The sequence below is a fragment of the Anopheles moucheti genome, chromosome 3, assembly GCF_943734755.1.
Source record: "Anopheles moucheti chromosome 3, idAnoMoucSN_F20_07, whole genome shotgun sequence".
Classification (NCBI taxonomy): Eukaryota; Metazoa; Arthropoda; class Insecta; order Diptera; family Culicidae; genus Anopheles; species Anopheles moucheti.
In genome coordinates, this window is record NC_069141.1 from 17,882,501 (window position 1) to 17,937,880 (window position 55,380).

General features: G+C 47.9%; 1 protein-coding gene across 1 annotated transcript; it reads left to right on the plus strand.

The window, feature by feature from the left end:
- Positions 1 to 10,314: 10,314 nt before the first annotated feature.
- Positions 10,315 to 31,607, plus strand: LOC128305293 (protein Wnt-1). Its single transcript, XM_053042667.1, has 5 exons — positions 10,315 to 10,418; positions 18,476 to 18,738; positions 28,656 to 28,954; positions 30,828 to 31,144; positions 31,301 to 31,607. Exons 1-5 carry the CDS (start codon positions 10,315 to 10,317, stop codon positions 31,605 to 31,607), a joined length of 1,290 nt encoding a protein of 429 aa, XP_052898627.1.
- Positions 31,608 to 55,380: the final 23,773 nt, after the last annotated feature.

Genomic DNA, 55,380 nt, shown 5'->3' on the forward strand with positions numbered 1-55,380 from the left:
GATTGTCCGGTGGATTATGCAAAGCAGCCCTTTTTGTGGCAGTTTGGATTTTTCTGGAACGTTCCAGAATTTTTAGTCACAACATGACTTTAGGTTTTTTATTTGTTATAATAAATTATTACTAAGCTACAATTATCCCTAAACTTGATAATTTGATAAATTGTTTATAATAAATTATCAAATTCTCAATAGATTCTGCTTCTTGCTTGCGGTAAACACTTTATCTGAGCGGCTTTTCTGAATTTGATCTAATTATCACATTTAACATCTTCCCAGAATCCACTCCACGAGTTCGATCCTTTGCGGTCAATGATGAAAGATCGTACATGCATCACCCGCTGTGCAGTAGGATGCAAGTGTGATGACGGCATGTGTGGCCGTCTCTGGGTCTTTCCCATCCGTTTTGCTCACCGCTAAAGACCGGCAGCACCTCGGGCTCGAGATCTCAAAAGCATCCGCCAACCCGATCCGACTGATAAAGATGAACGATACCACCGCAGTAGCCTTTTGACCCGCAAGCAAGCTGCTGCACAACTGCAGATGATGATGTTGTCGATCGCCGACACGAACATAAATCACACACGCTCGCTACACTCGTTACATCGACGGACAGCATCGAGGGCAAAAAAACAGGCAAAGGTGAGGAAAACTCTCCCTTTGGCCTACAATCGATTGAGCAATAGACAAACTGGAGTGTGTCGGGAACAGAGAGGAAGAAAAAAAAACGCAAAGGAGCAAGACGAAAAAGTGCAATAAAACGAGCCCCAGCATCAGCGTAAGCAAACGTTTGCTGAAGGAATGCCGAACGGGAACACCGGCTGTCAAAAAGTTGTGTAAAATGTTTGAGAAAGATCAAAGATCAAAGGAATGTATGTCGGGAACGGAGCGAACGAGAGAAAGAGAGAGAGACAGAGGGAGTAAAAAACCACCACCAGCGAGGCTTGAGAAACAGGGATGAAGTAATATTAATTGTGTTCGGTTGCGATCGGTTTGGCGATCCTTCAAGAGTCGGAGGACCACCAAGGTGTGAACGGTTGACGGTTCGCTCTTTCGTGCATCCCGTGCGTTGTAATACCGGTTAATGATTGTTGGAATTTTTGCGGGATAAACTCATTACGATCGACTTATGTTGGTTTGATTGACGACCACCTGATCTGAAGGGCGCGCTGCATGTGCAAGGATGTTTCAATCAGCGTTAATTCTGACATAATTGCAACTGATCCCTTTCCCCGGAGGAGGTCGGACAGGTCTGCTTGTTCCGGGCTCGGATGGCCGAAGGTGTGGGGTCTCGCTGTTGGAAGGCTCGGCACAGAAAGGTGCTTTTTTGCCCTTTTGGCCCGCCTGTGTCGTTGTTGTTTAGCTCTCGAGCTCACGGTAGCACGTTGCGGACGAAATCTCAGAAATCACCGGTGGTAGTGCTCGAACTGCTGCAAGCTAATCGATCAGCATCAAGATCTCCGTTAACAGTGCCAAAAACCTTTCCCGTCCTCGCAGAGGGTGTTGTTTCCCACAGGCGGAACCTATTTCCCGGCACAATACAAGGTGATGCTACCTGGCTGGACAGGGTGGAAGATAATATCCTTCCCGGAGAACTGATGTCACATACCGTATGTGTGTGGCCGTGAACTGCACAACACGCAGCAAAACAACCGACAGAAGCTACACACAGCATGAGCTTGTCTTCTACTTTCCCGATGCTACTGGATTTTTGTTTTAAATCGTCTTCTAGCACCAAATAATATCTCCACGAATCAGCCACTTTTGGACTGCGTCCGGAAGCAAAGATTGCTAATTTTAGATCGGATCTTTTACGTTTCCGTGTACTGCCTTAAGTAGTGCTGCGGTTAGCCGGGAGAAGATAAATCAACCCCGACCTGACACAAATGCATTTCTGGTGCGCATCTGGATGCGTTGGGCCTTTCAATCTCCCGATGCAAAGGAAAACGTTTGGCCCACTGCCATAGAGCTGGTAAAATTTATAGACCAAGATAGTGGACGTGCGCGTGCATTGCCGCCTTTTAAGTGGAGCAATTTTTCATAAAGTGATTTTATGCGGATGTATTGGGACGGAGTGCATCATATGACGCTGCGCAATGCCCTTGGTGTCGAATATTGATGGATGATGCGGTTGGAAATTAAATTGTAAAGCGTGGCATTACAGCATCTGATACGATTTAAAAAAAGGATCATCTTGATGAATTTCCTGAAATACGATCTTGCAATCTGTTAATTGGGAAGGTATTTTTTTTGGTTCTTATTTCTACTCCTTTGATATCTCATAATCCGACAAAATGCATACAAAATGCCAATCTGTAACGCTGTCCGTGAGCGGAACAAATTCAATCAACTGTTCTTCGGCACCTTGTCAATGATGGCCCAAACAAAAAACAGAACTGTTCAGCAACCAATCCTCCACCGTCATCACGCATGCCTGGGTGATCGGGCAGCAAAGAGTTGGGATGATTAATTCAACAACACCTGCTCGGTTACGGGTATGCTAATTTCAATTAAATGCTAATTTACTGCATTATTGATCATCTGGTGCGGTGTGCGCCGAAGTATTTGCCGATCCGATGGGCATTGGGGCGAGTCGTTAGAAGTGAACGAGACTCGCTGATCGACAAGCCGATGAGTGGCAGAATGAAGAAACAGCGCAGAGATGGGAAGGAAAACTTTAATGGCCACGTACGAAGTTCAGTTGCACCGACCGTGCCCGTAGGGCTTTGACATCGTGGTGCACCCCAGAAGCCGTACCACCGTCCAACCGTGTGTACAATTGTAATAGACAACAATGCCACTCGTGCCCGTGTGATCGTGCTGCAGCAGCGTAGTCGAGCGCGGTCCTTATTATGCGGCCGGCTCGAGATGATGCTCGATTTTCCACGGGCATCTCGTGAAGCGGTGGATAATCGGTGCCTTCGTCCGTGAAGATGCTTAGTCGTGGAGTAATGATGTGCACCTCCGACAACTACATTCGCTGCGCACTGAGTGCAGCATGCAGTTCAGGTGTTGCCACCGCTCGCAGGCAGTTTTGTGACTGTGGTTGAATGCGGATTGCCAGTTGTTAGGTACGATTGTGGATTATTTTAATGCTGGGAAGTGAATGTCTGTGAAGTGACTTTAGGTAGGAAAAGGGAAATAAAATTGGAAAAATGAGATTGCTTCAAGAACTCGACGGTGCTAATGATTGGTTTGTAAGGAGACTAGATGTCTCCCAAGGAATTTAAGACGTTGAATTCGTACAGAGAAAACAGCATGAAGGGAGTTAAGCAGGAAAAAGGTAATCAAATCTAATAATTAATAAACTAAAATACAATACTGTAGCTAAACCAATAAAACAACCAATCACATTGCTATTTTTCCAAAGCTCACGAGTTTCTCTGATGTCGTCTCATAAACTTCAATTACAGCTCCATGGCTTTATCTCAGAATAGACAAAAAAGACGAGAGGATTTTTCCAACATCTTCTAAACATCTTCCCGGGGATATGCATACGTTACTCGTCCACGATACCGATTCTTGTCAGCGCTCACAGACACGCAATAAAAGTGAAAGATTACGTCCGGAAATCAGTAGCTTAAAAACTTCGGCAACATCGCACTGCATCCACTTAAGGCCCTTGTTAAGCGGGAAACCCGGAACGAGGACGTCACTCTGCACTCAGCCAGCTGTAGCTAAACGATCGTGATAGTTTAACCTCCGTATGTCTCCGTTAAGGACACAATGCCCGGAAAAGGGAAGCAAATTGTGCAGGGTTTACTTTCACTGGAAATCACTTTCCTGCGGCGCGTTTCCCTTCCGACCATCTGAAGTGGGCATCAGAAGGAGAATAATTTACGGTTGAAGTTAATTTGTGTGTCTCTTCTTGTGGAGGAGAGTGTTTTCTTGGGTTATTTATACATTTTGAAGATGAAGTTGTACCCGGCCGTTGAGGCTTTCCCAGACGCGTTCGGTTGAAATCGGCACATTAACAAACCTCAAGATGTAGTCATGCCGTTCGGTGTGGTGTTAAACATGTCCCCATCAGTTGGCCCAGCGAAGGGTCTCCATTTTGTTCCGCACACAAAAAGAGCGAAAGAACACACAGCAACAACAGCGATGTTGCTTTCGTGGACTTGCCATGCCACCGGTACATGCTCACGTTCATAATCAAGTAATAAACACAAGCTTAAAACCACTTAACAAGAACGTAATACGCGTAAAAACTACATGTTTATTAAATAATAAAAGTTTCCGCTTCGTTTACCCGATCAGCTCACGCCGTACGGAAAGGGTGGATGGCACGGGGAGTGCTGAGTTCCATCCGCCTTCTGCCGGTTCGTTTTCCAGTCCCGTTTTCACGGATCCTCGCACACACAAGACAAGTGGGGGACGGAAAAAAAACGAAGGTTTTGCCCATTTCATGGTCTGTTGATTACCCACTCCGCAGTGAAGCCTTGCCTCAAACCATCTCTTTAAGGCGGACATCTGAAGATCTGCTGCCTGGTGTTACCGCCTGGTTGGGGCGAATGAAGCGTCCGTCCACCGAAGAACTGGTTTCATTTCACACCGTGTTAGGGAGCGAAAGAAGCATTGTTAAATGAAAAATGACTCGTACGAAAGCAATTGCACTGCCATCCGATGGCACGGGTCGGCCATTTTAAATTCAATTAAGTCCGAAAAATTTGACCAAGCAAACGGCCGTCCAGGAACGAACTTTTCTTTTCGGACATTTGCTGGACAAGTTTGAACAGAAAGAGAGACCCGAGTTCTTGTTGTGTACGATGCATTATTCAAATTGTGTCTTCATTAAAATTAGTTTTGTGGGCCATTCCGGCTGAAACCTCGCGGAATGTGTGTTTCTGTTTTTATATTTTTTATTATCATTAGACTTGTGTGCGCTTTTACCGATGGTTATCTTGCGCGCCTCTGCATAATGAATGGGCTCCAGATAAGAAAGTAGCAGTTTGGGGCTGAAGCTGTACCAGCTTTATCTAACGTAGGTTTTCGGGAAAATAATGTAAATGTCTTCATTCACGGCCACGAGCTGTATCGAGCGTGCGCAAAAGTCCGAATGACCCTTTTTGTTGATCTTAGGGAATGCATTTTTCTTTCATACGATCCATACGCCGTCTGCTCGACGGAACTTCGCCCCCCCCCCCCCCCCCCCCCCAAAACAAAAAAAAAAACCGAAAGCTCCAAAAAACTGCTCGAAACGGCCCGCAACGCTAAGCGATCCTAATCGACCGCATTTTTCTCGGTGTCTCGGAGTCGGCTACGCGGGAAATTCTTGATCGTGCTCGGTTCTCACGGTTTGAGTGGATTGTTTAAATTCTCCATTTTTTATCCAACCCCCTCGGTTTAAAAGCTTCCTCCCTGTTTTTTTTTCTTTTCATTCGCTCCCACCCCATTACTTGGGAGGGTTTTTCGCCCTATCTTTGAGCACCGTACAGCCTCAAAGTGATCGTTCAGCGCGCCATCACCGATCGAAATGGGGAAGGTTGTGGTTTTTATAGTGCTTCTTCGCCGTTTTTCTTCCATATGCTGAGCCTTCCGAAGGTACGGCTGTCGGGAAGGGATTAATCATTCCTTTCCGCGACGCCATTTTGGAGGATTCATTCTTCATATCCTTCACACAGAGCAGCTCCCCGCTAGCCAAAGGGGGCAACGGAAATCGGGCCGTGTAGGGGGCACACATTGTTTTGCGGTAGTAATTTGAAAATCACCTCTCGAATAAACGCTCAACTCTGTTTGTGCGGCTGAATCTTTCGCAATTTCATCATTCAATTCCCGTTTTAGCTGCTTAATTTTCTCGCTTCATCTTTTCGGACATTTCCTTTTTTTTGCTGTTGTTATTTGTTTGAGGGGGGAATTTGAAGGCTGCTCACTGATTGTTGGGTTTTTAATGTTCTTTCGTTCCCACCGGTCCACTCACATCACCCAGCACCTTTGGAGCGCTTCGGTCTCAAATTTGCAGTCGTGCAAACTCACGATCATTTTTCTTCGCCAGAGATCGCCGGTTAGCCGGTCCACACACTCTTTTTGGGGAAAAAGGTGCAAAAAAAAGCTACTCAACAATGGACGCCATCCAGTTCGCCATTTCGCTCGAACTGGGGTAAGAGAATTTAATATAATTTAGACATTCCTCCTTGCTAGCAACCGCAACTGTATCGGTTGAAAGAGTTGCAGAAGAAGACCTCTCAGATACCTCTCTGCAACTTAATTTAGCTCCCTAGCTCAAATGGGTTGTGCTATAAAAACATTATAGCTGATTCTTTGTTTGGATCCTGAAAGCAAAACAACACAAAGCGCTTTGTTTTTTCGTTATTAGATAGTGGAAAAAATCATTAAAATAAACCCCAAAAAGAAACGTTTAACGCTTCCAACTGCATCAAAAATCAGGTTCGCTAATGGCGCCACACACGTCGAGAGACTTAACATTAAAAGGATTGTCTTTTTTCTACTCTGTGTTTTGGTGCTGAAACCTGCTCCAACCACTCGTTGCGAAGTCGAAATGCGCCTACTCGGATGCATAATTTGCGTGTGACCATGTTTAACAAGAGCTTTACGATATGTCGCGAGCTTGGTCGAAAAAGACAATGTAACGACACATGTTTATGACACTTGTTTGATTGTTGGAAAATTGCAAGCGACATAAAGAGAATTTTACACTGTGATTTACATGTTTGTGATAACACGATATAATTTTGTTAATAGAGTACGTATATTATGTCAAAACGATAAAATCTTTTAGTTTATTTTTTAATGGACTTTTCCCTTCGCTTCCCTCCAGCCTTCGTCCACTTAGCACTTCGCACCTCACCTTGATCGTCTGACCTCAATTTTCTCAATCATCCAACTTGATCTAGATAGTGACCCGGGGGGGTATTCGAAAGGCAGCGCCTTTTGCCGTACGCGTTCGCTTATAATTAGTGACTGCCAAAACACGAGCGTAAGCACGAGCAAAACAATAATAAAGCTCATTGTTTTCCACCAGGTCATCAACGGTCATCCCCCGGGGGCGCTTCTAGCGCTAATGCCACTTGAAGTCAATCAAGTTCTGCATCCCAGCGCTTTCCGGAGTGCTTTTCAGAGTGCCCTGTATTTTTTTTTGTTTTTGGTTTGTGTGTCTGACCATTCCTTTTTGCACTTTCTTTCATCTGGCAGCTTCGACACTTCGCTGCCCTATTGCATATGTTGTTTGAACACTTTTCTCCGATAATTGTATCGATTATCTCCGATCTGATCATATCTCTTGCGCTGAGACTGTTGTACGTTGGAAGCCGGTACATCCGGAGCGGGACACTGGAATGGCCGCTTGACCGAAACGCTTATTACTATCAACGCTCGATTTGCCTGCCCAATGTCAGAAGAGTTCGACCAGGAAAGAAAAAGGGGAAGCGGACACCCTAAAACCCTAACCCCCACTGGTGTCTTTCGGAAAAGTCAGAATTCGCACATTTTCTTGGTAATTATGACGAGGCATAATTACACCGATTCTCTCACCCTGTGAAGGTGTTCCCTAACGGGCAGGTCTCATACTTCTGTGAGCTGTGCCCAACACCGTGTCAGCATGTACCTGCGGGGCCCATGTTCTAAGGTAGGCCACCGAAAATATTCATCGAAAAGCAGAACAGACTGCACCGGACTCGGAGTCATCTAATCCGCTCAGACGCCACCTCGTACCGGATGGATGGGCAGGTTTATCTGGTGGACGAATCGCGCGCAAGACACTGTTCCTAGAATTCTTATGGGCCTTCGTCGCGGGATTGGGAAGATCGGCAAAACTGGAACGGACCGGCGAGAGCGAATATGTGAATGGATGGTCGTACAGGTCGTGTACGATCGCAATCGGGGCCCTTGATCCATTCGGCGGTAGGTCGACGACTTGACGCGTGATTGCGTGGACGAGTGCGGACTACTTGACGACGATTGAGGCTTTGATTTGAAACTTTGCTGCACTCGAGCAGACCGTATCAACGCGTGGCTGGATGGGATGGAAGAATGACATGGACGGAGGCTCCCAGACTGTTTGTGCGAGAAACAATCAACAGAAGCGAAACGCAGAGGTCGGGAGTCGCGCGTCAAGAGGGCTTGAGATACGCTGGTCAAACATGGGTAAGCGGAGCATCATCATTACTTTATCTCGCTCAAAGGGTGGTCCGGTAGGGGGATGCTGGTCATGAAAGGTGGCGAGTTGGGTAAAGGGCTTAAGCAGCGTAATAAAAACGTGCTACATGCGCTACTGCTGGTGTAGCGAATAGTGGGCAAATGAAGTTGAACTCAAAAGGTAATAGGAAACAGATAATAATTTAAAGTTTAATGTGAGTAAACTTGTTTAAAGGAGAGAAAAAATTCCACAACTCTTTCTTGTACTTTAGCTTAACTCCTAGACCTTAAGGTTTTCACAGGTGAAGTTATAGGATTTTTGCTAAGCTGAAGATGAAATGATGGTCTTCTTGCGCAGTGCTTCCTTCCACTGTTCTCTGCACACGGTAAACCGTCAGTTAAAACGAACCTCACACGTTAGCCGGCAGTTGTCTCCGTCATAATCGTATGCAGATTGCTAGCCTGCGGCATAAAGCCACATTCAACGAAGCAGCAGCATTATGAGACATGCCAGCGTGCATGGATTAGCAGTGAGTTGACGACCGCTCAGAACGAAGGAATGGATAAAGACGAAGCAAAACTAGTGAAAATCGTGCAGTTGAGTGGAAAACTGTTCCCAATTTGTGAGAAGTTGGTGAGTGCTTCCTTATTGATGTGATTTATTATAGCATTAGGCGATTATTGATTGAGTGGCGTGGTTATAAAAAAATGAAAAATCGGATACTATTGGAACTATTAATAAAAATTAGGAGTGATTAGTTATTAAACTATTTACCTTTAACAATGCGGTGATTTTCTAAACTTTGGTAAACTGTATGAACACGAATGAACCTCGAATGAACACTGTTTCCATGGTAACAGTGAGAGTAAAATGTGTTACTCTCCGCCACCCGAACGCTCTCACGCTTCGTCTATTCTTGGTGAGATTAATTTTGGCTCCGCCCACTTACTTCACCATGCACACGTGGGCACAGCGAGCACTATGCGTTCCGGTGGACAAATCGAAGTAATCCAAACATTATTCATTCGTTAAGTTTCTCGCCATTTGCAAAGAAATGCCGAATTTTTGGAGCACAATTTTGCCACCTTAAAGAATTCTTCACAAACTAGAACAGTTATCATCAAAGATGAAGCAATAAACGATCAAAATAGCGTTTGTTTAAGGTGTTATATTTTGTGCAGCAAAACCTTACGGTACGAAGCGCATCAAGCGCATCGGAAACCAGGAACAGCGAACAGGTAGGGCCCCAGCATAAGAGTTTCATTTTCGGAGGTCCGTCGCTCAGTATGCAATTTTGCCTCGATCGGTGCGGTTCCCATTTGCGGTGCTCTCGCTCTCGGTGTGTTGGATGAATGGTTGTTGTTATTTTTCCTTCCTGCTCTCGTTTTTTTGTTCGTGCCGTGTGTGTGGCCGGCGTGCAAAGGTAGCCGTCCCGCTCGCACCGTAGCATAGGCAGCATAGCCAGCATAAGTGTGCGCGATCGTGATTGATGTTTCGGCTCTTTCCCGGAGGAGGAGGACTTTCTTTCTTGGGTCTTTTTTTTTGTGTGTGACTCGCGCACGAACCTGGTCCCCGGGTGCGGTGTGTGTTCGACCAGCGCGTCTAGCTCGTGGCAGTTAGCATCCTTGCGTTTATGGTGCAGGACCGGTAAGCCCCTTCGGATGTGCATGATCCCGGAACATCCCGTGACAGAGGTGTTTGTGCGTACGCAGTGAGTGCGCGTGTGTGTGTGCCTGTGTGTTAGTGTGTTAGTGTGCCTGTGGGTGGATCGTTCTTGAGTGCACGCAGCAAATGTGCGCGATGAGTCAGCACGGCACAAGTGATAATGAGCAGTGTGCGCGATCGTGACATATGTTTGCGCGAGCGGATAATACTAATGTTGCTGATGGTTTTACTGTTGCTGGGATCGATAGTCGTCTGTTAGCAACAATCAAAGTTTACTGGTGCACAATTGTATCCGCTGTTGTAGGGGTGAAGTCGTAAGCCCATTCACGTTGCGAGTGAAGTTCGGAGGGTGGTATTTGGAACACGTGTGTTGTGTGTGCGTGTGAGTCCCCGGTGGGGGAAGCGAGGTGTCATCGAGTTGTGGAGCGTGTGGCGAATAATACGGGAGCAGTTGACTAAGCAGCACAAGAACTCCCCAAACAGAGTGTGTGTCCCCCTGTGCTGAAGTTTGTGTTGGAGTTAAAGTAGCAAAAGCGTAGCAAACAAACGGAAAACGCAACATGAATCTAGTGACGGTGTTTATGGTGTGCCTGATGGCCATCAGTGCCTGGGCGGAGGTGGAGAGCAAATCAAAGCCCGGTCGGGGTCGAGGCTCGATGTGGTGGTAAGTAAATTGGCATCGGTCGCTACTTAACCCTCGCAAAACGATCGCTTTGCCCGCTGTGCTGTAATGTTTTCGGGGGAGCTGGTGGATGAGTTTAACAACCCATCGGCGGAATGATGTTGGTGATGCCGATGACATCATTATGAGGGAGAACAGGGCCATAAAATGGGAGAAGTAGATGAAAACAGAAAAACCTTGATCTCGTGACCACACCGGGCAGGGAATGGATGGAAATTAATATTTCCTAATCGCCGCTACTTAAGTGTACCATTAGGTAAAGCAGGCAAAACGTTTATCTAAAACGAATCCTCCCCTTCCCCCATTCCCTGCCCTGTTTCGCCCTCCCTCCCTCGCTTAATAGCCAGCTGCCTTTTCGACCCCGTATTATCGGGACCGTAGGATGGTTGCTTATTTATTTATTTGCCTTTTTATTTCCATAGTCTCTATTTTGTCTTTATTGGTTAATCTGTTCCACTCTGCTCTCCCGCTCCATCGTATCGTGCACGGTTGTCCTCCAGACAAAAGTCGAATATCGCTCGGTTTTTGTGCTCGCGAGGGTTTCGTGTCGTTTCCCTCCTTCCTAGAAGGGGGAGGCAGAAATAATCTCGCCCGGCTCGCGTGATAATGATTAATAGAAAATTTATGGTTTCAATATCAGTGTTTTATGGTGGCTTTCCGTCGTTCGCGATCGTCTAGTGATCCTGGTGCCAAAGGTGTGGTGTATGTGCCTTTTCTGAATTTCCTTAAAGTCTCCCTCTATTTGTAGTGGCTATTTGCCTTTGGTGAGAATTTGGTAAACGTTCCAGCGTCCTATTCGCGCCTATTGAACGCCAAGTGTTTGGGCCATTTTCGGGATTAAATCCCTGAAAGTGACGTCCGGTTTCGGACGCGGCTTAACATTTTATTTATTTACTTTTTTTCTGTTCTGTAATCTCCCCACGGCTAGTCTACCGTGTTTTCGCTACCCTTTTGCAAAAGGTGTCACTAATAGGGGGGAGGATTTTGTTTTTTCCCCTTTTTTGACAGAAACCAAGACACAGATTCATGTTCATATCGGACCATTTACGAGTCACGGTTTGGCCATGTCCCTGGGAATGCGAATGCCTCTGGGAATTCGTTATTTAAACCGTTTCGCTTTGTGATGGGTTTTTGTTCGTATTGTTTGCCCACTTACCGGGTGGTGGCCGGTGAAGCTGGCGCGTTCAACCTGTCCGAGGTGTGCCCTTATCCCGCGTGTGGCCTCGAAATGGATATCCACTTTTCACACTCCCGGTGTGACAAGTGACAACACGCTTGCTGCTTCCCGCGAGTGGAAGTCACTGTCACTTTGCGTTATGTTTGTCACCATGAGCCAATGCATCCTGCGCATGCTGGGAACGATCGGGGGTAACAAGACGATCGTGAAGATAAAGACGCTAAAGAAGCAGAATAAAAAAATCAACCCTATTAATACGTATAATAACGATCGTAAATGTTGATTATAATTATTTCTGTAATTAGTTTTATTATTTAACCATATTGGATGGCCTTTAATCGGGCACCCGTTAGCGATGATCGCTTCACAACAGCATCGAGCACGGTGCGCACAGGTGCAAGCGAATGCAAATTATCTCGCGCGTTTTACCCCGTTTTTTTCACCTTCACCACCCTTTTGCAGTGAGAGTGAAAGACAGAAATTAACACAGAAATTGATTTGTATGCATCGCCCGGATGCATTTCCAGCCCGGCGGTGAACGGGGCAGACAGACAAGCAGAAGGTCCTGAAGGCGCGGTGTGTGGTGTACCTTACGCTTGCACGCTGTCCGTTTTAATTAAATTAAATCCGATTTCTACATCCCCACCACAGTACAAAAGAAAAACAAAAAACACACTCGACACAAGCGAGACCTTCACATACTGGGCATTTGGCAAACGTGTTGTCGTTTGTTCGGTGTGTTTCGCAATGCACCGGTAAGCTTCATCGTTGCCAGTTGCACCGTGTACGCTTTTTGTTTTCTTTTAATTAAGATGGAGATTTCTTTTTAACCCAAATTGATCGTTATCGGTTTGAAGCGTCGCTTGACCGTTGTCTGGTTTGGCTTTTTATTTCTTGGCTTGTACGTTTCGGCGTTGCGACAAGGTATGTGTCCATTTCACCACTCCGGGTATTTTGTGACCCTCCCGGACTGACTCCCCGTTAAAAAGGAGGGGTAGAAACGGGAAGGAGGGGTGGTGGAAAACAAATCACTCGTAATCCTGTGTGCCCGCGAGCGCACTCACCCGTCATAAAGCGTGTGAACGAAACGATTCCTTTCCCTTTTTTGGGGCCGTACGCAAACGGGAAAGATGATCGGCTGAAGGGATCGCGAAAGATTTATACATTTGCATCAGTCAGCGCGAAAATGTCCAATTTTCGCATCATGAATACGATCCATCCGTCAGCGTTACACGGGCGTGTAGGGAGAGTGTTTTCGTTAGCCATTCGTTAGCCGAACGTACTATTGAGTTCGGTTGATCAAGCAGCGTGTGATCCTTTGTCTTACGTAACGCATTCTATTGACGGGAATTTGGAGTGGTGCGAAATTCGCATTCTGTACGGAAGGTGTGAAATAGAAACCTTTCCGATTTTGGTTTGAATGCGTAAGCTTTCGGGGATACGAAACGATGACTTCACTGGTGCGTTGATCCTCGGCGAAACGAAATTCCATCACCTAGCGAAGCTCCCGCGTTTCGAGTGGAACGAATTTTCTCACGAGGATTACCGGAAAGAAGCAAAAGAAAGAGCGAGAATGAGCGTGATGGAGAGAGAGAGTGAAGTTTGTCGAGCATTTAATTTAACTCCCGACGCTGATGAGTGGCCCGGCAAGAGCTTTTAGACGGCCGCACGGGGCTTTTAACCCACGAAACGAAAGACTTCAACGCGCGCAATTAAGCGACAAACCCCACCCGCAACAGATGGGTGTTTGCGCGCGCTGTACGCTGCTACGATCCGGGCTTATCGTTTTGCACATAAATCTCCACTCGAAACATTACGCCGCTTGACGGCTGGTTAAGGCTTCAAACGGCCCTGACTCCGGCTGAACCTGGACGGATGCAGGCTGGGCCTGCATTCCGATGCAGGTGCAGGAAGCGGAAGGAAGCTTAACGGCCGCGGAACGCAACACACCCCCCGGGGGTGGCGGGAGAACACATCTTCGACACCGAAAACGCACCGCTGCACTCAGCGCATGAATCTTTCTGCTTCTTGTTCCGCTACGCTCTGCTCCAGACAGAACAAGAGCAAAACAGCGCTGGGAGTTTTGTATTTTCTATCTGTGTGTGTGTGTGTGTGTGTGTGTGTGTGTGTGTGTGTGTGTGTGTGTGTGTTGTTGATGTTGGGGGCCCGCGCCATCCTTTTCTGCAAATATGCGCACTGGAGTCATTTTTTCCCAGGGTCCGAGGTTTTTTGTTTTGCTACCTTGCGAAACGTTGGTCGTTACATTGGTTGATGCAACCGGATGACGGACTGGACGTCGCTCTTGCTGCTGCAAGCAATGCACAACTTCCGCTCCATCGATCTCCTTCCCTTCCCACCGCACTTCACGGGAGTTCCAACCGAAGCGTTTGTTAATAGCGTAATAAATGACAAATTAACACCGTAGTGTCATTTTTCATTCGATCGCACCGAGCGTTAGGCAGGGAACTGCTGATGATGAACTCCGGGGCCACCCGCTGCATACCGGTGCACTATCTACCGGTTACGACGGAGGCTCGGTGCATTCTCGCAAGTTTCGTCCCGTCCTCGTCTTGCAACACAAGCGCACGGTGGGTTTTGTATGAAAAATGATTACCGAAGTGATTAATAGTGACGGATTGTGGGCAGGAACCTCGGGGAGATGAGGGCAGTGCCCCGCCGATCCTTACCGAACGCACTGCGATCAATCCGTCACGGACGGCGCTCGGCATTCTAGGCGTAGAGTGTGCGAATGGAGTTTTATTCTTTTTGATAAATTAATTTAGCTTCCCATTCCACACGGGTGCTGGTGGCACCTGGTTTAGCAGACCGCGATGCTATCTCGCGCGAGCTGCCACAGCTCTCCTCGGCCGTACTCGCGCGCGTTCGCGTGGTACGTGCAACTCTATTCGATGGCAGAGGCCACCCCGGTTCGACACAACACGCCGGGGGTAATTATTCCACCACGGTGGGGCCTCGATCGATTGATGATCATCTTCGCTTGGGGTTCGCTTCTCGATTGCGATGTGTTTTATTTTCTGCTTTTTTGTTCGGCTGCAAGGACGTGAGTGGTGGCGTCCCAGGATCTGTCCCGCCCAATGAAACATTTTTACTGCCCCTCGTGTGCTCTCGTTGTCACTTGAATTATCATTAATTATTCGATGAAATATCGTTTGCATTACTCGATTAAGGGCCGGTGTGGCCGGTGTGGCAGGTATTTGACAAATGAGCGAAACAATTTCCTTAATCTTGCAAAAGTACGGGGGTGAACACGGGGGGAGGGGGGGGGGGAGGGGGTGGTTTCGGATTGACAGGGGGTGGGGAGTATATTGACGTTTTATGCAATCTCCCTGTCGCAACCTGGTGGTGGAAAGTTGCAATTTATGGACCTCACACACAGCCCGTGCTGCGTTGGGTTGTATGTTTATGAGGTGCTTGTTTATTGCTTCCCCTTATTGCAGGGGGGATTTTTTTTTTTTGCTTGATGGGGTGCTTTCCGATAATTAGTTTTTCGATTATCCACTCACGCTAAAAGGCGCACACATAGTACCACCAGTATAGCAAGCATTTTACAACCCTGTTCCGTTCAAGCAATCGACGCTTTTAATTTAACCTGAATTCCGACACGGGGCAGAAAACCGCAACCTGGCGTGTGTCGAGGTGTCGCGAACTGGGACGGAACTTCTATTTCGCGTCGGAGTTGTGCGGTTACAGTCGAGCTGGCAATAGGTAATTTGATAACCGCAAGACGCAGTGGTGCAGAAGTAGGGCTGATTTTTCAGCTTCAATCCTTTTTTCTCCCCCGGTGTTGGTTCCGTCTGGACAAACGCCACATTCCTCGCTGGCAATGTGATCTACTCGATTTTCTTCACTGATATCGTGCAGAGCTGGGAGTTCCATCGCACCGGGTTTATTCGTTCGGAAGAAATAAACGAACGTTTCCAGCCCTCCCCGTTCGGTTTGGGATACGCGACAAAGTGGTTTTTCCATAACAGTTACCCGACCCGAGGACGCACTGGAGCCGTCAGCGTAACTGTTAAAGATGGATATAAAAGAAGCACCTTTGGCGACGGTTTAGCGATCGTTTATGTTTATTAAGTGTTTTAAAGTGGCGAGCGCCTAGTGTACGCTTCGAAGGTAGATGACATAGAGCACAAAACAAAACAAACAAAAAAAAAATCAAAAACTCCATTTGAAGCGTGTCTGTCCGAGCAATGCTCAGTGCCGGCGCTTATCCAGTTACCGAAAAAGGACATTCCAATTGGTTGAGGGACGACAAGAAATAATAAAACAAAAAAAAAAAGACCACTCAATTGCGATGCACGATTGGAAAGTGATGAAAGTGGCTGCCGTGCTTGTGACAAACCCCCAGGAACAAACCGTTCGTTCCGTTTTCCGTGCCGTTTTCGCAATTTCAATGCGGCGATTCTTCACCCCGATCAAGATCAAGACTCAATAAATAACGCATCAAAATCGTCCGTATCCGGCACGCATCATAAATTGTGAGCGTACGTCAGGCCGGCGGCACGTCCCAAGAACCTCGATGACTTGGGAAGGAGGGAGGGAAGGGGGAGAGGGTTGTTGCGGTGATCGGGATTGATAGTGGCGACGGTTCGGATGGTGTTGTGGTTTGATTCTCACACACCCGGTAAGGTCGCCGCCGGCGACGGTGTCGGTCTCGGGTGATGTATGATGGCCTGCCAACGCGTCCATAGTCTCCTGACGGCTGCATTTGATGCATTCGCGACTACGGGTGCGTGTGATGATATCGATCCTTCATTTCCGTCATTCCTCGGTGGCACTTGGACGTTTCTTCGCTGGTCGTTTCGGGTACGAGAACAAACCAACGTCAGGCAGGTCTCTCCCGTTAACAAGATTCTTCGGTGGTGTGCGATACTGCGTCCTGTTGGCATCCGACTTAGAAAAGCGGGAAAAGGTGCATCCACAGACGCAAGTGCAGTTGTGCAACAAAAAGTCGATCGATTCGCGCATTCGTAACGCGTTCCATTCTCGTTCCGCGTTCCACACGCGGACGCGACACAAGACAAACTAATTTATTTTACAACGGAACGGTGCCCATTATGTAAGAAATGGGCAATGGGCAAAAGGATATTGTTTTTTCCTTCTTCTTATGGTTTAAACACAGGCCGGTGGAGGATGCTGCACCTCATGGTCATGACGTGTTGGAATGCTTGAGCGTGTATGTGTGTGTGCGTATGTGACAGGTTTTCGATCGCAGATTTTATGATCGTCCGCGACTGCTGCTGGCCAACGCGAGCGCAAACAACTAAAGCCCTCAGTCACGTTTCGGCAATCGACGGTGCGATAAATGGGCGAACGGGTGGACAACTCCCGAAAATGTTTGTCCGACACTTCTGAACACACTGTACGCAGCTTGGCAGCTTGGAAACATCCAGACTAAACTGAGACGATTCGTTGCGAACGATGGATGGACTCGCACGTCCCGGTTTGTTGTTTTTGTTTGCCTTCAAGAATGTTTTTTGGCTGTCTACTTATCATGAATCATCCGGTTATGGTTTTTGTGTGTGTGTGTGTGTGTGTGTGTGTTTTGTTCTTGCTGCAAACAAACTGCACGAAATAGTTCGCAAAATCTGGTTTGGAGGAATTACCACATTAATATCAATTTCACTTGCAAAACGGGTTCGTCGCTTGATGAATTTCTAGCGTTGAAATCTTTCGTTATCCAAACAATTAAAACCCACTGCAGAGTGATCACTTTCACCGTTTCGATCACTTTCCCTCGCGGCGGGATGACGAATTGGTGTAAACGCATACATTTGTCGGATCCCAACGCTTCAGAACGCTGCAAACAATCAACCAGGCCACCGGCGGTACCGTGGGAACGCAGCATTTCGTCGACGGCACCAGTCACGGTCAGGTTCGGTTCCGTCCGACTGCCAACCGTGGCATTATGCTTACGCAATAAGCACGTAGCACCGCACGGTGACAACGTTGACGACGCCACCAAACCATCGCTATTGATCCGGTGTGCACCCCTCCCCACCAGGAGGGAACACCCGAAGACCTTCGACCACGTTCGCCGGTGCCGATGATGGCTGTTTGTCCAATTAATCATACGTCAGCTACCGCTGGGGCAGCTGGGGCGCTGGAACTGGAGCTCCGTTCCGGTGGTGGAGCGATAGGTCGTGGTTTGCTTATTTTGGGGGGAGAAGGAGGCTTTTCGTCTCATTTGCATTTCGTGACGCTGCGGCACTTTTCTGGGAGACGATTTTACGTTGCCCGCAAGGATGGGGTTTTGGATGGTGGCGGCCAAATATTGATACAACTAATTTCTTGTGAAACAAACAGGCTTCGTTTCGTAGTTTATTCTTTTCGACAAACTGCGAACTCGCTGGCGCTTGTGTTCGTGCGAGTTTCGATCGAGTGTTTGGAAACGCAGGACGGGCAAAAATCAGCTCACCAAGGAAAACAATTTCGATTACAGCTGAGTGTCCTCCAGCGTTCTTTAGCTCACGGCAAAACGGTTCTGGAATGGAATTTCCTCACCAGCTGCAACGACGCACTGTCTACGTCGATAAGTCACCTTGACATCGTGCTGTGCACGTTGAAATAGTAAAATTTTGGGGTTTTCCTGCTGGATGGGTCAACACCATCATCTGCTGTTTGTCCAACGTATTAACGCCTTGGTGATTGAGTTGTCTTCTGTACACCACGTGTGTACATTTCGGTGGATTTCGGTCGGGAAATTTAAGGTCACCAAGTGGCTAAATTCAATGTTATGGTTAGTGTTCACTCTCGAGAGAAAGTTGAGCTGAAAGTGAAGTTCTCGCTGGTAAAAACCCCTTTGTCACTGATTCGTTTCCTTCCTATCTGTTTTCCACAGGGGCATCGCAAAGGCGGGCGAACCGAACAACATTTCACCGTTAGCACCCGGCATGACGTATCTCGATCCGGCCATCCATGCGACGCTGCGACGCAAACAGCGCCGGCTGGCAAGGGAACATGCCGGTGTTCTGGCCGCGATCGCCAAGGGCGCAAATTTGGCGATCAACGAATGCCAGCACCAGTTCCGGACGCGTCGCTGGAACTGCTCGACCCGGAACTTCCTGCGCGGCAAGAACCTCTTCGGCAAGATCGTTGAGCGGGGTAAGTCTGGGGTGGGGAAAAAAAGGTTGGGAGAGTGGCTCGGCGTTGTGTTTTAACACCCGCGTAGGTGGGATACCAGCTTAATTACTATTCCGGTGAGCGCTTCCCGACCGCGCGCGCGCGCGCCTCTGTTTTGCGCGGAGGTGGGTTTTGGTTTATGGACGCGCCGAATACCGAAAGGAACTGTGCCCAGTGTGTGGCGTCCTACGCAGTTCCAGCTTGATTTTTTTTTCTCCTCTCCTCCGGTCCATGAAATTTAAACGAGATCGGCCCGGGCAGATAGCAGCGCTACCGTACCGGCAAGCGCACGTAAAAAGGCGGCGCTCGTGCGCGTTTGCGGGGTTTCATGTTTCGGCTTCCCAAGGCGGCACGGAAAGCCCTTTTGTGATTGCGGTACGTCACACGCAGATACGTGCCGTTTATGATGGCGTTGGCCCGGGTGGGTTGGTTCACCATGCCGTGTGTGCGTGTGTGTGTAATATGATGAGGCCAGGCCAGTGAGTGCCAATGTTTGTGCGGATAAATATGCAACAGCAGACGTGCGGATTAATGAGATCTGTTCTGTTAATCCTTCATGTTAACAGATCAGAACCACTCGGCTCGAGCAGTTCCGGGGTTTTCTGTGGCCAACCTTTGGGATTTCCTGTCGCATGTGTGTTGCTGTTATTGTTGTTGTTTTGCTATCTCACTCCAAAAGTGAATAGAAAAGCAAACTGACAAATGGTTACATCTGTTCTGTTGTTGGTAAATGTCTTCATATTTCCAACACTCGGCAAAATCCTAAACCCGAAACCCGGTAATGGTCGCAATAAGCCACTTGAGTTCTTCATGTAATCATGTAATCCGGAGGGCATTTGTCACAAACGCTTTCGGCACTAATCGTGCGCATAGAATTGGGACCATTTTCAATCGATTCTTGTTGCCCAAAGTTGGTGTTGATTTTCCACAACCAGCAAAAAGGTCTCCGCCGCTATTGCTCGGGGCTATCCGCCGGTTCTGGTCGTGTTGCGTGGCCGTTACAAGCCCGACAAGCGATGGCATCACGCCGGAGGCTAGTTTGGCGGTAAACGGTGTTCAGTGGCAGGCTGCAACATTGTTGCGGTGTCCTTTACAATGCGCTGAATAGGAGAAATTGGAACGAAAGAAGGTAAAAAAAAGGACACACCCGAAGGCATTTAATGATTGAGCGCATCGGTTTTGAAAGTGTAGCAATGATTTCACAAATTTGTTTGGAAAAACTTTTGTTGTTAAGCTGTATAAAAAAGATGTATCCCGACGACCACACAACCAGATGGAAGGAAAAAAAACATCAAGATTGACGATCGGATTGCCTAACGCCAGAAGTTTTTGCACAGTCAGGGGTCGGGTTTTTATCTCTTTTGAGAAGATATCCTCCAAGAGAGAGAGGATAAAAACAACATCACATGACAAACGACATGTGGGAACTAATCGACTCATTGACCTGTCGTCAGCCGCTGCGGGATGCATCCTTCTACGCTACCTAAGGTAACCTAAGGAGGGGTTTTGAAAATCGTTGCTAAAGTTTCCTTCAGCATTCATCCCACACTCCCATTGCCCATTTTTCTCAAAACATCCCTTGCTCCCGGCTGCAGCTGATTCGACGTGCCGCTGGCAGAAGATGTCCCACACATTGTGTGGCTTGTGCTCGCGCTTAATGAAAATGTCTCCCGTTTTTTACAACATAATTCCATCGATCTTTCATGCCGCAGACGATGGAAGACGAAGCGATATATAAAAGACCCGACGACCACTGTCTCATCAGCGGCGCGGGCACCGTATCCCGCGGGCCAAACGATTTTAATTCTATCGCACCATCGTCACCATCGCTACCACCGTTTCCGTGTAGCACGTCTTGTTTGCCGATCCACATCCCGTAATTGATGTGTGGAGAAAGTGCGCTTCACGCCACACCGAAGCAAATAGGAATGGTGTGTGTGCGCAGTAGTGTGGCGGTGGCAGAAGAAATTAAGTCATTATTCATCGCTCGCTTTTGCCTCCCGGTGGCAATCCATTAGCATTTTTACTGCAGCTCCCGCTATCAATAATTAATGCACTCGCGATAGCTGCGGCGGCGGTTGGTTCGCCGCGCGATTTCCCTTTTGGGCCGCATCTGGGTGCAATTTTAGTGCGCGAGCGGGCATTGCTACGTTTAAGCGGGGCTCCCTCTCGTTTTCCATTTTATTTTTCTTTTGGCGGGTACGGAAAAGCGGAAGAAGGTGTACTGTTCTTTTATGCTTCCTTGTTTTCATCCACCTAGCGAATGGTGGTGTTTGGCCGCGTGCGTGGTGCGTAGCCGGTTGAGGTGGGCGAGAGCGATAAATTATAATAATTGTAGGAAAATTAATGGCAATTTACTATCGCGGATCGGTTCCGAACGGGGTGTCAAGGATACCGCGGGTTGGTGAATGGGGAAAAGGTTCTTTATTGATTAACCTCCCGTGTTATTAATTGAGAGAATGAGTTCACAATTAATAATGCTTCCCTTCGTTACATTCGCGAAAGAAATTTTCCGCATTGGGCGCGAGTAAAGCCCAATAACTTCATCTCGAGTCCCATTTCATAACTGCGGTTTTGCGCAGGATTCGTTTTAAAAACACTTATGTGCTTTAGAAGAAAAGAAAAGCACGAGCACAAAAAAAAACTCGTTACAAATGTTACCACATGTCAGCGAGCAGCGAGCATTACAACTACTCGGCACGATCGGCTGTGCGGTGGCTGTGGTTCGTGTGAAGTATCGAGCTTTCCCACCGTGTGTGCCAACCGTTTGACAGGCTGTTTGTTTTCTCCATTAACAACAGACCATACCAGCTCGCGGGCAAACGCGTTTGTTGCCCAGCAGCAGCAGCACCGGCAAGTGGGTGGCCACTCACACTCAAGTTGTCTTTTCCAATGGGGTGGTGGTTGGGAACAACGGACCCAACTGATCGAGTTTTCTCGCGATCGCGTGTTTGTTGTTTGGTCTTTCGCGTCACCGCGAGGTACGCGATCATGGCGAGGACGGCAGAAAAAAACCAGAAGAACCAACAACACATAACTGGCAGCGGCTACCGTCAGTTGTTGCTCAAGTGTGACCGGTGGCAAATAGGAGTTGGTCAAACACAAATACGCGCGGGGTTTGATCGGTGCGAACAGCACGGAAAACAATACCCTCCATTCACTGGTTTGGGGGTGTTGGGCTGTTTGACCGATGGTATGGAGCGTAATGAGCGAATGGATTTTGTCCCGTGCGTCCCGGCAAAAGATTCACCCCGCTTATAGGCACTTCGAAGAGGTCGAAAGATTAAGCCGGGGTTACGGCTGGCGTCCAAAAGCCACCCTCGATGGTGGTCTCTCCGGCCCGATGCCCGGTGGCACTTATCGATCTGCTCCGGTTGCCGGGGTTTTTTTTTTCTTGAGCCGGCTCCATTTTGTGATCCGATCCACCGATAGCGCGACACAGCTTCCCGCTTTCCAACAGGACCGTCGGCGTACCGTGAGAATGAAATTCATCCTTATCGCAATTTTATCTCTACACTTCGATTTGTTTATCGCAAAAATGGGCTTTTAATACCAACTGCCCAACATTGCCAACGCGGTGCTCCGGGTGGCACTCCGAACCGGCATCTGGTCTTAATTGACCGGCAAATTAAGGGCCCATATAAGTGCGAGCGGTCCTTTCTTTTGCACCGTGCTCCGTCGCACGTGTGTTACGGCGGGCACATCTTCCTCCCCCCGGGGTTTGGAGGGATTGGAAAGATGTATCGGTACAGTGTACCGCACAACAACTTTATTACCGAAAGCCCTCCCATCTACCCGAAGCAATTAAACGCTATAAATCTTGTCACACTTTTCGAGTCCCCGGACGGGATCTTCCCGGCAGCACCCACCGTGGCTTTTGCGCGTTGTCTTTTTATTGTAACTTGGAACGCTCAAGCGCTTCTAGCGGGTGGCTTTAACTGGGGAGAGGTTTCTTTTTGCCTATTTTCATCACACAGTCTACTGATGACTGCTGCCTGAGGTGTCTAGCGACCGGTCGCAACCGGTGCCGATTTTACGATCGACCCAACCCGACGGCGGCTGATGATGGTGATGATGACAGTTTTATTTTTATAACACCGGCCCCATAAAGGTTGAGATGAAATCCGGAGGCAGCACACGGCGCTGTGCCTTTCGTTGAGGCTGGATGTGTTTGAAGGGATTTGGTTTGTTAAACATCGTAAGACGATTGGAGAAAAACAGAGCCCACGTTTGGTGATGCCTAATGCTGCGTTTTTTTTTTTGCTGTTCCCGCTGCTTCTTTTCTCCTGCTGCTGTTATGTGTATGTTTTTCCAGCAGTCTTTTAGAGTAGATGAGGTCTAATAGTCTAACAAATCGCTTCAGCAGGACGCACAACAGCGTTACGTTCACGCAGGGACGTTTTTCCCCCGAGGGTGTCCGAGATAGGGACCATGAGAAAATGGTCCCGAGTGGATCCGGTACGGTGTGGCGAGTGTGGCAAAAGCTCGATCGGTTCGCAAAACCTACCCAAAGACCCGAACGGAACCGTGTTAAACCGTAGCGATATATATTAATAAAAGATTTTATACGCTCCATAAATCAGGCGACCAGAAGGATGAAGGGTGTATGTGTGTGTGTGAGAGAAAGAGAGAGAGAGAGAGAGATAGGGAGATGTATATCGCAAAGTTTTAGCAGCCGTGCAGCGCAATGTACTTGGAAGCTGGTGGTCTCAAGAAAAAGGGACTCTCGGTTGTTTTCGTTTGGAACTCAACTGAATTTTTTTTTTCATGTGTTGGTCTCTTTGTCTCCTTCGTGCCACGCCAAAAACCCTAAAACCTTGCCTAGTTTAGGCAAAACGTTTCCCGAGACCTACCGCGGTTGCTGGAAGGAAGCGATAAAATATTCTACCGGGACAGTTTTACGAAATATTTGTGCCACAGTATGCGCCTCCGGCTACTGCAAAACAATTTCGGTTTGCGGGGTTGTTGGCCGGTAATTTTAGCACACAAAAAAGTTTGCCACAAATTGCCAGACAGATAATTTCCGTATCGATCGTATCCCATCGGTAGACCCGAAGGCCTCTGTCAATAATTAACATCGCGCTGAAATGGGGAATTTCGAGGGGTTTTCGTTGGTGGATTAAATTGAAGGACCCTCAAAATTGGGTAACATTTTGCCAGAAATTAGACAATCACCTTGATGAATGTTTCATTCGGAAGATCGTTCTTGTTTGTGTGTTTTTTTTTTAATCAAACCATGTGGCTCCGCCGATGAATTAGGTTACCTTGGTGCAATTCCATCATGGAATAAAACATATTAGTGAATATCCTTCCTTTTAGCCACACATAAAAAAGGGAACCTGTTGTCTATTGAATTCACTACTCCTTCGCAACTGCAATGCCCTCCAATATGCAAATGGGTGCAACTGATACGAACATCAGGCACCAGGACCTTCCAATTTTACGATGTCTTTTTAAAAACGGAAACGATCTCAGGATGTAAGCGAGAAGCAATGAGGAAATAAATAAAAGCACAACAAAAGAACCAACGTCTGTTGCCGAAAACTGTGATCCATCCATAAGCAGGCTGCAAAATTGTTGTGTGTCTCCCAACAGCCGACGACAGCAACTGAGCAAAAGCATGAATGAACACCAAACGTACGTTTTTCCCCGGCCCGGGGATCCGGTGCAATACTGGTGCTGCGAATACAAAACTCAAACGTAACGCCCAAATTGAACCATTAAACTAATTGTTTGTGGAGTTTTGGGTTCCCGTGTGTGTTCCTTCTGTGTGTTGCTTGTGCCAGCGCGGCACGATGCGATCGGAACTGAAACCCTTTCATTATAATATTTTGGGCTCCCGAAACAGCTATTGTGTGATTGCCAATGCGCGGGTTTTTGGCCCCTTCGCGATGAAAACGAAATCGAAACGGCGAACAAATCGAGTGCGGAAGATGAAGATGGTGGAAAACAAAGCAAACACATACGTTTAACCGTACCAGACACATGAGACAAGATTTCGACCGGATTTCCTCCTTGCGCAAAGTCGGGTCCCACCGTGAGGGCATACAAATTTTGCTTCCTTTTTTGATTTTGATTCACCTTCGCACCAGTCACCCTGAACTCGTATCCGTAACCGTGAGGTATTTTTGTGTTGTTTGTTTGTTGTTTGTCTGCTCTCGTTACGTACCACCGATTGGACAGTTGTGTTGCCGCGTGTGCAACGAAAATGTTCAATGGGCGCTGCAGCGACGAACCCGGCAATTATCGAATTGTGCGAAAAGAAAAACCTAGACAGCATTGAGAAAAGGGCTCTGTGTGTTACGGACACGGGGGGAAAAAAGAGAAGAGAAGGTTTGGGGACAACAACAAGGACCGGGTGCAGTATAATCGAGTTTCGAAAGGAAAGACAAAAAACTTTGACATGCAGGGAACGAACGAAGCTCAATCGTTTTGTGTGATTTAAGAGATGAAAATATTTTGATTCCACATGGGAGGAATAAAATGGACCCGTTTGCATATCAGGCCATAAGGGTAGTGGAACGGACAGACAGTAAAGCCTTGTGCTGTAGATCAACTAGCAACAGCCCTGGAAAGTATGAAAAGATTGAAAGGTTTTTTTTTGTGGGGATATTATTTCGATCCCATACACGCCTGACAGTATTGGATTCGATTGAAATACACACTAGCGATACACGCATTATGCTCCACTTTATCGGTCCAGGGAATCACCACCCTAGCGATCGAAATCGGGGCCACTCCGATCGAAAAGGGGAAAAGGGAAGGAAACCTGATCATCAAGATGATGTCTCGAGGTGATTATGCAGAGTTAATTTATTCATTAAGTAAGCGATTGGATCGCGATCGCGAGTTGATGACCCCCGGGAATGTCGATGATGGATTGTGGTCCAAATCAGACGGGGGTAGCTGGACTGGACATGTGCACGATCACGATCAACCGCTGGGGGCCCATCGTTGTCCACCATCAACCCGGTTTCTCTCGTCCCGGCGAAAGGGTCTAATGTCTTAATCCAATAAATAAATTCGATCGATCCCGGTGCGAGCGTTGACTGTTTGGTAGCGGTGGGTACCGTTTAGGACACCGTCCGAGTACCGCTAGGGAACGATCCGCGTTCGTCTTCTTCGTGCTCTTCATCGAACACTCGTCAACTTTCCGATCAATCCCTAATAAATCAATTAATAACCGATCAATCACTGACGCACAGGCACGCATTCTTGAACGAATACACACACACACACACACTCCAAAACTCACCCTGTCATCTTTCGGGGTTAGAAACTGGCTACGGTCCCGAACCCGAACCGCTCGTCAACCAGTCCGGCCAGTGATCGGTGACAAACGACATTCGGTTGAATATAATCCGCTTCGTTGTTTGGAAGCTGAGCTGCTGCCACAGGCTTTCGGGCTTTTTTGGCGGGTGTACAATTACCTATCGGGAGATAGATACGCAGATGGAAGCGATAGACCCCAATATATCCCTGAAATGGAAGCCGCTTTTCTACCGCAGACAGAAGTCCGTCCGGTGCGCAATCGTGTCAGTTGATATGACAAATGAATTGTCACAAATTAGTGCCGGTAGACAACGGGCGCGTTTGCGGCTATTTTTCCCGCACGACAACATTCCAGAAATATTTGTCAGCGGTGCACATTGTTACGATTGAGAGTGTGTTATTATCACTTGGTGTGTTACACGTTCCTACGTGAGCAATTGATCGATAAAGGTAATTAAAGTCACCAAAGGAACAACATGCCCATCACACTTCACGACGTCTTATCTTTGCTGTTTTTTCCAGCTTTTTAACATTTACTTTCCTCGCAGTGCACCGATATCGGTATGGTGAGGTGTGAAATAGTCCTCCAAACAAAGCCAAACTTGAAATGTACACACACACACACACACACCGATTTACACTTTCGAGACGCAATAGAAACCCCATTACGCTGTGGCCTGGTTAGCGTCGTAAGGAGTGGTTTTTGCTGCAGTGATCAGAGGTGCTGTTTATGGCAACGTTGGCAACTTTGTGGCTCACTAATGATGGGCTCGTAAAACCACCAACCTTCTCCGACGGGGCCCCGTGTAACCTTGCGTTACACCGAACCGACCGCCTTCAAACACCATCCAACACCCAAACGGTGCTCGGTGCGTAGACAATCGAAATGATGTACCATTTTGCGGCGAACCTCACCGGAATGGCCTGGCACTTGGATGGCCTTTTGTTCCGTCCGACCGGCTCGTTATCGATAGCAAGCCGTTGACGTGTCCTTGGTGCGTTGTTACGCTGCGTTTGTGTGTCGTTCTGCTTGCGAATTGAATGTTGCGATCGAACCACTTGCTGCACAACACTCCGATTCGATTCCAAACCCCCCTAGGGAGACTTCCACAGGGTTCAGGGCCGACCGGAGATGATGGATGGAGGATGAAGCGTAACATTTGACAAATCAATTGCTACCAGACCCGTTTTTTCGGGTTGCTCACTACCTGTGCGATGGGTTCTTCCGGAGGTGCCTTTCTTGCATTACCCCCGGAGGTTGGATGTCCGGCTCGAGGTCACCGAAATTCTACCAGATGCGTCTTGGTTGTGCCCGTCCATTGACACATGCTGCTTCTCACGCAGTTACGTAGGAAGACAGGACAAGACAGACCGGGGCTTTATGACATCGCCTCGGTTTGAGCCACACTACTCCCTCAAGGGTCCACTCGACTGGAGCTTTATGATGATTGATGATTGCGAGCAGACTTTCCATCATCCCGTTTGACCCATCCTCGGGGAGTTTGAGTTTAGGACAACCCTCGGGCGCGCTGCTGTGCCCGAGCGGATCGCAATCGTTTAGCAGAGATGATCGTCGGCAACGTCCTGCCGTAGGTGCGAAGGTGTGAAATTGGCCCTGGAAAATTGGTACTAAATGTACCGGTTACGGTGTACCTTTCGAGTCTTCGGCGAAGATGACTCCCGGACCGGGCGGGAACGAACAAACAAGTGCCATATTCAGAATCAGTTCCAGCCATGCCGTATCCATCGACTTGGCGCAATCGATTTCGACGACGCGAAAGACGCCCTGTTCGTTTCGGATATCTTCAGGAACGGTTAAGCTAACGGAGAGTTCAATAATTCTTCTGACCACAGCAACTGAAACGAATGGAACCATTCTTGATGTGAGTTCTACTCTTCCCATCCAACACCACTCGTGTAGCTCTTTGTGAAGAGAGTCCCCAGCTCAAGCCATCATCGTTTACACTTTACCTGTTGCTTAGGTTATCGCTTAAGTTGCATGTTATTCGCCTCAAGAGTGACCCTTCCATACACCCCGAAGTGGTCACTGGTACGTGAGGAATTCTCGAAGGTTTGTTAGCAGGGAACAAACACTTTTCACCAGCATCCGATTGGATGAAATTAAAGCCCCCGAAATGCTTCAAACCTTCTTCTTAAAAAAACGGGTGTTTATCCGGATTCGAATCGCTAAGCTCCGTCTCAATCTTCTTCGTCTGGGGCTCATACTGGCACGCTTTGCCTCGCTCATCTTCCGCCAGAAAAAGGGATACACTCTTGCGACTTACGCTTTCCGGAGGCCTTCGGCTTACGGGTCATGATTAGACGCTGCGGTCGTAAGCAGGATTACAAAACGATTTAATTTACTTTAATCGTACCACTGTCTCGCTCGTTCTCGAAACATTCGAAACATTGACTGCAACTATGAAGTACATTCTGTAGAGTTTCGATTGCTTCTTGGGCACACTCTCGATCTTTCACTCTCTCTCGTTTAAAGAGCTGTTTTTATTGTCACTTTGAAAAAAATGGACCCTTAAGGAATGGAAGGAAAATGTGTCACTTTACTGATCTTCTTTTTTTCTCTCTCTCTCTTTCTTTCTTGCACCCTCCCTCCCTTCCTTCCTCAACAGGTTGTCGTGAAACGGCATTTATCTACGCGATTACCAGCGCGGCAGTAACGCACAGTGTGGCACGGGCGTGCAGCGAAGGTTCGATCGAATCGTGCACTTGCGACTACTCGCACCAGAACCGCGAACCGCAGATGAGCAACATTGGCGCGGTGGCGGGCGTCGGTGACTGGGAGTGGGGCGGCTGCAGTGACAACATCGGGTTCGGGTTTAAGTTTTCCCGCGACTTTGTCGATACGGGCGAGCGTGGCCGGACGTTGCGCGAAAAGATGAACCTTCACAACAACGAGGCTGGCCGAGCGGTAAGTGATGCGGTTTATTTCTATGTCACAGTGTATGTATGTGTGTGTGTGTATGTGTGTGTAATCAATCAGGGATAAGCTTTGCCCATAATAATCATAAACATGTGTACGGTTTTGCTTCGTTCGATCAATCGATTGGTTCGAAAGCGTGACCCTTTTCGTTAATTTCGCCACTCCACAACGGGTGGGGTGGTTCGTGTGATGGGGATGAAAGGGTAAATGTTGCCACACAAGTGGAACCTCCCCCGACCCCCCCGTTTTCCATGGGGATGATGGTTGCACTGGAACGGCGTTTAGCCTGTACGTACTCCAATCCTATACCAGGGGGGTCTTTCGTGGCTGCCGGCTGTTCGTGTGGCCATCGCTAAAACGATTTCATAAGCGTTTTATTTTATTATTTTTTCCCCCCCATTATTACACCACTGAAGGAGAGGGAAGCAAACACAAGCGTCATATCAGGTACCGGGGTGGTAATCTCAACTACTGGGGAGGTGGGTGAGGGTGGCCGGGTAAAAATCAAATAAATAAAATTTATTTATATCCTTTTTGCCCGTCCAGTCGTCCGTTTGCCACCGTCGAAGTGGCTCGGCACGATCGTGGTCACGGGGGCTTAATGTTGTTCACCGTTTGACCGGCGAGTGGGGAGATACATTGCGATCGTTTACTGTTTTTTTTACTTAACTTTGCTCTCGATCGCTTATAAAACACAAAATGCCTCCTTCGGGGCTTCCTATGATACGATCGCACGATCTCACGCGACATCCAGCGCGAAACGGTTCGCCAATAATCGCCACGGACGGACTTTCGATTCCTCGCCGATCGGTGCTCCCGCCCCTCTGCGATCCATCCACCCTGATGCGATCAATTTCATTAATAAATGTTTTAATCCCTTTCTGCGAGCTTGGATTGCACCGGGGGCTGCGTTAGCAGGAGGATTCTGTTTTCTGCTTTGCTTTTAAAGCTTTTGTGTGTGTGTTTTTTTTTTGGTGTTGTTCAGCTTTATAGTATTTCTCTGATTGCGTGATCGTACGCTTCGTGGAGGCTTCTTCCATCTGCAGGAGAGGAAAAAAAATCCTCCAAAAGCAAAATCAATTCACTCCCCGTCGATGACTGCATGCAGGTTTGTGAAAAAAAAGCGCATGCATTAAACTGTTGACAGCTGATAAAACTGGAATGAATTCATTTATGAATGTTATTAATTCGTGGTGATTGTAATTAAGTGACATATTATTTGTGCTTCCTCCACAGTTCCGTTTTTGCTTTGGTGCTTAGAAGGTTGGGTTACTGGTTTTTTTTTTGTGTGTGTCTGTATTACCATCGATGATTCACACACGCTGCAGCATCCGAATTCCAGACAAGAGGGTTTTTTTTTCGTGCTATAAACACTCCCAGAGTGCGAGAATTGATAATTAAATTTGATGACTCGACCGGGGAGCTGTGCATCGGGACATACGCCCAGGTGAATTGAGAGGTTACGACTCGAGCAGGATTAGCAAATCGATGCTCTTAACGAAAATGGACAGTGAAGCGGCCACTCCTGCCGTATGGGGTTTTTTTGGCACGATCGTCTTCTGCCCCATCACGGTCACAGCAGACGAGAGTTGTTGGTTGAGACATCGCTACAGCTTACGGCGGTTAATTGATTTTTATTGCATTCTGTTGCGAATTGCGAATGAAACGAATGGGTCTTAAATGTGACAATAAATCCTGCGAGACGCCAATGCATCATGGAAGGATTTTTTTGTGTGTGTTTAGAATCCCATTAGCAGGATTAGCTTATGCGATCGATTGGAGGATGTTCCTATTTTAATCCAAAGCACATGACAGCTTTTAACACGTTGGACCTTCTTTGCCTCCTCTGACCTATTTACAGCATGTACAGGCGGAAATGCGACAGGAATGCAAGTGCCACGGTATGTCCGGCTCGTGCACGATGAAAACGTGCTGGATGCGGCTGAACAGCTTCCGGACGATCGGTGACATCCTGAAGGATCGGTTCGACGGTGCGTCGCGCGTCATGGTCAGCAACAGCTTGCGCAGCACTAGCGTCAACGAGAACACGCTCACGAATCGGGCCGGTTCGAACAATCTCAAGACGAACAGCATGAACAGCGTTGGCGGTGCGAACCCGAACAGTGTGCTGGGCAATTCGTTTCACGCCCGCGGTCACCAGCAGAAGCGAGTCAATCGGTAAGTTGGGTTTTTGGGGGATTGGGGTGAGATTGTCTTTTTCGCTTTTCCGCGGGGAATTTGTGGAAATTTTTTAGCGAATTTTGCCCTTCGATTAAATATGACGAATTGACGAACCATTTCCCCGTTTTTTGTCTTATGCTCTGTCTGCAATAGGTACAACTTCCAGCTGAAGCCGTACAACCCCGAACACAAACCACCGGGCACGAAGGATCTCGTGTATCTCGAACCATCGCCCGGGTTTTGCGAGCGCAATCCACGGCTCGGCATTCAGGGTACGCACGGACGCCAGTGCAACGACACCTCGATCGGTGTGGACGGTTGTGATTTGATGTGCTGCGGCCGAGGCTTCCGGAGGCAGGAGGTGACGGTGGTCGAACGCTGCTCATGCACCTTCCACTGGTGCTGCGAGGTAAAGTGTAAGCTCTGCCGGGCGAAAAAGGTCATCCACACGTGTAATTAAGGATGTCGCAGTGTCCCATCCCCGTGTGTCGTGTCCTTTCGTGATCGAAAGGGTGAATCATCCACCAGTCGCAGTCAGCCCGCTCGCCGTGACGTTCGTGTGGGTACGGAGCGATGGCTGGCGTTCTTGCCGACCGTTCCCTCTTTCTTATCTTAAATATTCGACTTTTGTTTTTAAAACTTGTATAATGGATGATGGCGACGCGGCTGTCGCTGCTGTGATGGAGGGGAATGGAATGTTGCGCTGGCGCGGGATTAATAATCTCAACGCGCTTGCTGCTCGAGAACAAATGAAAACAAAAAAAAAAACGGAGGCAGACACTAGACGGTCGCTTGGGACACTTGGACGAGAACCCGGGATATATCGGTGTACAAAGAGATGTGTAGAAGAAAACCAGAGGAAACGTATCGCTCCCTCGCGTTCGATGAAATCCCAATCGTCTTTCTTGGGTTGCGATAGACAACATCAAGACCTCGATCGATATTTCGGAGCACGGAGCAATGTGGAGCTAAAGAATTCGTGACCGTGAGGTATTTGCCGACGAAGGGCACTATTTGTAAATAGGAGTTTTTTTTTTTTTATTTGTATTTTTATCATTTAATTTTATACGATTTTACTCTTCTCCGTCTAACCGGCTTTAGTTGCTACTTTTTTTTTGCAAAAACAAAACCTTATACCAACACAGTGAAGTGTAACCGAGTGAAGTATGGTTAATGTTTGGTGCTGGTTTCCGCTTTATCTGTGCCTCTGTTAAGAAATTATTTCCCATCAAAAGTAACGTAAATTAACTACCAAAAATCACAACAAAACCACAAAAATACGTACGACTTACAGATAGCAAAAGGAGAAGAAGCAGCAGAAGAAAACGCCTAATTGGAATGGTAACCTGGAAGGGAGGGACTCTTGGTTGTTTTTGTTGTATACAAAATTAACAGACTTTAAAGAGGTATGGCGTTTAGGTGACAGGACAGGTCAGGTTGGGAAACAAAACTAGGTAAACCAAAATTGATTGCGTGTGGAACATTTTTCGGCATGTCGTTCCGGATATAGGTAGTTAACTTATTGCAGCTTACTTAAATAAATTTGTATAACAGTGGTATGAAGGCTTTCAGAAATAGACCGAGGGGAACAAATTCGTTCAGTATTATAGTCAGGAGCACAGAGTGGAAAAAAAATATTTCCCCATCCCCCCCGTGTCCACCCCCTTTTTCCATCCCTCTCCCATTCCATCCCAATCAATTCAAATAGGTGCCAGTTATAAATGTGTATATGTGTCCCAGCAGTGTGTAGGTTGCGCAAACGATACCCCAGTTATTTTAATGTTTTAAGCATCGATTAGTGGAGCAAAGCTTTTTGTGGCTTCGTGGATGCATAAGTAAATGTGCGTGTGTATGTGTTTATTTTTGGTGTATTTTCCATCCATGGACGGTGGAACCATTTTAACCCAACTCCCCCCCCACCCGGACACTAGAGTTTAGTGTGAGCCCGTAGCTGTACATAGAGCGAAATGTTAGTCGTTTAAGCGTAGGTTACAGTAAGTAACGCACAGAATGCAACAGAAAACAGGAAACAGTAAACAGATAGCACCGGAACTCGATTTCGACAGATCCCCATGTTCAAATCAAACACGAGCGCGAGTGTGAGCTCGAGACAGTGGAAAGAAATCCTGAAAGACTGAATAGAAATTAACGCGCCAAAAAACGAAGGTTTTGCTGTTTATTTGATGTGTGTTTAGCCGAGGGAGCGAGTGCCGAGGAGAGGTCCTGCAGAGTAGCGTTTTGCTCTGCACTGGGGATGTAATTCATACGTAGTCTTGTCTTATCTGCGATACATCGGGCGGTTCTGAAGATGTGCGGAAGTTTGCCGAAATGATCGCACCTGGGAATGATGTGCAAGATGGAGCTTGATTTACATTTCGCGACCGGAAGGATGTTTGCAAAGAACGGTGCCCACTATCCAGCAAAAAGAAGTGACCACGTAGTGCGAGACCAAAGGATGGCTTTACTTTGGCGCTCGTTAACGAACGTTTGTGGTTCTTCTTCTGTGGGCTTTATTTTGCGATGAGTAGATTGGACGATGTTTCTTATAAGCTTGAAGACTTGAAGTCTGGGGTATTTTCTGGGAAGTCTACTGAATGCCCAGCTCCCCAATTCGTTGAGGGTTCTCAGGTACTCCCTACATATGGGGGGTTGTCTGATGCACCCCCACATTCGAAACATTTTACCTTCAATCTACTCACCGCACGTACGGACCATGGTGGATGCCATTTTGTGCCATCTTGTCTGTGCAGCGCATCGTATCTCGAAGATCCATCGTCAGAACACCCACGCGCGCTCATTTCGTAAGGCAGCAATGACGGCAGTCATTTGAGATGTTTGAGTCGAAAGACTCGGCCACCTCTTCCGGACTTCAGATTCGACTCGTTTTTGTTCGGTTTTTGGCACTTCCCTCTTTCTATCTCTTCCATTTCGTATGTGTATGTGTATGCAATCGTTCGTGTAAGCAAATATACCAACAGAGATACAGTCCTTCAGCAAAACGGAACGCATTTTGGTATAGACGGCCGCAGTAGTGTTAAGCTGTTTTGTAAGCGTTTTGCAAATTGTTTTATATTGTGCGTAAGGTGTAAACTGATCGGTAGATCCATATGTGCTAGCACTGTGCCGTAAGCAGAGTAGCTTTTCTTATACATTAATAATAAATGTCTGTTTTTTTTTAATTATTCTGCATCACTGAGCAAAACAGAAAAAAACTCCCGGTATCTGTATTATTTGTGTATTGCATAAGTAATTTATTAACACCGCTTTCCCAAAAAAAAAAACGATGCACAGAGTAACACGAGCTTATAATAAACACGGAACGGATCTTTTTTTAATGCTTTAGTGGAGCGTACTTATGCGTTTGGCTTCAATATGTAAATAGTCGCTTTTAGTAGATCGGTTCTGTTTTAATCGACCGCAGGTTCGCACAGGATGAGGAAAGCTAACGAGGACGCTTCTTAGATAATTAGCAATCAAAGCAGGCAATCAAAACATCCCGAATGAAACCAGCTGAAGAAATTAAGGAATATCAAAACCAGGCAGATTATTTTCGTGCGAAACAGGACAAATTGTTACTTTTGACATTTTAGAAGCAATTAAAATGGAACAGCGTTTAACCTAATGTGACAAAACAGAAACGTAACAGGTTTGTGAAGTCTTTTATTTGTATACCGACATCAGCAACTGCGGAAGAAATTATTGTGAAGATGCGTTGTGCGAGCATCAATCGAAATTAACGGATAATAAAAACGAAAATAATCAAAACAATCTAACATTCATGATGATGTTTTATATTATTGATTGGCAATTGATCAAAGTAAGGAAAGAAAAATGTTGAACAAGAATTCCACTGTACTAGAGATGGGCAGACCAGAGCTTTTGCCGGATCGAACTTGGAGCATGATTCGGATCCGAATCGCCCAACTCTACACCGAGGGCGATTGGATGGATTACTCATGACGTTTGTAGCTCATTGCCGGCACTAAATTGCATCATCGTGTCAGGGAGGAAATTGCTCATCGTCACCCGGTAAGCCCTCGACGAAATCTATTCCGTTTTTGGTAAGCAGCTGGGGATTATATTACAGCCGCACGTACCCATTTGGTAATGGGAGAAGGCACATCGTCAATGTACTGGCAGTTCCTTTTCCAGCGTGGCAGTGAACGCACGAACAATGGTTCGGTTGGGGTGTTAACATTCTCTCCCCCTCCCGGGGGTGGATTAACACTGGATCTTTTCCGCCAAAAAGGGTTGCCCTTCTAGAGCGGTGCAATGGCAAGGACTTTGCGTAGTGTATTCCATGTCATCAGCTCGTCACCGGCATGAGCTTGACGCGACAATTTTCCTCGCGACCCGACGCATGTTTCGCTCAATATATGGAGCTGCCGGGTGGCGTGCCGGCGTGTAGTGGGGCTTTATTTAAATTAATCGTAACCGCCTGGATGCCGCTTCAATGTCACGGTCGATTGCGAACGGTTTTGTTGCAGCATCTGTAAGGCATTCCATGCCAAATCTGTCGTCGAAATGAGACGAGCTTGCCGAGCTTGTGGAATGCATTAATCCGAGGAAACGCTTTTTTAGAGGAGGAGAAGAGAAGGAAGGTAAGGTGGAACCCCATCGGAATCTTCTCACCCACCGCAGATTCGTCGATCGCGCGATCGATAATCGATCGAGCCCTATGAATATGTACGCTGGCGCAGCAGTAACGGTGCGCAACCGTAAAGGCACTCCGTTTTGCCCACTTGCCCACCCAATCGGTCGGCCCTTTTTCACACCCGGCACAAGGAGCCGGGAACAAAGTGCGGGAAAACGTTACACCGGGGCCGCAGACGATGGTATGAAATTGATTTAAATTGAATGGAAGCGACACTTTTCATGCGCCTGTAAGCGAGCTGTGGCTGTAAAAGGATCGAGGACGCGGCCCGCGACACAGCGAGCTACGGGATAATTTACTACGATGCGGTTGGTTGTTTACTGTTTGCTGCAAGTGTTCAGTGTTTTGTTTCCATTTTTTTGTTTTTGGTACCAGCGGTGTGCTTTAAGTAGCGTCCCTGAATTTTCCCCGAAGGTGGCAAACTGGATCGTTGAGGTAGGTCGGTAATACAACAAACGTCGGCGCAGAGGGAAACAAAGCAAAAACACTTGCAAAAACCGATTATGTGCCGTGTTAACTGCAGGGCCGGAACAGAAAGGGCTTAATCCGAATTAAGTAAGCATAGAATGTTAACAAGCGATCGAATGTCGCACACTTTTTTTTTCGTCCAGGGAGCTTGTGAGAACCGGCGAACGGTAAACGGAACGATAGAATAAATTTAAAACCCCCAACTCTCTTTGCAGGGATTTAAATCAAGGACTTGTTTGCTGATGATCGTACAAGCGATCGTACCGGCTGGCAAGTGGATACGGTGCCTCAGTCTACCTTGTCCCGCTGCATGCCTTATCTAACTTGCATAGATCGCAATAATTTGCCCTCGGGACCTCGGGATTGCGGAATGAGGTATCAATTAGTGAAACATTTTATTTTAATTTTGTCCGCTTTCTACAGCACGTTAATCCGCTGCACGATCGCTCACGGTGAGTTATTTCTTGATTTGTCTTATACCCCGTGTGCCGTGTCGATCTCGAACGCGGGCATCTTCGTTCGATCGTTTCTCATACGTTCCCGGTTGGAAATACCGGTGGAAGATCCTACATTCCCGAACGATCGATATCTATCGAAGCTTTCGTGTTTGAAATTTTAGTGCACCGTACAGTCACCCTCGTTCGGGTGCACGACTTTTACAGAACTAGGGTACAGGGAGTGGTTGATGTGGTGATGAAGTATCGAATGGATTGCAACAGTGGAAGGTAAGAGAAGTTTATATGAGGTGGAGGAAATAAATTCCACAAACCGATTCGACTATTTAAGAAATGTTTCGCTCTATCCATCAGTGTACTGAAGGGAAGAAGGGATCCATCGGTGTACCGAAGGGTGTACTGAAGTTTCGAGTAGGGTTACTTATATTAGTTTTTAATCAAGGGACGTCATTTTGAAAAAATCATGAAGCTTTTATAACTAAAGTGCTTAAAAATTGTGTAAATTAACAAACTTTAATCAACACAAGCACCTTCAATGAATCAGAAATCATCAGATGTTCAGATATGTACCTGAAAAGATTCGTCAATCTTCCGTACGGGAAGACCTCCTATGTATTTGATCGAGACTGATCAGCGTGAGTGACATCCATGGAAACGGCAACACAGTTCAATAATGTGCGCCCTGCTTACTGAAAACCCTTTAATTAAACCCCGATCGAATCAACTGTGCAAGTGGTGTATTGTGTTGGCCAAGTAAAAAATAAAGAGAATAACAAACCACACCTCAATGCAAGCCTCAACTGTCCGTGTAGGTGATTTTTTAACCGGATTAATGTCTGTAATGATATATCAATTATTCCCCTTTAAGCTTCCCAAATACGAAAGGGGTTGTTGTGTGTAAGTCTTTTTTTCGCTTTTTTTTAAGAAAAAATTCCTTTGGCATTTGGGAATGGAAAGAACGGATCATTTTCGAATCAAGGCACGGCGCTCGGTTTCTCAGCCAAGCCACTGCGGCGACCAGCCGTGTGGGAGCCGTTAAATGTCCCAGCTAAATGAAGAGTCATTCGGTTTGAGATGAATATTTTCGTCCGTGACAGTGCAGAATCGCGGGCCCACCAACCATTACCGTGCATACCGTGCACCACAATGCGCAAGCAGATTAAACATCGCGCATTGAACGAAACGGGCGATCGAAAAACCGTTCCACCGCGTGAATGCGAGCACGAACGCCAGCACCGGGGTCAGCGGCTGTGCGAAAGAACCCGAGCACCGATTCATGGGAATAACCGTGGCGGAATGAATGAATTCGAATTATTTTCTTCGATACGCCTAGAAGAATAGAAAACTATTTCACGGATAAGCGCACGCGGCGAGCTATTTCTTTCTGGTTCCTTTTTATTCGGACGGGCACGATTGGATGTGGAGAGTCTGTATGGGGAGTCTCGTTCTTTCTTTTTCCTCCGTTCCGTTTTTCTTGTTTATTTAGTTCCTTTTTTGTGCGATTGGATCAGGAGTTAGTGGGTTTTCTTTTTTATTAACCCCTCAGATCGATAGCAGTGTCACAGTTGATTACTAATACAGTGTCTTCTGTATTCTGTCTAATAAAGCTTTCATTAAGGAAAAAAATAATAATAAAAGCAAGCAGAAATTGTGTAGTTAACATTTCGCATCTAAGGACATCTAAATAACAGCTTCATCTCATTCTCGATTCGTTCCATACAGTGATGAAGCAGCAAGCAGCAATCTCCAAAAGCAGCAGTAAGCGAACATAAACCACAAAGCGTTGGAGAGATTTCTTACTCATAAAATAAATATTTCTTCACTTCATGACTCTGGGCAGCCAAATGAAGGCAGCAGATAAAATATGATACTAACATGCCCCCGGTGTCGTTTTCGGTTCATATCCATCGTCTTCCGAGCCGGCGAGCTGTGCGTACGACAGCGGAAAGAAAGCCGAATCGTGATGATCGAGGAAGTTTTGCATTTTCCAAAACCCATTCCATTCCGTTCCATGCTAACCGTACAGACACCAAGATTTGTGTGAGGATGTTCTGTTGGAACGCGACACGCGAAGGCACTGCAACAGCGCGTACCGGTGCGAACGTAAAAATATTCCCCCGTGTCGCGAACGTGCTGGAACTCGAGCTGTCGCCAGCCGTGGTTTTTGCGGTTTTGAACGGTATGGTCGGTAAAGGGTTGATTTTAATGTGACGATTTTTGTGAGACATTAACATTTCATGTTCGTTTTCGACGCTGCAATAACGGGAGGAATGAAATGAAGTGATGGATACAAATTTAAGAGTGTAAGCCATAGCACAGTAAATCGTTTAATGTTTGTTACATTTTTATATTTGGTTGGAAAGTGTTAGTAAAAGCCATAAACTATTTTAAATGAAGAGTTGGTCAAGAGACGTCCACTGGTTCGTTTATGTTTTCCAAAGCTATTTTTATTTTGACGCATTTTATTGTTCCTGTAAAATACCACCGATGAAAAGGAATAATCCCGATGACACCAGTTGTACCGAAAAGAAACAGCTGTTAACATACCAGAAAAGCCTTTCCTGCGCGAGACACTTCGATTACTCGCTCGTAATGACAGCGAGGTGAAGATGGTGTGCAGGAAAAATGTTATTAAAAGCATTAAATCATTCGCGCCCAGCGTGAAACACCGCATAAATGCTAATAGTACTGTTTAAGGTTTACTCTCACGCTGTGTTTATCGGGTTATTAAACCACCATGATACTGCTGCCGGTTGAACGGCAGCCCCGGGGGCGAAGGAGCTTGCTCCGATCAGGAACGAACAGAATGGTTTCGGTTTCTTTTTACGATAACCTCTAACAGAGCTGGTCAACTCCTTTCCCTGCGGTGAATTGTGCGCTCTGATCCTCAGAGAGGCTCCGCAACTGATCGAGTGCGATTGGATGGAGATGGGTAGGGAAGGAAACTTGTTTCCTTCTTAAGATTGTGGATTCCACCGTACCGCAACAAAACAAACTTTTTGAAAAACAAATGAACCAGTTCGATTGAACGGTTTACCGGTAACGGGTGGGTTTGAAAAGATTGTGACAGTTTAGAAGAAATCTCCTTAAACTTACCATTTCATTCCAGTCCATACCTGTGCTGAGTGTAGGAAAGGCCCAGAAGCGATCGAAAGACTTGTGCTGTAAATGTCAAGCGACGAACCCTTGAAATCGCTATTACACAATCGTCTATTTTTAGTAATCCTTCACAATGCCATAGATGCTAGCTACTGGCCTCGTGAAAGTGTGATGGAAGCGGACGTCAAACTGATCTATCAGTCATTTTTAATCCCATTTAGCTTCACATCAGAGCTGTATTGGATCGGACGACACAAAAACCGTGCCAGTATAGGGTTTGGCCTTGAAGCGTTCCTAACGCAACGGAACAGTGTTTTATTAAGTAAAAACGTGTGCATTATTTTTTTTGTGTTGTGCTGTGTTCGGTGGAAAAGTTCCAATAGTTTCCGGCGTTATCTACTTGCAATCGGGGTGTACACTTAAATTGCCATTTACGCCGCATGTTAACAAGAAAAACCAATTAAACGATCTAGTGATCTTTCCTGTAATCTTGTACTGATAGCAGAAGAGTGAATTGGATCTACCGAAAAATGTGCTGATAATAATATCAGGGTGAGAAAAACTCTTTTATAAGTTCATCACTTGGAGAGCGTTTCAGAATATAAGAATAAGAATCAGTGAAGGATCAATCCCCTTGGAGGCCCAGGGCGGAATTATAGTTGGGGCCTCTAATTTTAAAACCGATGCAGGAGGGAAGGGGAACATTGAGAGAACTTTAAATGAGACAAGGCTAAAAGCGCAGTAAGAAAGGGCCTACTCCGCCTACCGTTTTATTCGCCGCTGGGCCACCCCTAATCATCTTCTTCAAATGGTCCGCCAGGGCCATCACCATCTTCGAATACAATAACGGAACCGGCTATATCACCACCAACACCAGATACCACTGTATCTGTACTCTTCTAAATGGAGCTACAATCATACGTGCGCCAATTTCGAGAAGCAGCACGTGGTGGAATTTACAACTACAGCATCCAAGGAGCACTTTGCCATCGAATTGGTTCGCTCGCAGTGCTTCCGGGATATTCGCCATGCAACACTCAGTTGCAGCGGATGCATGAGGGCACAGTATCAAAATTCAATGATCATTGTTTGTGCTTTTGGGCAAACCAGATCTGTTCATCACCGTGACTTGTAATCCGAGTCTTGATAACAGGAATATAGTCCAGTACGATTTGCAATACAGAATGAGCGAGTTACTAAGTTGTGAATTTCGATTCTTTTATTTATTTGTTATTTAGTGGATTGTTTAACATTATGTATCCCATTAAGCAAACAACGCAAATTTTATTTAATAATAATAGTAATTTGTGTTATGCACAGCCGGTTAGATTTGCATAGCTTTGAGCATTTGAAAACTAAAATCAAGTCAAGTTTTTGTGTTGAAAGACTACCTCCATGATCAAACAAACATCAGCAAAGTATCGAAAAAAAAGTTCCCTTTCGTACAACTCAGAGTTCTATTGCGTAGCCCTGAAACCGGGCCGTTAAGCTAGTCTATATATAAACGTTTGTATGAGCTAAGGAGAACCATAACGCCACTACTTGGATCACATTTTCTACGATTTACGTACATTTATGATTCCTGATTAGTCCAACGCCTTCTACGATTTTTTCGCCCAAGGTACAGTTTCCAATCGGTTTACTTTTTCGGTAACAATCAGTGAAATTTCTTAGCAACCTGTTCCGCTCATGTAGATGTTTTAGGCGATGAACAAAAATTAACGGTTGATTTCTGTGGTGAGCTCCTACTTACTGAACTTTTTCAACAATTGATCATGTTTTATAGCATTCTTTGATCCATTAGGTGCAGGGCCATGAGAGTTGCCAAAATGCTGACAAATTTGTCCAATGACCAAATCGGCTGGTCAACTGTGAAGACCACTAAACCGTTGCCGCGCACACAATTGTTTTCAGATTTCCGATACCAGGAGAGCATGTTTTTCAAGAGGTGAAATAAATTTGCGCTGCAGGTGAAATAAATAACTTTCTCGTTGGTCATGAAAAATTTCTTCGAAAACTCCAGTTTCCGAGTGTATAGTACCAGGAGAGCATCCACGGAAGAGGTAGCACCTTGTACAGCATATTTGGTCGAAAACGTCGAAAGGTATGCAATATTTCAACACTAACTTTCCCGTTGTTGGAGAAAATTTTCTTCGAGAACTACCAGTTTCCGAATGTATAGCACCAGGAGAGCATCCACGGAAGAGGTAGCACCTGGTAATTTTGCCCGCCTATAGGTTTGCAATGTTTAAACACTAACTTTCCATACAAACCAACTGTTTTCAGATTACCGATACCAGGAGAGCATGTACTTCAAGAGGTGACCCTCAGCCACTCAGACACCTGAGCCTCCGAGCCCCTGAGTGCCTAAGCCCCTGGGTTACTGAGTGACCGGCACTGAAAAAAAGCCGTTGATTAGCAGTCAGTTAGACGTCAATTAGCTGTCAATAAGCCGTTTATTAGCCGTTAATTAGCCGTCAAATAGCTGTCAATTAGCCGTCGATTAGCCGTCGATTAGCCGTCAATTAGCCGTCAATTAGCAGTCGTCTCCAACCTCGTGTCAACTTCCCCCTCGTGTCACCTCACCCTCTTGTCACCACTCCCCTCGTGTCACCTCCATCCTCCCACGTGCCACCACCTACCTCCCACATGTCACCTCCTACCACCCACGTGTCACATCCCACCACCCAGGAGTCACCACCCACCTCCCACGGGTAACCATCCACCACCTTCCTCCCACGTGTCACCACTCATTTCCCACGGGTCACCTCCCACCTCCCACGGGTCATCACCCACCTCGAACGGGTCACCACCCACCACCCGCCATCTTGTCCGCCATCTTGTCCGCCATCATGGCCGCCATCTTGGCCGCCATCATGGCTGCCATCTTGTCCGCCATCTTGGCCGCCATCTTGTCCGCCATCTTGGCCGCCATCTTGTTCGCCATCTTGTGTCCGCCATCTTGTCCGCCATCTTGTCCGCCTTCTTGTGTCCGCCATCTTGTCCTCCATCTTGTCCGCCATCTTGGCCACCATCTTGTCCGCCATCTTGTGTTCGCCATCTTGTGTCCACCATCTTGTCCGCCATCTTGTCCGCCATCTTGTCCACCATCTTGTGTCTGCCATCTTGTCCGCCATCTTGTGTCCGCCATCTTGGCCGCCATATTGTCCGCCATCTTGTCCGCCATCTTGTGTCCGCCATCTTGTCCGCCATCTTGGCCGCCATCTTGTCCGCCATCTTGGCCGCCATCTTGTCCGCCATCTTGGCCGCCATCTTGTCCACCATCTTGGCCGCCATCTTGTCCGCCATCTTGTCCGCCTTCTTGTGTCCGCCATCTTGTCCTCCATCTTGTCCGCCATCTTGGCCACCATCTTGTCCGCCATCTTGTGTTCGCCATCTTGTGTCCACCATCTTGTCCGCCATCTTGGCCGCCATCTTGTCCGCCATCTTGGCCGCCATCTTGTTCGCCATCTTGTGTCCGCCATCTTGTCCGCCATCTTGTCCGCCTTCTTGTGTCCGCCATCTTGTCCTCCATCTTGTCCGCCATCTTGGCCACCATCTTGTCCGCCATCTTGTGTTCGCCATCTTGTGTCCACCATCTTGTCCGCCATCTTGTCCGCCATCTTGTCCACCATCTTGTGTCTGCCATCTTGTCCGCCATCTTGTGTCCGCCATCTTGGCCGCCATATTGTCCGCCATCTTGTCCGCCATCTTGTGTCCGCCATCTTGTCCGCCATCTTGGCCGCCATCTTGTCCGCCATCTTGGCCGCCATCTTGTCCGCCATCTTGGCCGCCATCTTGTCCACCATCTTGGCCGCCATCTTGTCCGCCATCTTGTCCGCCTTCTTGTGTCCGCCATCTTGTCCTCCATCTTGTCCGCCATCTTGGCCACCATCTTGTCCGCCATCTTGTGTTCGCCATCTTGTGTCCACCATCTTGTCCGCCATCTTGTCCGCCATCTTGTCCGCCATCTTGTCCGCCATCTTGTCCGCCATCTTGTGTCCGCCATCTTGTCCGCCAGCTTGTCCGCCATCTTGTGTCCGCCATCTTGTCCTCCATCTTGGCTGCCATCTTGTCCGCCATCTTGGCCGCCATCTTGTCCGCCATCTTGTCCGTCATCTTGTCCGCCATATTGTCCGCCATCTTGTCCGCCATCTTGGCTGCCATCTTGTGTCCTCCATCTTGTCCGCCATCTTGTCCGCCATCTTGTGTCCGCCATCTTGTCCGCCATCTTGTCCGCCATCTTGTCCGCCATCTTGGCCGCCATCTTGTCCGCCATCTTGTCCGCCATGTTGTCCGCCATCTTGTCCGCCATCTTGGCCGCCATCTTGTCCGCCATCTTGTGTCCGCCATCTTGGCCGCCATCTTGTCCGCCATCTTGTGTCTGCCATCTTGTCCGCCATCTTGTCCGCCATCTTGGCCGCCATCTTGGCCGCCATCTTGTCCGCCATCTTGTGTCCACCATCTTGTCCGCCATCTTGTCCGCCATCTTGTCCGCCATCTTGTCCGCCAACTTGTCCGCCATCTTGTGTCCGCCATCTTGTGTCCGCCATCTTGTCCGCCATCTTGGGCGCCATCTTGTGTCCGCCATCTTGTCCGCCATCTTGTCCGCCATCTTGTCCGCCATCTTGGCCGCCATCTTGTCCGCCATCTTGTGTCCGCCATCTTGGCCGCCATGTTGTCCGCCATCTTGTCCGCCATCTTGGCCGCCATCTTGTCCGCCATCTTGTCCGCCATCTTGTCCGCCATCTTGTCCGCCATCTTGTCCGCCATCTTGGCCGCCATGTTGTCCGCCATCTTGTGTCAGCCATCTTGTCCGCCATCTTGGCCGCCATCTTGTCCGCCATCTTGTCCGCCATCTTGTCCGCCATCTTGTCCGCCATCTTGTCCGCCATCTTGTCCGCCATCTTGGCCGCCATCTTGTCCGCCATCTTGTCCGCCATCTTGTGTCCGCCATCTTGGCCGCCATGTTGTCCGCCATCTTGTCCGCCATCTTGTGTCTGCCATCTTGTCCGCCATCTTGTCCGCCATCTTGGCCGCCATCTTGGCCGCCATCTTGGCCGCCATCTTGGCCGCCATCTTGTCCGCCATCTTGTCCGCCATCTTGTCCGCCATCTTGTCCGCCATCTTGTCCGCCATCTTGGCCGCCATCTTGTCCGCCATCTTGTCCTCCATCTTGTCCGCCATCTTGTCCGCCATCTTGGCCGCCATCTTGTCCGCCATCTTGTCCGCCATCTTGGCCGCCATCTTGTGTCCGCCATCTTGGCCGCCATGTTGTCCGCCATCTTGTGTCAGCCATCTTGTCCGCCATCTTGGCCGCCATCTTGTCCGCCATCTTGTCCGCCATCTTGTCCGCCATCTTGTCCGCCATCTTGTCCGCCATCTTGTCCGCCATCTTGGCCGCCATCTTGTCCGCCATCTTGTCCGCCATCTTGTGTCCGCCATCTTGTCCGCCATCTTGTCCGCCATCTTGTCCGCCATCTTGGCCGCCATCTTGTCCGCCATCTTGTGTCCGCCATCTTGGCCGCCATGTTGTCCGCCATCTTGTCCGCCATCTTGGCCGCCATCTTGTCCGCCATCTTGTCCGCCATCTTGTCCGCCATCTTGTCCGCCATCTTGTCCGCCATCTTGGCCGCCATGTTGTCCGCCATCTTGTGTCAGCCATCTTGTCCGCCATCTTGGCCGCCATCTTGTCCGCCATCTTGTCCGCCATCTTGTCCGCCATCTTGTCCGCCATCTTGTCCGCCATCTTGTCCGCCATCTTGGCCGCCATCTTGTCCGCCATCTTGTCCGCCATCTTGTGTCCGCCATCTTGGCCGCCATGTTGTCCGCCATCTTGTCCGCCATCTTGTGTCTGCCATCTTGTCCGCCATCTTGTCCGCCATCTTGGCCGCCATCTTGGCCGCCATCTTGGCCGCCATCTTGTCCGCCATCTTGTCCGCCATCTTGTCCGCCATCTTGTCCGCCATCTTGTCCGCCATCTTGGCCGCCATCTTGTCCGCCATCTTGTCCTCCATCTTGTCCGCCATCTTGTCCGCCATCTTGGCCGCCATCTTGTCCGCCATCTTGTCCGCCATCTTGTCCGCCATCTTGGCCGCCATCTTGTCCGCCATCTTGTCCGCCATCTTGGCCGCCATCTTGGCCGCCATCTTGTCCGCCATCTTGTGTCCGCCATCTTGGCCGCCATCTTGTGTCCGCCATCTTGTCCGCCATCTTGTCCGCCATCTTGTCCGCCATCTTGTCCGCCATCTTGTCCGCCATCTTGGCCGCCATCTTGTCCGCCATCTTGTCCGCCATCTTGTGTCCGCCATTTTGTCCGCCATCTTGTCCGCCATCTTGTCCGCCATCTTGGCCGCCATCTTGTGTCCGCCATCTTGTCCGCCATCTTGTCCGCCATCTTGTCCGCCATCTTGTGTCCGCCATCTTGTCCGCCATCTTGTCCACCATCTTGTCCGCCATCTTGTGTCTGCCATCTTGTGTCCGCCATCTTGTCCGCCATCTTGTCCGCCATCTTTGCCGCCATCTTGTCCGCCATCTTGTCCGCCATCTTTGCCGCCATCTTGTGTCCGCCATCTTGTCCGCCATTTTGTCCGCCATCTTGGCCGGCCGTCTTGTGTCCGCCATGTTGTCCGCCATGTTGTCCGCCATGTTGTCCGCCATCTTGTCCGCCATCTTGGCCGCCATCGTGGCCGCCATCTTGGCCGCCATCTTGGCCGCCATGTTGTCCGCCATGTTGTCCGCCATGTTGTCCGCCATCTTGTCCACCATCTTGTCCGCCATCTTGGCTGCCATCTTGTCCGCCATCTTGTCCGCCATCTTGCTCGCCATCTTGTCCGCCATCTTGTCCGCCATCTTGTCCGCCATCTTGTCCGCCATCTTGTGTCCGCCATGTTGTCCGCCATCTTGTCCGCCATGTTGTCCGCCATCTTGTCCGCCATCTTGTCCGCCATCTTGTCCGCCATCTTGTCCGCCATCTTGGCCGCCATGTTGTCCGCCATCTTGTGTCCGCCATCTTGTCCGCCATCTTGGCCGCCATCTTGTCCGCCATGTTGTCCGCCATCTTGTCCGCCATCTTGTCCGCCATCTTGTCCGCCATCTTATCCGCTATCTTGTCCGCCATCTTGGCCGCCATCTTGGCCGCCATCTTGTGTCCGCCATCTTGTCCGCCATCTTGTCCGCCATCTTGGCCGCCATCTTGTCTGCCATCTTGTGTCCGCCATCTAGTCCGCCATTTTGTCCGCCATCTTGTCCGCCATCTTGGCCGCCATCTTGGCCGCCATCTTGGCCGCCATCTTGTCCGCCATCTTGTCCGCCATCTTGTCCGCCATCTTGTCCGCCATCTTGTCCGCCATCTTGTCCGCCATCTTGTCCGCCATCTTGTCCGCCATCTTGTCTGCCATCTTGTGTCCGCCATCTTGTCCGCCATCTTGTCCGCCATCTTGGCCGCCATCTTGTGTCCGCCATCTTGTCCGCCATCTTGTCCGCCATCTTTGCCGCCATCTTGTGTCCGCCATCTTGTCTGCCATCTTGTGTCCGCCATCTTGTCCGCCATCTTGTCCGCCATCTTGTCTGCCATCTTGTGTCCGCCATCTTGTCCGCCATCTTGTCCGCCATCTTGTCCGCCATCTTGTCCGCCATCTTGTCCGCCATCTTGTCTGCCATCTTGTGTCCGCCATCTTGTCCGCCATCTTGTCCGCCATCTTGTCCGCCATCTTGGCCGCCATGTTGTCCGCCATCTTGTCCGCCATCTTGTCCGCCATCTTGGCCGCCATCTTGTCCGCCATCTTGTCCGCCATCTTGTCCGCCATCTTGGCCGCCATCTTGTCCGCCATCTTGGCCGCCATCTTGTGTCTGCCATCTTGTCCGCCATCTTGTCCGCCATCTTGGCCGCCATCTTGGCCGCCATCTTGTCCGCCATCTTGGCCGCCATCTTGTCCGCCATCTTGTCCGCCATCTTGTCCGCCATCTTGTCCGCCATCTTGTCCGCCATCTTGTCCGCCATCTTGGCCGCCATCTTGTGTCCGCCATCTTGTCCGCCATCTTGGCCGCCATCTTGTGTCCGCCATCTTGTCCGCCAGCTTGTCCGCCATCTTGTGTCCGCCATCTTGTCCTCCATCTTGGCCGCCATCTTGTCCGCCATCTTGGCCGCCATCTTGTGTCCGCCATCTTGTCCGCCATCTTGGCCGCCATCTTGTCCGCCATCTTGTCCGCCATCTTGTCCGCCATCTTGTCCGCCATCTTGTCCGCCATCTTGTCCGCCATCTTGTCCGCCATTTTGTCCGCCATCTGGGCCGCCATCTTGGCCGCCATCTTGTCCGCCATCTTGTCCGCCATCTTGTCCGCCATCTTGTCCGCCATCTTGTCCGCCATCTTGTCCGCCATCTTGTCCGCCATTTTGTCCGCCATCTGGGCCGCCATCTTGGCCGCCATCTTGTCCGCCATCTTGTGTCCGCCATCTTGTCCGCCATCTTGGCCGCCATCTTGTCCGCCATCTTGTCCGCCATCTTGTCCGCCATCTGGGCCGCCATCTTGTCCGCCATCTTGGCCGCCATCTTGTGTCTGCCATCTTGTCCGCCATCTTGTCCGCCATCTTGGCCGCCATCTTGGCCGCCATCTTGTCCGCCATCTTGTCCGCCATCTTGGCCGCCATCTTGTCCGCCATCTTGTCCGCCATCTTGGCCGCCATCTTGGCCGCCATCTTGTCCGCCATCTTGTGTCCGCCATCTTGTCCGCCATCTTGTCCGCCATCTTGTCCGCCATCTTGTCCGGCATCTTGGCCGCCATCTTGTCCGCCATCTTGTCCGCCATCTTGTGTCCGCCATTTTGTCCGCCATCTTGTCCGCCATCTTGTCCGCCATCTTGGCCGCCATCTTGTGTCCGCCATCTTGTCCGCCATCTTGTCCGCCATCTTGTCCGCCATCTTGTGTCCGCCATCTTGTCCGCCATCTTGTCCACCATCTTGTCCGCCATCTTGTGTCTGCCATCTTGTGTCCGCCATCTTGTCCGCCATCTTGTCCGCCATCTTTGCCGCCATCTTGTCCGCCATCTTGTCCGCCATCTTTGCCGCCATCTTGTGTCCGCCATCTTGTCCGCCATTTTGTCCGCCATCTTGGCCGGCCGTCTTGTGTCCGCCATGTTGTCCGCCATGTTGTCCGCCATGTTGTCCGCCATCTTGTCCGCCATCTTGGCCGCCATCGTGGCCGCCATCTTGGCCGCCATCTTGGCCGCCATGTTGTCCGCCATGTTGTCCGCCATGTTGTCCGCCATCTTGTCCACCATCTTGTCCGCCATCTTGGCTGCCATCTTGTCCGCCATCTTGTCCGCCATCTTGCTCGCCATCTTGTCCGCCATCTTGTCCGCCATCTTGTCCGCCATCTTGTCCGCCATCTTGTGTCCGCCATGTTGTCCGCCATCTTGTCCGCCATGTTGTCCGCCATCTTGTCCGCCATCTTGTCCGCCATCTTGTCCGCCATCTTGTCCGCCATCTTGGCCGCCATGTTGTCCGCCATCTTGTGTCCGCCATCTTGTCCGCCATCTTGGCCGCCATCTTGTCCGCCATGTTGTCCGCCATCTTGTCCGCCATCTTGTCCGCCATCTTGTCCGCCATCTTATCCGCTATCTTGTCCGCCATCTTGGCCGCCATCTTGGCCGCCATCTTGTGTCCGCCATCTTGTCCGCCATCTTGTCCGCCATCTTGGCCGCCATCTTGTCTGCCATCTTGTGTCCGCCATCTAGTCCGCCATTTTGTCCGCCATCTTGTCCGCCATCTTGGCCGCCATCTTGGCCGCCATCTTGGCCGCCATCTTGTCCGCCATCTTGTCCGCCATCTTGTCCGCCATCTTGTCCGCCATCTTGTCCGCCATCTTGTCCGCCATCTTGTCCGCCATCTTGTCCGCCATCTTGTCTGCCATCTTGTGTCCGCCATCTTGTCCGCCATCTTGTCCGCCATCTTGTCCGCCATCTTGTCCGTCATCTTGGTGGGGAAGGGGGGAGGGGGATGGAAGATGTCACCTCCTGAAGTGCATGCTCTCCTGGTATCGGAAATCTGAAAACAGCTGGTTTGTATGAAAAATTAGTGTATAAACATTGCATACCTTACGGCGGAAAATTGGTTGCAAAGATAGTGTATAAACATTGCATACCTTACGGCGGAAAGTTGGTTGCAAAGATAGTGTGTAAACATTGCATACCTTTCGGCGCAGTACCAGGAGCTACCTCTTCCGTGGATGCTCTCCTGGTGCTATAAATTCGGAAACTGGTAGTTTTCGAAGAAATTTTTCACGACCAACGGGAAAGTTAGTGTTTAATCATTGCATACCTTTCGGCGGTTTTTGAGTAAAATTGCTGCAAAATTTTACTCGACCCACGGGAAAGTTAGTGTTTAAATATTGCATACCTTTCGGCGGTTTCGACCAAAATTGCTGTACTATGTGCTACCTCTTCCGTGGATGCTCTGCTTGTACTATACATTCGGAAATCCTTCAATTTCGTTTATACTTTAAAGTCACATAGTCGATAATCTGCATTTAATTTATATCATAGGTTTTGTATTGAATTTCGTACCAACCGACGGGAAGTTTGAGCGAGATGAAGAATGCTTTCCGTTTTATTGATATTACTTATTAACGATCGTTCTCACGTGTTTGATAGTATGCAATAGCAATTGTGATGGGCAAATTTGTCCCAAGCTGCAGATGTCACCTCTGGGAAACCATGCTCTCCTGGTATCGGAAATCTGAAAACAATTGTGTGCATTGATTTCTTCAAGTATCATTTTTCATGTTCTTTTTTTAATTTAGATCAACGATTTCGCAGTGATGATCTTAAACCGTATGGATTTAGAATTGGAAATTTTAAAACAATTTCAGTCTAACAACGATGCAAATGTTACCGAGATTACAACAATGTAGTTTGAAAAGTATTCTACAAGGGGATATAATGAAGTGTTTGGACAGTTTGGGATGGGTGGACATAAGCTGGGCCTACAATCCACCTTCGAATAAGAAATAATCAAGAAAGACAGAAATAGTATTCCAGACAGATAGATATAGTAGTTGTAATATCAAACGAAAAAGATAGTTCTAATGATTGCAATATGATTTTATTCATATTCTATGACAATGCTAGCTATTTCGTAGTACACTGACAGATTGTGTCGGATATAACATCATTACCGGCTTGCAAACTTGCAGAAATTGTGACAATCGAAATACTTAACACAATACTCCACCACAATACTGTTTCGAAACACGTAGGCTGGACATTTTCACGGTTCAATCGGGGAGAGAAAACAATACCACACCACGAGTATCGCAATGGCAATAGCTTGCAAATATTGCGGAAGTGAAAACAAGCATGGTTTCTATTCTAGCTTCTAACGGTAGGATCATTTACGAACAGATGAAAAAATCCCGTTCAAGAAATAGAATACATGAATAGGTTGAAGTAAAAGGGCATATAAGAGTTCACGGGGCGGCCAGATGGTGTATTGGTAGCGCAGTCGGTCTGTACAAGATAGGACCACGGAAAAATTTCATTTGGACCACCAAACTTCCGTACGCAGCACTGATTATCCTACGGGAAAATAAAGTAAAAAAAATAGAAATGGTAGGCTTAAACATCCTAAAGATGTCGTGCCGATAAAGAAGAAGGAGTTTGAATACACTGCATACTTCACTTGCGTAGCCGTGTAACCGGGCCGATATAGCTAATCAAATAAAAAAAAAATTATCCAACCAAGGATAACCAATTTTCTACCTTTTTAATTAGATTTTATGCTATAAATTAACTCTGCTGCTAAATTTTCAAAAATCGCACAATCGACACAAGTTGTTTGGGGCCCCCAACACGGCGAGGCCCTAGGCGACCGCCTACTTCGCCTACCGTTTGATCCGCCGCTGATAAGAATTATTAGGTTACTTTAAATGTAATTTCCTTGCCGAAAGTATGCAACCGCTGTTGTCATCTGTAGAATTTCCCATTACAATGTACAAGCTCTTATTTTCCGATCGCCTAACACGATCTCGTTTAGCCAACAAACCATTTCCCATTCGACCATAACGCTGCCAATGATTTTTATTTATTCACATACGAGATGTAGTTCACCTGTCCTCTCCTATCCGTACCGAATTCTTCTTTAATCTGCCGGAGCGTTTTTTTGCCAATCCCTTAATTGGTGCACATTTTTTTCGGTTGTTTTACTGATAACGCCGACGACGGTTGCTGCGGTTACGGTATCTGGGCTGGAAATAAAAGGGACCACGATCGGATCGTTGGAGTGAAATGATTAATTGGCACTTTAAAACGTTTAGCCTGAGTTAAATGGCGAAATCTGTCTTCGCACGAAGCGTGGCATAAAATCAGGTCATTCCAGTAATGGGGTAAGCGAATGATTTTTTTTCTTTTGAGAAAAAGAATGATAATATGCATATTTCAGAGGATTTGTGAAAGAGATCGCTTAATTGGTTATTTAATTGGGTTTTGAAAAAAATTAAATCTGCACTTTTTGTTATTGGAATATTAGCTTTTTTGTATAAAAACTGTACCATTTTACAGGTACTAACGTCTAGAAGAAATTTATAAGAATCATCAATTAGGATTTAGATTGAAGGATTCTTTTTATACTGAAACAATGTTTAACCAAGGAACAGTCGTCCTCAACGCCTGTAATAAAGGTTGTCATACGCTCGGCAAGACAATTCTTTCCGGAACAATGATTATGATTGTACTTTTCTGTTCCCGATCTCATATCCTTCGACGCAAAACCCCAAACATCGGCACGAAACAATAAAAATAAAACGCACACCACTTCGCCCCCAAAATGTCATTCCGGAATCGGTTGCCCGTCATTTAAATTAGCATAAATTAATCGACTGCAGTTTCCCATTAGCCGGACAGCTAACGAACTATGGACTATGGTCCAGTAGCAGTCCCGCAGCGTCGCAAACCCCGATCATGCATTGCTGTACCACCTTGCCACCACGGCTTGATTACAGACGACGACAGCAGCACCGTTGACTCGGGACATGGCATCCGAAACGATCCCACCCGGTGACAGTTTCATATTTGTTGATCGAAAGAGGGAAAGAACAAAAAAATCTCCATCCATTCGGGTCGTCTTTCGAACCCCCGCCCCCCGAGGGAAGATGAAAAAGACCGGTCTGGCGGATCGATCGGTAGTTCGTTCCACAAAAACGCTCCCAAAAGCACTCCGGACATCTTTGTGAATGCGGGTGAATATGAACACGGATTTTTTGTTGTTGAAAATTGAGACTTTAATGGTTCGCGCACTAATCAGAGTGACAAATTGAGATTCCGAAAATTGATTTCTACCACCCGTAAAACCTGCGGATGGAGTTTCCAAAAGCGAGGAACGAAATAAATATGTACGCGGATACTACGTTAGAGTAAAGGGAGAGTTTGTATGTGATATTAATTGAAATGTTCCACATAAAGGACGCATGATAAAGAGCCTTTATTGTCGGTAAGAAGCGGAGGGAAAGGTAAGGAATGGAGGGAATTGAAAGAAATATTTCAACCCAAGCTCATGCCCCACCAGAAGAGATGCTATTGATTGGGATCTTCGTTTGCACAGGTGTCATCGTCCTTTCTGATGCAGAAGATTGGAAATCGGTACGGGGCCAAGCGGTGCCTCGGGTCGGATAATTTATGCTGCCATGCTGCGGGTTAGCCATGTGCCTGTTGCAATCGCTTCGATTAACCTCATGAATCATCCGCCGGCCGGAACGCAACATGGGACGCTTGGTCGTTCCGCGTCATGATGCAACTGATGCACCCGAGCGCAGGCGTGCAAAATCGTCGATGCTTGCGGTCGGTCGCTTGTTCTCCGGCAAGTAATGTGGATCGCTAAAACAAACACAGCTCGCGCTGCTCTGCATAGACCTGCCCGGTACGGGCACACGATCCACTCGAACGTGAAGCAGGACGGAGTACATGGAGGTCAAGAAATACTATATCGAAAACATATTAACTTATCAATAATATTTATTAAGACATAAATTGTTGTTCGTGAATATTAAAATACACAATATTTTATTATTTACGTATCGGTGGTTGGTGGTGGGCAGGTAGGCGAGGAAATGGGACATGTAGTGGAACTCATTGAGCAATCGAGCGATGGGCGCACGCCGCACTGTAGGTCATATGGTGGACAGATTGGAAAAAGAATATTAAAAACAATACAGGCTACACAATACAGGCCTTGATAGTAAACAAGATGAGTTTTTAATAGTTATTACGAGTATATAAAGGCTTTTTAAGGATTTTCCAAGTTAAGTGTAACATTTACCACTTGCCTTTACTTTACCACTAGAGCTTTAAAATCCTGTATGAACAAGGGTTTTGAGATAAAATGATTTAAATATAACTGTTGCATGATTCCTTTTTAGTTGGTGCAGGCAGAGATAGATGTGTTGTCTTGCACGAGTTTAAAAATATTTTAAACAAATTTTGAGAGAATTTTGGCATGAATTTGGTATGTCTTGGATAACACTTCTTTTTGACCGAATTCCGATTCTATATATTCTATCTTAAATTTAATGTTGACTTTAAGTTTATCGTGCCTTGAATGTGCCATTTTCTTGGAAAAAAGATATACTCATATTAATTTATTGAGTGTGCCGAGACATTTGGACTATCAAAAAATAATGCTAATTTCCCATTTCCCCATGTTGGACCACTGTGCGCCGTTATGGTTTCACATGATTTCTTTCTCCTTCGGTGGTATCATCGACATAAATTGTAATCGCGCACCACAACCGTTTCAAATGACGATCGCATCCCCCTTTTCCTCCCTTAAAAGATTCCCTCCTCTTCCCTCCCCAACCCTTTCCGACAGCCGTCACACACAGCGCATTTCCTCGGCTTAACGGCTGGATGGACACCGGCATGGATACTGGGCGTAGTTTTAACACGAACAGGCACCCAAAAGAAACTTCACGATCCAGGGGGAGAAACAACAAAAAAAACCCCGCAACAAAACACACGCGAAGACATCCGCCAGGGGTTTGATTCCCACCCGGTGCCGTGGGTCGAGCAATCGCAAAACATGCAAACATTTCCAATCTACAAAGTGATATTGCACCCATCGGGTTTGAGGTTGAAATGGAACGGTTTCGGTGAGGTGGTATCGAAATCTCCTCCTATAACTTCCACCCAGTACGGTCGCCAAGGATCGGGTCCTTCTTCATCCCCATCCCCGGTGGGGTTGTGTTTTACTGTTGCACCAACCGTGTGATCGGTGGGGATGAGCTTGAAGAAGGTATCCGTGTGGAATATTATACCCCCGGTACGGATATTCGGATTCGGTGCCAGTTTTGACCATGGTGGCGAGCTTATGTTATTATTTTACCACACCTTTCCCCACACCCCTCCCCCGCTCAAGTGACCGCGTGACGCTGCGCCCTGGCAGAGCGTAAAAACGAACGAATCACGACGCGTTTTTGGCCTCGAAACGATCGCAACAACACCCCCGCCGATCGGTGGAGGGTGGAATTGGACGATCGTGGTGCAGCGATAAGAAGGCAAAGGTGGTTGTT

Excerpts from the sequence above, each read along its gene's own strand:
- LOC128305293 (XM_053042667.1), top strand. The coding sequence starts at position 10,315 with ATGAATCTAGTGACGGTGTTTATGGTGTGCCTGATGGCCATCAGTGCC. Across the intron at positions 10,419-18,475 it reads GGTCGAGGCTCGATGTGGTG|GGGCATCGCAAAGGCGGGCG; the intron begins GTAAGTAAATTG and ends TGTTTTCCACAG. Across the intron at positions 18,739-28,655 it reads CGGCAAGATCGTTGAGCGGG|GTTGTCGTGAAACGGCATTT; the intron begins GTAAGTCTGGGG and ends CTTCCTCAACAG.